The following is a 72,089-nucleotide window of genomic DNA, read 5'->3' as shown; positions in this document are numbered from 1 at the left end:
CATTCACATGCTTTGAGGGGTCAGGCCTACCACTAGAGTAGTCTGGGGGTGGAAACTGGTGGCCAGAGCTCTCCAGGGGCATCTCTATGTGTAGAAAGCTTCCCCCACTACCCAAGTTGGCATGAATACCTAACACTGATGACTAAGTATTCAAATTTATGATAAAAAAAAAACCATTCTTACTCAAACCATCACATTCCATCCCTGGCCCCCATAAGCTCATAGCCATATCATAATGCAAATATCCATTCAGTCCAACTTCAAAAGTCTCCATAGTCTACAACAGTTTCAACACTGCTTGAAAGTTCAAAGTTCAAATTATCTTCTGAGACTCCTGGTAATCTATTAACTGTAATTCTCTGTAAAATCAAAATCATTAAGCACATCATGTACTTTCAGCATACAGTGGCACCGCCTATACATCTCCATTCCAAAAGGGAAGAAAGGGAGCATAGTGAGAAAATACTGGACCAAAGTAAGTTCAAAAGCCAGCAGCACAAATTTCAGATTCTGTATCTCCATGACTGATGTCAAAGCTCTCTGCAGAACTCCAACTCCTTCCACTTTTGTTGACTGTAACGTACTTGTCTCTCTTGGGCTGATTCTACACCTAGTCTGCAGCTCTCCTTGGCAGATATCCCAGAGCTCTGGCTCCACCTTCACAGCTTCACAAAATGGCCTCTCCCAGCCTCCATTCAGGGAATGCAAGGTCATGTGCCTGGCCTCAGCTGCTCTCCTTAAGCATAGACAGAGATTCCACAACCTCTATCTTCAATCCTTGTCTCTGAAGTCAGAACCACATGGCCCAAACTGCCAAGTTCTGATGCTTGATGGGGCTGGAAGCCTTCCCCCTTGTCCAACTACATTTGCATCAGATTGCTGTTGTTTCTGGTTTTCTTCACAGCTGTATCTTTTCTTTAATTGCTTTCCACAAGTTGGAAGTTTAGCTGGACAGGATCTTGCTCTGAGGTCACCACTCCATTTATTCTGTTTAGCATCAGGCATTTACTTAAACTTTTTACCTCCTTGAGTACTGAACTGAGCTCAATTATACTTCCTAATGTTCCTCCAGAAATTTTGAACAAGGGCAGAAAACAGCTACATTCTTTGCCAAAATATCACAAGAATGGTCTCTAGGCCTTAGTACTATTCTTCTCCTCTGAAACTTCTTGAGCTGGACCCACATTGCTCTCAGAGCTACTGTCTTCCATCCTATCAGCACAGCCCATTAAGCCCCACTTAAGTGTTCAACTGCTTTTCTTTCCAAAGTCCCAAAGTCTTCCATAGTCCTCAAACAACAGCGTAGCTGGGCCTTTCACAGTGAGATCACAGTCTTTAGTACCACCTTCTGTCTTAGTCACTGTTTTATTGCTGCAAAGAAACACAATGGCCACCACAACTCTCATTAAGGAAAGCAATGGGGGCTTCCTTACAGTTTCAGAGGTTTAGTCCATTGTCATCATGGCAGACAATGTGGTAGCAGGCATGACAGGCATGGTGCTGGAAAAGTAGCTGAGAGCTACTTTTCTGATCTGCAGGCAGAGAGTCACAGAGACTGGGCTTATCATGGGCTTTTTGAAACCTCATAGACCACTCCCGGGACACCTTTTCTCTAACAAACCACATCTCCTGATTCTTCTAATCCTTTCAAATAGTTCCACTCCCTGGTGACTAAGCATTCAAATATATGAGCCTATTGGGCCTGTTCTTATTCAATCTACCACATTCCTAAAAAAGAGACAGAGACAGAGACAGAGAGACAGAGAATACAAATTTAAGACCCAAACGTGAGAGAAATCATAGTGTTTCTCTAAGTCTGCGATATGTTGTTCAACATAATAATTTCCGATTTTATTCATGTTCTTACTTCATGGCTAAATGAAATTCAATTGTGTATTTGTTCCACATTTTTCTGTTCTAGCCGTGTATGGTGTCCATATGTAGACTGGTAACATTTTCTTGCTGTTGTGAATAGAGCAGATGTGAACATGGACAAGCAAGTATCTGTGTGGTTGAAGATTGAGTCCTTTGGGTATATACTCCAGTGTCCTATAATTAGATCATGGCAGCACCAGGTCACCCTCCAACTTGAAGTGAATAATGAATCTTATCCCCACAACTTTACCACATCTGTGTTGTGGGAATTTTTTCCACCAATAGATTGGGGTATAAGCCTTGGGGCATGTCATCTTGTCTACATATACTTAAGAGGAGCAAGAAAGGTGGTCACACTTCCTTTGGGGCAGTGGAAAGCAGCTTGTAGTTGGTCCCCATCACTCTTGAGGAGAAAGGGAGCTGGATCAGCAGCAGATCTGTAGCACGTCTAACTTCCTTTGTAATAGTGAGTCTGTTTCCCCATCAAATGCCAATATATGTATATATATATATATATATATATATATATATATATATATATATATATATATATATATATATATATAGGCTCTCACCTCACATGCCAGTAGTAGGAGGAATGAGGGTGGTAATAATCAAAAGCTTATATTGTTCATACATGGGAATGCTATGTCTGGGGCCCCAATTATTAAAGGGACTAGTCAATTACCAAATCCCCCAATTATTATTGGTATTTATTGAGAGCCGCTGGTAGCGAAAGTCCATGGGAGTATACAGCAGTGATAACTAGTGTTCAGAAGGTCAACCTATCAGAACGAAGGGTTCTGTTAGAGGAAACCATCACACAAGGTGTTATGGGATTACTGCCTTTTGAATGAACTGGCTGTCTCTTGTTGTAAACTTCTTGTGCAATAATAGCTATGATTCTCCCCATTTACCGTTCATCTCCATGTTGTGTGTACATGTACTCTCACGATTGCATCTCAATCTTGGGCATAACTTTCCCTATACATTTGGGGTAATTGAACAACTGCCCCAGCTGTGTTTATCTTTCATTAACATATATCTGGCCAGAGCCATTCTCCGGACAAAAGTATTTCAACGAAGATACATTTTTCCAAGGACAAAACTGCACATAGATAAACATTAGCTCATCTCACTCACAGATAGAGAAAAGAACCACTAACAATTAAATCCTCAACCCCTTACCTTCTCCCCAGGTTATTTACACAAGACCCTAATTTAAGAGATTTACTGCTCATGCCGGGCGGTGGTGGCGCACGCCTTTAATCCCAGCACTCGGGAGGCAGAGCCAGGCGGATCTCTGTGAGTTCGAGGCCAGCCTGGGCTACCAAGTGAGTCCCAGGAAAGGCGCAAAGCTACACAGAGAAACCCTGTCTCGAAAAACCAAAAAAAAAAAAAAAAAAAAAAGAGATTTACTGCTCACATTCCTGGGAGGATGTTTTAGCCATTTGCTAGATAATGAGTTAAGGCAGTTACTTCCCACTGACCCAAGGAGATTGCCTACAAGGCCAGGCAGGTGATAGGTACCAAGCTTCTTTCTTGTGCAAATTAAGATTTTATTCCTCCTCAGCCAGGTGCTATTCCTAGATTTTCTCCTCAGCAATTACTCTGAGTGAAAGTGCTTTTACTAACCAAATACTACACGCTCTGACATAGGTTGCTTAGCCACCTAGCTTATGTCCCCCTCGCTATCAGAAAGCAGCTGCAGCTGGGATGAGTGGGAAAAGTGGCGCCAAAGACAGTTTACTTTCTTGTGACTTACTGACCCCTAACATTTTACCTAGCCATTTCTAGATTATAGTTTGAGCACATAAATTCCCTAATTGATCTTAAACTTTAGTTGACCCTACCAGAGAACTCCCCTTTAGTCACTTCCCTTTTGGGTTGTAATTGGAAGCTGACAACAAATTGCTTTATGTGTGGGTCCTTATCACCTCTCTCTGAGACCCTGAAAACTTCAAGCCTCACATTGCTTTACCAAAGAACTACTGTGTGGGTATATATACTGGTTCTCTGAGAGCACTAGGAGAGGATTGATGGAAAAGAACAAAGATGAGGACGGAGATGGAAAGAACTAGGTAGAATGATGAGAGAACAGCAGGAGGGACTGAGAGCAGGAGGGACCGAGAGCAGGAGGGACTGAGAGCAGGAGGGACTGAGAGCAGGAGGGACCGAGAGCAGGAGGGACCGAGAGGAGCTAAGTAAGAGAGCAGAAAAGAAACTGTGCAGATAGAATCGCCATAGAAGAATAAAGTGAATGGACTAACAAACTCAGAGTGCTTAGATTTATTGAATATCCCTCAGATTAGAATCCTCAGCTGGTTGGTAGACTCTTCCACGGACCCTGGGAGCAAGCAATATAGGCTGGACCTAATATTGCTTGCGTTAGGTATTACTATAAAGAAAATTATAACAAATGCATGGGAGGTAACAATTACATTATAAATTTGGTCATCACCTAGAAAGGCCCCTGGCTGCCCTAGTTCTGCTCGAATTAGGATACTTAGGGCTGTTCCTATTATACCTGCTCAAGTCCCAAATAGAAGGTATAGTGTTCCGATGTCTTTGTGATTGGTAGAGAATAATCAATGATTAACGAACATAGGTAAAATGGCTGAGTAAGCATTAGACTGTAAATCTAAAGACAGAGGTTTGACCCCTCTTTTTACCAGGCTTTAAGGTGATATTCATGTCGAATTGCAAATTCGAAGGTGTAGAAAACTACTCTACTAAGGCTTCTCCCGCCCCCTTTCTGATAGGCGGGAGAAGTAGATTGAAGCCAGTTTAGTGTGTTTAGCTGTTAACTAAAAGTTCATAGGTTTAATTCCTATCAATCTAGATAAGGATTTAGCTTAATTAAAGTGATTGATTTGCATTCATTAGATGTAAGGTATAGTCTTACAATCCTTATGCAGAAGTTAAACTTTTAGTTTACTTAGGGCTTTGAAGGCCCTTGGACTTTTTATCCTAAACTTCTTTATGTAATTAGTAGTGGTGAGAGTGGTAGTGTCATGGTGCTTAGGATCGCTAGGGAGGGGAGGGTAATGTTGTTTTTGTAGTTAGAGTGGTGGAGGGTTATTTTAGAGTTGTTTGTTGGAAATGTAGTTAGTGTAGTAGAATAGATTGTGTGTAGAAAAATAAGTTAATTAGGGCTACTATTGCTATTAGTGTGGCTAGAATAATATTGTTATTTTTTAATAGTTCAGTGATGATAATTCATTTTGGTAGAAACCCTGTTAGTGGTGGTAGGTCTCCTGTGGATAATAAGATTATGGAGATTGTTGGGAGCATTATTGGTGTTTTATTTCATATAAGTGATATGGAGTTAATATTGATGGATTAATTATATTTTATGATTATGAATATCGGTACTGTTAGGCTAATATAGATTAGTAAGTTTAGTATGGTAAGGGGTGGGTTGAATGGTAGTACAGCAATTATTCATCCTATGTGGCTGATAGATGAATAGGCTATGATTTTGCATGTTTGTGTTTGATTTAGTCTGTTTCATGCTCCCATCAGTACTGATATAATAGCTGATATTATTAGAATGGTGGGGTTTGTTATTTCGTATATTTGGAATAGGATTGATATTGGGGCAATTTTTTGTCATGTGAGTAGGATTATACCTGTTTGAATTGGGATTCCTTGGGTCACCTCTGGAAGTCATGAATGAAATGGTGCAAGTACTATTTTTATTGCTAGGGAGATAAATATTAATGTTATGATATGGTTATTTGTTTGTGGTTGTAATGTTCATATTCCTAGTTGTTTATCGTTGAGAACAATTCATAGTAGGAAGATTATTGAAGCTGTGGCTTGGGTTAGGAAATATTTTGTTGCTGCTTCTGTTGATCATGGGTTTGTGTTTTTTATTATTATTGGGATGATGGCTAGTAGGTTTATTGCAAGGCCGATTCACAAAAAGAATAGGTTTGTGCTTAGTATAGTGACTATTGGGCCTAAGAAAATTGTAAAGTAAATAATGAAAAGTATAATTGGGTTGATTAGTACGGGAAGGGTTTAAACCAACATTTTCGGGGTATGGGCCTGATAGCTTAAATAGTTGACCTTAATATTTTAGGATAAGGTGTTTAGGTAGCACGTAGAATTTTGGATTCTTAGGTATAGGTTCAATTCCTATTATCCTAGAAATAAGAGGATTTAAACCTCTATAATTTACTCTATCAAAGTAACTCTTTTATCAGACATATTTCTAGGTATAGGGGGGAGTAATTGCTATGAAGATTGGGATTGAGATATGTCATATACATAGGGATAGTGTTAGTGGAAGGAAGTTTTTTCATAGCAGGTGTATCAGTTGATCATATCGGAATCGTGGATATGATGCTCGTACTCATAGAAATAGGGTGGTAAGTGCTAGTGTTTTTATTATAAAGTTTGTTGTAAAAATTTCTGGGTTGTTTGGGTTGTTGAATGGGCCTAAGAATACGACTGTTGATAGGGCATTTATTAAGATAATGTTGGTATATTCGGCTATGAAGAATAGGGCAAATGGGCCTGTGGCATACTCTACCTTGAATCCTGACACTAGTTCTGATTCACCTTCTGTTAGGTCAAATGGAGCTCGGTTTGTTTCTGCTAGAGTTGAAATATATCATATTATTCCTAGAGGTCATGTTGGGATGATTAATCATAGGGCTTCTTGGGTAAGTATTAGTGATTGGAGGGAAAATGATCCGTTTATTAGAAGTACGGATAGTAAAATAATTGCTATTGTAACTTCATAAGAAATTGTTTGGGCTACTGCTCATAGAGCTCCAAATATTGAATATTTTGAGTTGGAGGCCCATCCTGATCATAGGATGGAATATACTGATAGACTGGATGTAGCTAAGATGAATAGGGCCCCTAAGTTTAGATTTACTAATGGGTGTGGTATTGGTATTGGGATTCATAGGCTAAATGCTAGAGTGAATGATAATGTTGGTGCAATAACAAATAAAGATGTTGATGTTGCTAGGGGTCGCAGTGATTCTTTGATAAACAGGTTTATTGCATCTGCGAATGGTTGTAGGATTCCGTATGGTCCTACGATGTTTGGCCCCTTTCGTAATTGTATATAGCATAAGATTTTGCGTTCTACTAGTGTTAGGAATGCTATGGCAATTAGGATGGGGACTAGTAGAGTTAGGATATTTAAGAAGTACACTATTAGGGAGGGGATTTGAACCCCCGGGAACAAGGTTTTAAGTCTTACGCAATTTCTTGACTCTGCCACCCTAATTATGCCTTTGTCTAAGGCAGTGATTTTACGAACTTACAATGTTAAGATGGTTTCATGAATTGGTTTTGGGGCTCTTATTATAAGGGGGCTCCATTTCTCTTATCCTTTCGTACTGGGAGAAATCGTAAATAGATAGAAACTGACCTGGATTACTCCAGTCTGAACTCAGATCACGTTGAACAAACGAACCATTAATAGCTTCTACACCATTGGGATGTCCTGATGGTGAGGAGACTGGGACAGGCAGAGGAAAGATGTTTGAAGTTGGTCTCCTGACTCTGCCTTTCTTCTCTGTGTATCTTTGCTTGGATTTCCTACCTGGCTATTACCTGTCTTACCATAGGCCAAAGAAACTTCTTTATTAACCAATGGTAGCAACACATATTCACAGCATACAGAAAGACCATCCCACAGCAAGTCTGTTTCTGTCCTTTGATTAAGCAATCCTTACTCCAGTGAGATTGTAATATGAGGATACATTGGAATTCTGGGGCATCTACTGGGATTTCCAAGTTCAAGTATCCTGAAACAAGTCATTGGGCCATGACACATGGAAGCAGTGGAAGCAGAGACATTCCTCATGGATTAACAAAGACCTTTCGTGTCTGCAAACAGTTGAAAGTCACATTTGACTGCTCTCTGGTTGGAGCAGATTCACAAGTAAGTAGTTTTTTAAAGAGGATCATCCATCCTCTACTATAAAAGGGCCGCAGGCCACCAAATGCCTGCAGTAGCTGTATAAGTCAATGACTCAGGAAAGCTTTCTCTGTTGAGATAGACCTGCTCTTTAAGCTGCAGAAGCATCTATCACAGCTCCCTATGCTGCATCCTGTTTCCTTGGTAACATTCTTCATTTCAGTGTGGGCTCATACTTCAGGAAACTTGCTGGATGCTAAACAATCCCTGAGGTTGTCTGAGGAAGAAAAATAAGGTTGCCCCTGGAATCATGAGATACAGTGTTGGGTAAAAGCAAACCTTGACTGGAAAAAAGAAATCTTAGGAACAGATGCAAACGAGACACGGCAGCTCAGCTCTAATTCGAAAGTTCTATTGGCCATCAAGAAATGCGAGAGAAGAGGCCGTCAGCTAAGTACCAGAAGCCTTGACAAGAGTATGTTAAAGACACAGCACTGCATTACTGAATTTTCTAAGGTTTTTAAGATGTTATCCATCAGTACTAATATTACAACTATTGTTCAAATGGATCAGGCAACAGGGAAATGTACAAGGCACAGAATAGGCAAACACAGTTCTGAAGCATTAAGGTTTATATTATGTATGAATTGTGAGCGTCTTCTAACTTATCATAGTTTAGTCTTTAATTTTCTCTCCCTTTTTTTACTTATTTGTCCACATTCTGATCCTGAGTACCAATGTTTTACAAGCTATAACACAGGAAGAGAACACCGGAAATATGGACGTGATCAATTGTGACATCAGACCCACCACTGTCCAGCCACCTAAACCTTTGACCTGTCCTAGTGTCCACCTGTCAAAAAGAAGAAGACAGAAATAGGCTTCTCTGCACAGCACAAATCACTTTTACACACTCATACACAAACCAGGTTCTATTATTATGACCAGAAAATTCCCCCAAAGAGTGTGATAGATTCCAAGAAAACAGAGTTCACCAGTGCAAACAGCTATGTGAAATCTGCTGTTATACACAACACATAAATTAATCAGGTGCCAGGCGGTGGTGGCGCATGCCTTTAAGCCCAGCATTCGGGAGGCAGAGCCAAGTGGATCTCTGTGAGTTCAAGGCCAGCCTGGGCTACCAAGTGAGTCCCAGGAAAGGCGCAAAACTACATAGAGAAACCCTGTCTCGAAAAACAAAAACACACAAAAAAAATTGATCAGGCAGTTAAGGGGCAGGAAACTCCAAAAGGACAAGTTCCACTCTTTCACAGCCTGAAGTAGAAATGACCTTGACTTTCTGGCTGGGATACCAGAAGGGAACTCTGGCTTCTTACCTCCTCCTGAATTAGAGCCTCAGCTTGACAGACATTGGAAGTTGTGACTGAGACTCCAGTCTGAACACTAGTCCCTGCTGGGAAACACCTTTGTCATTGGAGCTGGGTTTTCATGGTGAACTTGCCATATGTCTATTCCCAAATGTTAACCCATCTCTTACATGATTTTACGGACTCTTCAGGGTATGTGTGACAGTAGTCTTGGAGGCCATTGAGGATGGATACCAGAACTCTGATGAGACTCTTTAAGGAAAAGCTCCTTCCTTCTGATGGAAAGAATGGAGTACATCTCTGCCTGTGGCTGGCTGGAGACATGAGAGTGTAAAAGACTCTGAAGAATGAATGTTACATACTATCATATCGTCCCTTAAGAGTTAGTTAAGCTGGGTCTGTCAGTCATCAGGTGAAGCAACAACCCCTCAGGCAAGCTGATTTTCCTGGAGCCGTGCTAAGGAGACAGAAGAACAGTTATCTGCACAACGAGATGATGTACTTGTCCCTTTCAGAATGCCACCTTTGGCAGGGCAGAGCTTGCAGACCTTTCCTCCCACAGCACTGTGAAACTGATCAGACGAGTGAAGCTTTTCAGTTTTCTGCTTTTTGTCCCTCCCTAAGCCTGTGCATGCTTTCCCTGGTGCTCTGGGCTTTCTCACTGTTTCTCTGTAGCTGTCCTATTTCCTTTACCACATGTCTGCTTGAAACAACATGGTTTTCTCTCTCTCCTTCTCTAGCTTCCTCCTCTGGGCAGTTGCCAAGACCCACAGCTTGCCTACCCTGGAGTTTTTCTCTCAAAACTGAGTAAAAATTGTCCTTGAGCTTCCTTCTGACTCCATTTCTCCATTTATTAAGAAGACTAAGAACTCACAGTAGGCCATTCCAGCTTCCCCAGTATCACAAGGGTCCCCACAGGTTCCAGTAACAGGGTGAACTCAGCTCTTCAGGAGTGTATAGACGTGGAAAGTGTGCTAGCCTCAAGCTCTAGGTATTTGGGACTGTTAGAATATTCTAAACAACTTGGTATTATGAAAACTTATTGTTATAGCCATGGGACAGAATTATTTGCAAGGGTAGAAAGTACATTATAAAAAAAATGGAAGATGATTTGTAGCTGGTCAGAGTAGTATTGCTTCATGTGATTTCCAGTATGTGGGAAAGCAGGCACTTCTACATTGTGTTGTCAGGAATATAATTTTTCAACAGATCCTCCAATGTAAAGTATTATTATAAAAATATAGATCTTTAATTCTGAAAGAACACCTTCAAGATTCCATTATAGACAAGTGTTTACAAGATGTACCATTGTAGTCAATAGAAAGTATGGCAATAAAATATTCCCGTCACTTGAGGGCTGGTGAGATAGATTTTAACATATCCCAGTTATGGATCACTGTGGACATAAAACTCATACCTGAAATTTCAGTAAAATTTAAAATGGTGTCAGAGAAACAAAATCTCATGCAAATATGGCCATGGAAAGAATGGACATAGCTTATCATCACATCTGAGAAATAAAGTCCCTGTTAAGAAGCTTTGTCTGGCCATGAACACGTGGCTCTGGGAAGGAGCCTCCTTGACCGTAGACACTGAAGGACGATGGGAATTTCAGTAGTCTGGAGACACAGGAATTTCCTAGCTTCAGAGACTATTTACTTTATCTTGGGCTAGTGTTAGGAACAACCGTTCCCTCCCCACTCTGTATCTGAACTTACACCTCTTAGAAGAAAACCCTCTCAGGAGATGTTAACTTAGAACTCCATCTTGTGATCATAAATAAAAGTCACTTAGAAGCTATCAACTTAGTAGAGCACTATCTTCCACCAATCCGAGAGCTAAAAATGACATCAGACAATGTTTCAGGCCTATAAAAGAGCTTCTCCACTCTCAATGTATCCCCTTCTCTGGAGTACCCATTAATGTAGTTGAAACTTGCCTTGATTTACAACATTTTTGTGTGCTATAAACATATTTGAAAAATAACAACCATGAATCCACTTCTTCATTGGAACATGGAATTTGGGGTAACCTACATCTGTGTCCCTGTGCCATGGTCACTCATAATGGCTCCAGAATAAACTACCCCTTATTCCCTTTAATATGGAGCTGAGATTTTTACAAGTCAAACAAGACACAAATTCACTTTTGTTTGTGCAGATCTCTATCCAGAGGTCTCAGAACAGGGAAATGACAGAAAACCCTCCACTTCTGGTAGCACAGAACTTTCTGTTTGATACGGAAAATGATCTAATTTCCCCCCTTAGAGGCCACCAGTGTCCCTCAAAGATGTGAACTTTTGAATACCAGTATTTCTGTCTTCTGGTTGTACTTCAAGAATATGTCACAAGGTGGAACTATGATAAAATAACTTAAGTGTCCACAAAGATCTAAAGAAAAATCTTAGACCTAGGAATGTACTCCCTGGTAGAATTCTTGTCTGGCATGGATACAGCAAACAACAATAGAAATACTCTAGGATGGCAGTGTAACTCATTAGCAGAGACTTTGCTCAGCTAGCATTTACAAAGACAGGCTTTAGATTTTCTGCACCACAAAAATGAACATAAAATAATTCCTTAAAAACTCTCTTTAGCCAGGCATTCTGCTGCACACTTTTGATCCCAACACTCATGATACATTAGCAAGCAGATATCTGTGACTTCATGGCCAGCCTGGCGTCTACAGATGTTCCAGGCCATTGAGGGCACAATGAGACTGTCTAAAAAATTTCATTTTATGCACATAAGTAAAATATTTATTATTATGAAAATCCTGATAGGTGTAAGGGAGGGTCATGTACTTCAGGTTTCCATTAGAGTAACAAATATCTTAGACTATTGGCTTATAAAGCAAAAGCAGTTTTGCTTGTAGTGTTAAAACCTCCAGTCCTGGACTGTTTGACTCTGTTGATTTTGACCTGTTGTAAGGCAGCACCATTTTGGTTGAGTACATGGTAGAGCAAAACCAGCCCTCTCATGGTTAGGAAACACAGGCTCAAAGAGACAGGCCTGGGTTTCCTTTATCCATCCCTTCAGAGGCACAACTCCAATGGCATAGGGTCTCCCACAAAGTCTTGCTTATTAAAAGTCTTACCTTCTCCCATTAGTGTTGCCTTGACAACAAAGATTCAACAAATAGATCATTGGAGAATACCCAAGCTTCAGTCGAGAGCACATGCTAGAGATAGACACACTAGTATACTCCAAGTGTCCATATTACAAAACGTCAGGTAGTTCTGGAGTTCAGTGGGAATTACCAGCATGTGCCAGGGAAGGCAGGGGTGAGTGGAAGCAGATGGAGATGCTGGTTCAGGACTTGGCAGCAGTGTGCAGAGCAGACAGGAGAAGGGACTCCAGTAACTGGACAAATTTGGAGAGGCCTGTGAAAGGATGGCATGTTGGAGAACCCATACTTTACTCCAGGAGAGAAATCTCTACAGTGTGCAGGGCTCAATCTGCACCGAGGCAGGAAAAGATGAACCATTGAGTGGAATGCAGGTTTGGGGTCAACAGCAGAAGAACTGTCTGAATGTGCATGGGTGGAGATTTGCCACACAGAACCCCTGTTACAGTGAACATTTAAGATATTTAATTGGTAACAACTCAAAAGGAAACAGCTGTGGTGCCGCCTAGTGGCCAGAGTCAGGATTTTCCCTCTGAGAGTCTGAACAGCTTACTCTGTAGTCTGGAAAGTGAGACCAAGACTAGGAACTTGAAGGGATGGTATCAGTCTGAGCTTTATGAATATTTTAATCATTGGATGTGATCACTTTATGTTTATCCATACCTAGGATATCTAACTGAAACTGATAATCCCAAGCCCTCTCTGCAGTGAGGGAAAAACTGCATCTGGGAATATATAATGCTAGAGGAGACACAATCACATCCTCACCCACATTGGACACGTACACTCAAACTAACAAAACATCGCTTTATCCATTTTGTTCCTCCATAACATTGAATACAATGAATGCTTTTCCAAAGATCTGTATATCCAAAATACTTGTGTTAATCTGCTCACAATTATATTCTGTGATATGTTAATTATGAAATTAGAGTTGTCTTGACTGTAGAAATTTAAAAACTAGAGAAAATGATGTTGTAGAGGGAAATCATTTTCTCAGTGGTCCAGTTCCTTTCTCGTGCATCAAAGGTGTCTCTTGCTCATATAATGGTGCACACTCTTCTGATACATTACTGTATTTCACAATCATTGTATCTTCCCACATACACACACTATTTTCCACTAGTAGAACTACAGGAAAGAACTTCCACTGAAGCTATTCTTTTCCATTTAATATTCTCACGATTCCTCAGTAACTCATGAGTGCTTGTGTTTTGACATATTAAAAATATGATGTATGAACTGCTCAATGAAATCACTACCTATCCTCCCCATTAGTAAGTGATCTCACAGATAATAGATAATAACCTAATATTTAGGATTCGCTTGGAAATGTTTCTCCGTAGTGTTAACAAAACTCAGTGTTTTTATACAGTTAGAATGTAGGTTTTTTTTAAAAAAAAACAAACAAAACTTTTTCTATTCTCTGTGGCTTTCGCTACAAGTATTTCCATCCCGTTCGTCTCCCTGCCTTCTTATCTGCCCTCTGCCCTTGTAACCTCCTCCAGTAAAATAAAATAAAATTTAAGAGAAAAGAAAAAAAGAGAGAAAAAAATTCTTGTTGTGGAACGTGTTTTGTGGTCCCGTGAATCACACAGTATATACTTGTGTCCATATATCTTTACTTGCAAGAGTTCATTGCAAGGAGTCATTGGTCTGGTTCGAGGCCTCTGACTTCTGCTACACTGTGGATGCTGGGCTCTCATGGGACTCCTTTTGCATATCCTCACCCTGTGTCATGGAAATACTGCAGCTTTGGATCTGTGGGTCTGACTCCTTCATGTGCTCCAGCAGATCATAGATGAGGTGGATGTTGGGGTAGGCCGAGTCATAGCCCTGGTTCTGGGCTTGGTTGTTGCTGGGTTGATCAACCTGCCAGCTCTCCCTTGTCCTCACCACCAGGATGATCTCTCTGGCATTGCCCCAGCTAGTTCACCCTATGCAGGAAGGAGTGAGGGGCAGGACCAGTTCTCCCGCTTTAATGCCCCCAGGGTTGGCTCTCCCACACCAACACCACCAGGGTCAGCTCTACTGCATTACCCAGGCAGGAGCAGGGGCACCCTCCCTAGTGTTACAGCTGGTGAGGGGCAGGGACAGCTCTCCTGCTCTTATGACCTCAGGGCCAGCTCTCCCCCCTGCCATAGGTGGTGAGGGGCAGGGTGGAGGGGAAGGCATCTCTGTCTCTCACATACCATCTTATGGCAGATGAGGGGTGGGGCTAGATCTCCCATGCTCATGTTCTTGGGGCGTCTCACCAATGCCCCTGTCAGCAGGGTCAGCTCTACTGTGCTGCCCAGGCCAGGTGCAGGGCCAGTGTCCTGAGTGTTGTAGCTGTTAAAGAGTCAACTCTCCCTAGTGTTGCAGTCAGTGAGGGGCAGGACCAACTCTGTGCAGCCCTATCCTCTTGGCTTTCGTTTGTACAGGAGCCAAGGACATCAACACAGACTGCTGCTGGAGTAGGGCCTGGAACCCAGGTATGGGTCTTGGCAGCAGCCCAGGCCGGGACATCAACTTGTGGCACTGGGCAGGTCCATAGGGCAGGTAGTCCGGGGCTGGCAAGTGGGTTTCCTTGTCCCTCTCAGTCTTAATGGCATTGGGCAGGGTCCTGTTTTCTCCTCTAGAATGTAACTTTAGATTCCAGTAATATCATGGGATAAAATATTTCAGTTATTTTTGAAAATGAGCTTAGTACCTCATGAAAGATTTAATAGTAGTTCCTAGAGCTATGATTCCATTCTGAACCCAAAAGAGCGAAGGGAAATCTAGAAAAGCTTTACAAGAGGTGGGGGTGTGAGTAAGTTCAAAATACACAGCATGAAATTCTGAAAAATTAATAAAAACACTATTTAAAAGAACAAAAGATGGTAATTCCAGAATCAGCTGTTAATCAGATGACAAAATCTTATTTTTCAAATGTAGTTAAACTCCCCAAATTAGCACCTCATTCTGAATATCTGAATAATGATGGTTGTAACTAATACTTGCTTGACATCTTGCTGAACATGTGATTTCCCCTCCCTCTTCTTCCCCTAACCTCTCTCATCCCTTTAGGGACCCGCTATCTCATGGTGCTTCTGTGTGCAGTTCTCCTGGGTGGGATTTCCTCTTTTCTCATCACCCAGAGGGCTGCTGATGGGGACTCACCAGACTACAACACCAAGAGAGTGCAAAATGGTCCTGCCTCAAGCCTTGAAAGTCCATCTTCTAAAGGAGAGGCTGCTCTCTGGGAAAGGCTGGGGAAGGAGTTCCACTCAGCTCTGTCAGTGTGACATAAGCTTTGTGAGGAAATTTATTAACTGTTATCTCAGGATACCATCCTCACAGAGCTCACTTGAGGCCATCTTATAAAAACTTCCTATTGTCCATGTACAGAGTGTGATGTTGATGGATCTTTAACGGACATGGGGGCTGGAGAGATGGCTCAGTGGTTTAAACCATTTGCTGCTTGTGCAGAAGACAAAGGTTAGGTTCTCACCAACTATGTCAGGGAGCTCACAACTTCCTGTAACTCCAGTTCCAGGGGATCTGATGTCCTCTTGTGGATGCTGTGGTCACCTGCATGCACTTGGTGCACACACATACTTCCTGCACTCACACATGGACACAAATGAAAATAAATCTTTTTAAAATGTGAAGATAGAGCATTAGATATAGTATTGATGAGGCTTAGGTTAACTGAGATATTGTAAAAATCATTTCTTATTGCCTCTTCCAATGAGAAACAGACGTGTACACTAATTAATGTCTTCGGATGTCTTGAACTCAACATTCTAGAAACAAGGATTCATTCTTGGGTCCATGATAGGTGATAGGGGCTCTTTGTCTTCTTCCTTTGAAGAACCCAAGTAGAGCTCCCCATGAAGTAACCCAATTAGAGGTCCCCCAATGGGAACATGGATGAGTCTATGAGTCTATGAGTCTGTTTAGTGTATTCTGTGACAGATCACAATGAAGATGAAAAACACAAAGTTTGCCTAATGGCTGTTCCCAGACTGCATAGGGTGCTGGAAGCATCTTTCCTGGACCCTCAACCCATCCCACATTCACAAGCACAGGGTTTCTCCGATCTATCAGTATCCAGCCAACACCACATCAGGATCTCTGCCACCTGCTGCCTACCTCAATCATGAAAGTTATGAACCTTAACTTCACAGTTTTCCTTGTATTTTCCACTAAACTAAACTTATGTTTACAACCTCTACTATCATTCCAGGTGTCTCATGAGATCTAAGGGAATCAAGAGAGGAATACACCCACAACATTAAGATTCACGCATTTCCTGACTCTTCCACATTATGTTTTCAAACTTACTCGAGTTTCACAAATGGAACACTTTCCACAACCACTCCTTGGGCACCATCATCTCTGCAGTAATGAGATTCATCCCTTGCTCCATTTCCCTTTCCTTTCTTCCACTGTCTGTCCTCCCTCCACCCTTCCACTTTCACGTTCGTAACAGAGGGTTCTATGTTACCTGTAACAGGCTTTCCTTTGCAGATTTTTGGCTTGATCCTCACAGCTTAATGCCTGTCTCAATCATGCATGATGTGGGAACTGCTGCTTTCACTCAACAATTTGTCAATGTTTTCCCAGGCTATTAAGACTGTTGTAGGTACTGCTGCTAAATCTCACTGATGCCCCAGGTTTCCAGCTTTGGGGATACCAGTTTATCTACATTCTTGGGTGGGTCATTATCTTACAGATATGGTTTGATCTCATTGGCCTGAGAAAATCAAAATGTCCCTGTCCCCATCTGGAAGACAGGTGTGTCTTCAGTCTCACCTGTTAGCCCAGATGAGCCACATTGGTGCAGAATTTTGACACCTAGTTGTGGGGCAGCTACCCACCAACCCCACAGTTCCCTAGAGTTTTCTTGAGTGAGAGCAGCAGGAAATGTTAGATAGAAGGATTTAGATTGTGGAGATAAACAGATAGAAAATACAGGATAGCCTGGAGAGGGCCTGGAACCTGTTCCAATGGGCCCTGACTGTCTCTGCCCTAGGGTATTTATAGAAAAAACAAGGGGTAGAGCAAAAGACCTCCCCCCAGCACAGCCAAGTGCAGACCATCTCAGAGGCCTGCACTCAGGCCCGTGGTCCAATCATTCTCTCTATGCAGACCTGCTGGGTAAAGCCACTAGGAACCTGAAAATGGGCTCCCACAGCTCCCCCTTTCTTAATATATAAAAAATAACTCGTTATTAAGAGCTCACAGCAATCTCCATAGCTGTTACACCTCCCAGTATGGGAGTAGGGCATGATAAAAATGGCATTCCTTTTTTGGATTTGGTCCAAGGTGACTACAGCAGTCTTTAGCTGCATCCAGCCCTTTCTAAACCAAGAACTCTTAATGCAATTGCAAACTTAAAGAATCCCTTATTTCATCATTCCCAGTAACAGGCTAACATCAAATATTTTCTTAACTTCAAACTAGGATTCATTAATATCAATAGGTTAACATAATTTCTGCAAACATAATTCAACCTTAATTCCCTTATAACTCCTCCTTTTCTTTATAATTTTTTAAACAAAATCTCGATCCTAGTTAGAAAAACCCAAACTTACACAATTCCTACAAACCCATATTGAAAAGCAATATTCTCAATCTAACCATTAAGACTTTGAAAACTTTTAGCAAAACTTCCAAAAGTAGTTTCTTAATAAAACTCTTTACCCTTTAAAGTAATCTTAGTATACCCATTTGCATTTCTTACTAACAAAACATGACATTAATCCCCTTAAATAACAAAAAAATTTTTTTAATTAAATAGACTATGTGATAGGAATTCCAACCACGCCCCATGGTCGTGCATGCCCGGCAGGACACTTAGTCAACTCCACCTAGTCATTTCCAGGTCATAAGTCCTGCGTGACCCATGCCCCATAGGTATGAGGTCACGTAGTCGCATGGATGTGACTGCAGGATCTCTGCTTGTGGGCCTGTGTGTGCAGATGTGTCCTGGCTTTTGTAAGGCGGCACCATGTTCCCCGGTCTCTCTCTCTCTCTCTCTCTCTCTCTCTCTCTCTCTCTCTCTCTCTCTCTCTCTCTCTCTCCCCCCTTTCTTTCTGCCAGGCCTGGCTTCTCCTGTCCTGTACCCTCTTCTCTCTAATAAAGCCTATTCTAACTCTGGTAACCAGGGCTCGTGCGTGACTCCTCCTCCGAACAACCCGCACTGTTATCCTTTCACTGAGAAATATTACTTCTCCCTTTTCTTTAGAAATTTTTTTAAACAAAATCTCAAGCTAGTCAGAAAACCCAAACTTTCTGTTTAAATAGTTGCATTTGTAAAACAAAACAAGTTCCATAAGTAATTCCATTTTTACATGAACAGTTCCAAAAAACAGTTCCATTTTTAACACAGAACAATTCATGAATCACCAGTTAATAAAGCATATATGCGTACACAAAACTGCATTTTGAGTCTAGGTAGAAACAGTAAATTTCTTCATTTAAACAGTTCCATTTTTAACATAAATAATTCCAGAAAACAGTTCCTAGGTCATCACTATAAGTAAATTCAAAATTGTCCCATTGCAATGAAATCACCATAGTTCATTTCATTCCTTAAGTCCCTAAATTCAAATAATAAATTCTGGTACCACCCTTCCAAATATGAAGAAGTCCAAAACCAAAACCTTTTTGTAGTTTTATCTCATTTTTTTAATTTCAAAAAGTTCTGGTACTAGGCTTTCACTTCCAAATATGAAGAGATGTTTTACAACCAAAACTTTTTGCACTTAACAATTTTAGTTCAAAGAAGCGTCTCTGCAACTTCCATTTTCAAGTCAGAGACCTTTTTTGTTACAGTAATATTTTAAACTGCACCGTTTTTGCTGTTATCTCAGGTTTTTCTGTGTTACGTTGATTTTCCAATGGATCTCAGCTGTGGATGCCTTGTTATGCTGGTTCTGACATTCGCCATTCTTAGCTTCTTAGGGGCTTCTGGAGCTTTTTAAAACCGCTCAGACTGCCTGCGTTGCAGTCTGCTAGGACACTAACTTCTGTGTCTCAGGTTTTTTTCACCATATACATTAAGCATAGACTCACACTTACCATTTACACTTTTTTACATACTCACATATTAACATCTACTTACTTATACTTCTTAAGGAAACTATAGAATGACTTTAGCAAATATATTTCTTATTTACTTCTTATATTCTTATTTAAACTTACATTTACAACTAGCATCTTTACTTCTTACAAGCTTATAATAGAACTACCTTATATCTTTACTTCTTAAACTTATATCATGGCCATTTTCTATGTGTCTTAAAGAAATTCTATAGATATATTTTACAAACTTATATAGGGCTACCATTTGTATATATCTGACTTAGCAAACACCTAAAGATTTCTTAACACTTAGAGATTTAACATTTTCTTGTAAGGAATATTCTGTTTCAATAAACAATTTTCCAACAGAAGATAGTTGTCTAAATTGGAGTGGGGTTCCAAGATCTGCAGCTTTCAGCAGATCTGAAAACATTGCTGATACTTAGTTACAATTGTCTCAAACTCCTCAGTCTGAAGCCTCTTTATACTCTTACTATCCCCAGACTGCAAGATGGAACCTTAATATCAAGAGAATTGTTTTAGCTGCTTTTCATACTCATCACCAAACTCTGATACAATTTTCCCCCTTCTTAATTTTTTAAAGCTGTATTTGCCTTGAGGTCTTTAACAATGCTGATGTTTCTGATAGATTTTTATTAGCTCAGTATTTTCACCAAAACTGCTACTGTTCAAAGGAGTCAACATAAATGTTCTTTCATGAAACATAACCTTTATTAGCTTACTCTGAGAAAAAGTGTTTTCATCATTTTACTTCATCAGCTTTTACCCCTGATGTTGTTACTGTTAGTAGCTGTGATAATTAGCATTTTTTTATAAAAAACTTTCAGATGTGAAGCAACTCTTGTAATACAGCTAGATTTTCTGAAGTTTGATTCCCAGCTATAAAGCAGTCATTTCTTTTTTTTTTTCTTTTTTTTTTTTTTTTTTTGGTTTTTCGACACAGGGTTTCTCTGTATAGTTTTGTGCCTTTCCTGGAATTCACTCTGTAGCCCAGGCTGGCCTCGAACTCACAGAGATCCGCCTGGCTCTGCCTCCCGAGTGCTGGGATTAAAGGCGTGCGCCACCACCGCCGGCAGTCATTTCTTTTTGAATGCCTGTTTCCTTGTCTCCTTATTATATTGGAAAAGGAATTATTCATTGCAGGCGGTTTGTTCAAAAGGCAAAGAACTTTTTTATTTTCCCATAAGTTTCTTCATATCTAAGACAATGTTCAGTTTATGGACTACTTTCCCTTGCTTTCTTAAGCATTTTAAAATGACTTGTTGACAAACGGTCTCTAGTCAGAGGCTGTCCCTTTAACCAAATTCATAACTCCTTCTCTGAGCCATAATTCAGACAAACCTTTCTGTTGTAGCAGAACCTTCAGTTTGCTCTATAAAAAGCTTCACTTCAGGATGAGGGTGAAATTCTTGTTAAACTACTGTAAAGCTCTTAGCAAAAATGTGTTGCACAGCTATTAGGGAAAATAAGGTATTTTCCTCAAGGAGCCAAAACCCAAGAAACTCCGAATTCCATATTCTTACAATTTTTCCTTGGAACTAATATTCAACAAACTCTGAGATGATTTTCCTCCTTCTTATTCTTTTAAAATCTGTATTTTAAGTTTACTCTGAATGTCTTTTTGAGCTGAAAATTTTTCAGGGCAATGCTGTCATTTTTAGTGGAAAAACTACCTTTCCCAGAATGCATTTCTCGATATCAGTCTACTGTTACAGACTTCATTTCCCATAGTTCTTTTTGGGTCTGAAAGTCAACTTGTAGCTCTCTTTTACAGAGCTGCTTTCCTATTGAAAAGTCAAGTTTCTGTTTTCAGCACGGGAGATTTGAACCAAGTGTTTTGTTTTCAACAATGGGAGATTGGGGGATTTCTGCTCTCTTTTACTAGGCTTGCTTTCAAAATTTTCGCCCAGGAGGTTTGAACCAAGTGTTTTATGTTTCAATTATGGGACATTGGGAGATTTGTGTTCTGAGCTGACTTCAACAGATTTCTCTCCTTCATCTGACATTGGCCCCAGATCAGAACTGCACCTTCCTCGTTAGCATGCATTTGAGGTGGGCATTTCTGATAGCAACTTATCTTGGGTCTTGTGTTTTGCCTTAGCCAGTCAGTAAAAAACAAAAGCATTTACAACAGAGCTTTTCCATAGCTCTTTCAGAGAGATTTTCTCCCACTGATAGATCTTTATCTCATTTTGCTTGTTCCTCCCCTGATAGATTCTCAACATGCCCCTACGGTTGGGCATGCCTGGCAGACCTAGACACTTTCGCCTAGCCAGTTCCAGGTCAAAATAGCCAGTTCTGGGTCAAAACGTCTTGTGTGACCAGGACCCTGTGGCTTTGCATGGTTACGTAAAGCACGAAGCACAACCATGTGATCTACGCGGATGTGTGGAGTAGCCACATGAGCCTGTGTACGCATGCGCGACCCAGCCTTTATAAGCCGGAGTCATATTCCTGGCTTTTCCTCCTTATGCATGTGTCTTTCCGCAGGCCTGAGCACACCTGTCTCTCTCTCTCTTAATAAAACTCTTGTTAGTGGATTCTGTCTTGTTAGTGGATTCTGTCTTGTTAGTGGATTCTGTCGCGTTTCATGACATTTCCTTGCAGGGTAAGAGCGCCGCCAAATAACTAACATCCCCCACCCCAGATGCAGAGCTTCAGATATCTCAGGCTGCGGCTCTGTTCCTCTGCTAGCTGCCTTTGCAGATAGGGGCTTCCCTCGCTCCCAGAATCTGCCTCAAACTCTTAGCAGTTTTTATTTTCTAGGGAAGAATTTGTCCCTTCTCCATTTTTTTTGAGAGAGTCTTTCTCCCTGACAGTTCCCAGTATGGACTCAGTTTATTCCCTCTGTCCCAGAAACATTTCCCAATGCCACAGTGGCAGCTTTTCTGCTTCTGAAGGTAGGGGCTTTAGTCTGTCTCTATTTTCAGGGTCTGTGTGGTTTGCATACAGACTGAAAATCAAGCTTCTGCTGTAAGGATTTGGTCCTTAATTACGTCATCAGCCTTCGATGGTGTCCCAGCCTAAAAAAGCGGGTGCGCACTCTGTCTCTCTCCTTTTCCGCTCCTTCCTCCGGTCGGCCCCCTCTTCCCCCCCCTCTTTCTTCCCCCTCCCAATAAAGCTCTAAAAGGTAACCATGCTGTGATTCTTTTAAACAGCACGCTCTGCTGGCATGGCCACGAGGAGCAGTGCCGCCGCATAAACAGCATAACCAACATTGGTGTCATGACTTGGATACACCACTGAGCACCGCACCTAGGACCTGCTGACTGCTGCCTCTTGCCGCCTCTTCCCCCATCCAGCGAGACTGCGAGATCTCAAGACTGCGAGACCGTGAGCACGCACGTCCCTCACCGCCTCCGCTGGACCCCCACACTGCTACTGCCATGATTCTTCACCACAGTAAGTCTGCTGTTCTCGCGGCTGTAGCCTGAGCTATATTCTTTGCGACGGACACCCCAGGGGTTGTCCTCGGGCTGTACTGGCATATTTTTGTTTCTGATGAGAAAGTAAATGCTGTCTCGGATCTATGGGATGGACCAACTACAGTGCAGCCACAGCCCTTCGCATCCCTTGACGAAGAGGATAGCGAACCTGACCTGATTCATGGATCTCTCTCCACTCTTTGGGGACACCCAAGATTGTAGTCTGATCCCAGTTTATTTTAATTTTTAATTTTTTCTCTCAGCTACAGTCATGGGACAAAGGGGCAGATACATTAGCGGATAGGGGCAGGCACCAGCAAATCTGGCCACATAACAGAGTTGTGGGAACTTCTGCCAGCGAGCCAGCAAATAAGAGTTACTTTATCTCCAAGCTTTCTGCTGAAGCTCTAAACCCTTCTCCTTCCCCATTTCTGCGTCTGCCACGTGCAACCTTTTCTGTCTGACTTCCACCGGCAGTGGGCAGGCTCAAATGGGCGGGCTTGGGCATTTTATATGACTCTCCCTAACTCACCTTAACTCCATCCACTCATTCTCAAACTGCCTTGAGAAGCACAGATGGGTATGGAAGCGGCTAAGATCCATACAAATAAGTTTACAGTAGTCAGGATGGCTCTTAAGCCAAAAATCAGCTTATAGCCTCAGACAAGTCTTCCGGAAAGTATCAGTTTATAGTCTGCCCCCTGGCAGATCTTCCAAAAGCTGTCCTTAAGCCATCAATCACCAGAAAAAAAACTTCAGGACATGGAGTAAAATCCGTCTCTTGTTCCCCAGACCTCCCCGACTAAAACTTAAGCATCTGGAGAGCAAGGCTCCTGACCCCACAGGCAAGAGAGTCAGCTGTGGCATTTAAGGTGTGCCAGGGAAGAGATAAAAGCCCGAAAACGAAATTGCCAAGTGCTGGCACTCGCTGACTCCCAAAAGCTGTTGGGTCCCTGTTTCAAGTGAGGAAAAAGGCCACGGGCTAGTGAATACCCTGCCAGGCCATCAACAGCCTTGTTAAAAGTGCTGCCTAGAAAGACAGAGTCAGCTGACTGCCCCCAGGCACCAAGATGCATGGGTACATCAAGCTAAGACCTCCAGCAGACATAGGCTTGGTTACAGACATGGCAGGAAACCCAGAATGCAGCAGGGAAGCGATCCGATTCTTTCCTTCTGGACACCAGAGTCATTGACTCAGTCCTGGGAGTTTTGGGATATCACCTCTCCTTTATTATTGGGTACAGAGGACAGCCTTACCACCTCATCAGATTTAATTGCACTTTCAGAGTTACTTAATGAAAAAAGATTTCCACCTAAAATAAGAGCTCATTGCTTCACTCCAGATCCACTGCCTGTGTTTCTCACGTGGATACAGACAGGGCCCTGATCTTTGCCTTGTCCCTAATTCCAAAAAAATAAATTCTCATACACCACAAGCTTTTCTCTTCCCAGTTCCCTGTTCTAACTCATTGTTCAGCTAATGTTACAGGACCACCACAGAACCGGAGTCCAGAGATCATCAAATAAGAAACTGTAACAGCTAAAAGCATCTTGTCAAAAAGAAAGTTCCCAGCCACAGCCAAGAGGGATACATGTCTCCAGAACAAACAGATGACAGACAGCATTCCACAATGCCTGTCTACCTCGGAAAACTCCCCTTCTCCATTCCCCTAGAGCCAATCAACGTCCCAAAGTCAGCTGGAAGCAGTTTTTGTGAGGAACGACGCCCCTAGTCCCATCTACCTGCTTTTTTATAATAAGGGAAAGCCTGGGATGTAAGGAGTTGGTCCTTAATTACATCATCAGCCTTCATCAGCATCCCATCCTAAAAAAGCGGGTGGGCACTCTGTCTCTCTCCTTTTCTGCTCCTTCCTCTGGTCATCCCCCTCCTCCCCCCCTCCCCCCTCCCCCCTCTCTGTCTCTCTCTCTCTCTCTTTCTCCCCCCTCCCAATAAAGCTCTAAAAGGTAACCATGGCTGTGATTCTTTTAATCAGCAGGCTCCATGGCCGCCGTGGGCGGCGACCAGCCATGAGGAACAGAGCCGCAGCATAAACAGCATAACCAACATCTGCTTTTCTAACAAGGGAGGTTTTTGCTACCTCTAAACTCTCATTAGGACAGGTGTTTTGCCTCATCAGGCCTTCACCTGGCCCAATTCCCCAGTGGATTGCTTTCCTTTATTTGTCCCAGTACTCTCAGACTGAGCTTATTGACAGAGGCAATTAACCCCTCAGGGCTATACTTCCTCATCTCACTGGGAGTCAGTTGAAACAAAGCTTTTCTCAAAAAGATGCTTTCTGATAGAAAAGAACTTTACTCCTTGTTAGTTCTCTGTTCTTCCCTGGCTGGGCTCTTTCCCCAGACAGCATTCCTGATTCAACAGCCCAACTGCAGACATAGTTCAGCTTTACTGCTTTCCCAGAAAGGTCATTTCTTTGATAGGAAAGGTTTTCTCAGAGAGATTTCTTTTTGCAGCTGTGGACAATGTGTAGCCCCACCTAACAACTAGGGACTTGCAGGAAAGTGGGCAACTGCCAGGTTTAGCTTTGCTTGTTCATTAGCAGTTTTCCCCGGGTCCTGCACCTTCCTGCCTCAGCTCTGCACTCCCGGAAGGAAGTTGTTGACAACTGTAGAACTCTAGTTTCTCTGGAATGCACTCATACTTGGAGGCGCTGGTGAGTCACCTCTCAGAAGCACATTGCTTCAGGGGAGCTTTGCCTTAGGGCAATTAGGAGCACTCTTTCATTTTCACTCAGAAACAAAACCCTTTTCAGCTATAACTGAAAAGTCTTGGCTTTTTTGTTTTTCCCACATAAACAGTTTCCTGCCCTATTGGGCTCTTTATGGCTTTTCACCCACACTCTCGCAAGCACTTCCACAAAGGACTCTGACCCTCTGCTGCCTTTCACTAGCTTGAAGAGACAGAGCTTCGAGGAGAAGTTTTTGGGAACTCAAGCACTGCCTCCCTCATTGCAGGGAGGATTTTTAAAGCTTAAAGAGGTTTTGCTATTCTAAGAAGTTTGTTGTTTTCCCTTAGAGTGAATCACAGGTGATTCCCATACTAATATCTTCAGGTGATTCTAATTTTTGTCCTTTAGAGAAAGTTCTGAAAGGTTTTGGTTTAAGTTTTTTTTTTTTTAAAGAGAGCATTTAATTTGAGAAAGATTAAGCCTTTTTAGAGAGATGTTTTACCAAATTTTCAAGAAAAGCTTGTAGTTTAAGAGAAAGATTTTTTTCCCAAGAGAGAAAGACCAACTTTTCCCAAAAAGTTCTGAACTTTAAACTTTTTGGCTTCTTATACGTGCATTTTTGCCTCAGGGAGAAATCACTTTCTCCTGCTGCTTAGACTTAGCATTTCAACTGTCCCCAGGTCAAAAGCTTCCATAGGAAACTTTTTTCTATAAGTACAAACAAGAGATTTTTTTTACTACCAATAAAGCTCAAAGAAAGATTTTTTTCCCAGTTTGTGTTCATAGCCCCCAAAGTTAGAAAATTGGAGATTTTTTCTGTCTAGTTGTCACACTTATTTTAAGTAAATTTTTCTACACAACCTTACATTCTAAGTTTTTACTACACTATATTACTATACTATTCCATATACTTATTTTTAACAGATAGAAATTGAGAAAGATATAAGATAGAAATCTTGATAGAGGAGATTTTTGTGCATCAGACATACTTCCAGTCCATTTTTTCCTTTTCACTCGAGGATAAAATGCTCTGCCTTTATTAATTTCTTTACTTTCACTACAACAATGGACTGGCCACTTCAACTGGCAAGACCTTACTCTCAATTTCGCCAAAAACTCCTGCATAAAACTAAATATTACTATTGGTGGAAGTATTAAGGCAACTCTACATAGTTAAAAGGGAGGTTTATTTTGTGGGGTAACTTACAAGTAAAAGGATAGGTTACAGGGTCCAGAAAAGGTGTAGTGCAGTCCAGCGGTGTTCTCTGGAGAACTCTGCTCGATCTACCTCTAGCGACCAGGATCTAGGAACCAAAAGAGCCGGCACATCCAGATCTCAGGTCTTAAGCGCTCCTGTCTCAGCCCCGCCTCGGAGGCGTGACAGTTACCAGAAGCCTCCGTGGGGCTAGTACTTCCAGGACAAAGATGGAACAGATACCCACTACGTATTACTATAATTATTTTCCTTTGTCTTTAGTCCCTATTCCTTTGTCTTTAGTCCCTGTTCATGGTACCATTCTACAGGGCAGCTACCCACCAACCCCACAGTTCCCTAGAGTTTTCTTGAGTGAGAGCAGCAGAAAATATTAGATAGAAGGATTTAGATTGTGGAGATAAACAGAAAGAAAATACAGGATAGCCTGGAGAGGGCCTGGAACCTGTTCCAATGGGCCCTGACTGTCTCTGCCCTAAGGTATTTATAGAAAAAACAAGGGGTAGAGCAAAAGACCTCCCCCCAGCACAGCTAAGTGCAGACCATCTCAAACGCCTGCACTCAGGCCCATGGTCCAATCATCCTCTCTATGCAGATCTGCTGGGTAAAGCCACGAGGAACCTGAAGATGGGCTCCCACACCTAGTGAGGCTCTAAATCTAAGAGGGAAGCAGGAGGTAAATGGAAGTTGCATTTTGTTAGTTTATTGTGAGCCCCAGGATCCACCTGTCTCTGTCTGACAGTGCTGGGGATCCAGGCACACACTGCCACGAGAGAAGAATTGTAGGGTAGGGAATGGAAGATATATTGGCTCCAAATATGTGGGAGCCCGTTTTCAGGTTCCTAGTGGCTTTACCCAGCAGGTCCATATACTGGATGATTAGGACCACGGGCCTGAATGAAGGTGTCTGAAATGGTCTGCACTTGGCTGTGCTGTTGGGGGGGGGGGGTCTTTTGCTTAAGGGGCAGGGGTTTTTATCCTCGAGAGAAAAGGAAAAACGGACTGGAAGGATGTCCAATGCTGCAGCACAAAATTCTCTTCTGTCAAATTTTTTTTATCTTCTATCCCTTTTTCAATTTCTATCTGTGAAATAAGGTATAGTGTAGTAATATAATATAGGAAAAACTTAGAAATGTAAGATCATGTAGAAAAAATTTAAGATAACTAAAAGCAACCAGACAGAAAAACTCTTCAATTTTCTAACTTTGGGGGCTATGAATGCAAACTGGGGGATAAAAATCTTTGAGCTTTACAGGTAGTAAAAAACCTCTTCTTTGAGCTTATGGGGAAGAAAAAGTTTCCTATGGAAGCTTTTGACCTGGGGACAGCTGAAATGCTAAGTCCAAGCAGCAGGAGGAAGTGATTTCTCCCTGAGGCAAAAATGTGGGTGTAAAAAGCCAAGAAGTGTAAAATTCAGAAGTTTTGGGAAAAGAGTTGGTCTTCCTCTTTTGGCAAAAAATCTTTCTCTTAAACTAAAAAGCTTTTCTTGGAAAATTTGGGGGAAAATCTCTCTAAAAGGACTTAATCTTTCAAACTAAAAGCTCTCTTAAAAAAAACTTAAAAACTAAAGCCTTTAACTTTCTTTCTCAGAAGGACAAAAATTAGAATCACCTGAAGATTAGTATGGGGACCATCTGTGATTAGTTCTAAGGGAAAACAAACCTCTTAAGATAGCAAAACCCCTCTAAGTTCTCTTTCAAGCTTTAAAAATCCTCCCTGCAATACAGGAGGCAGGGATGGAGTTCCTAAAAAACCTCTTCTAAGCTCTGTCTCTTCAAGCTAGTAAAAGACAGTGGGTCAGAGTACCCTGAGGGAAACGCTTGGGAGAGTAAGGGTGAAGAGCCACAATGAGCCCAAAAGGGCAGGAAACTGTTTACTGGGAAAAGCAAAAAAGCCAAGCTTTTCAGTTGCAGCTGAGCTGAAGCATCAAGGGTTTTGTTTGAACAAGCATCAATTAAAAGGTGTCCCCAAGGCAAAGATCCCCTGAAGCAATGCAAACTCTCTTAGCATTTTATCCTAGCTTCAGACCAACAACCCAGAGGCAACTGGCCAGCTTCTCTGAGATGAAATGCATTTCGGGGATACTAGGGTTCCTGCAGTTGCAAACTTCCTGGAGCACACAGCTGAGGCAGGAAGGTGCAGGACCCAGGGGAAAACTGCTAGTGAATAAACAATGCTAAAGCCAGTGGGAATGGCATAGTTGCCTGCTGTGGGATGTTCTGTATGGCAAATGTGTTGCTAATTAGTCAATAAATAAAACACTGATTGGCCATTGGCTAGGCAGGAAGTATAGGTGGGACAAGGAGGAGAATAAAGCTGGGAAGTGGAAGACTGAGTCAGAGAGACACTGCCAGCCGCCACGATGAGAAACAGCATGTGAAGATGCTGGTAAGCCATGAACCACGTGGCAAGGTATAGATTTATAGAAATAGATTAATTTAAGCTGTAAGAACAGTTAGCAAGAAGCCTGCCACGGCCATACAGTTTGTAAGCAATATAAGTCTCTGTGTTTACTTGGTCGGGTCTGAGCGGCTGTGGGACTGGCAGGTGAGAGAGATTTGTCCTGACTGTGGGCCAGGCAGGAAAACTCTAGCTACAGTTGCCCACTTTCCTATAAGTCCCAGGTTGATAATTCCACAGCTGCAAAAAGAAATCTGAGAAAAGCTTTCCTATCAGAGAAAAGACCTTTCTGGGAAAGCAGTAAAGCCAAACTGCCTCTGTAGTTGCATAGCTGAGTCAGAACGCTGTCTGGGGAAAGAGCCCAGCCACGGCAGAACAGAGAACTATCCAGCAGTAAAGTTCTTTTCTATCAGAGAAAGCATGTCTTTGAGAAAAGCTTTGTTTCAACTGACTCCCTGAGATGAGGGAGTGTAGCCCTATGGGGTGATTGCCTCTGGCATAAGCTCAGTCCTTGAGTACACCGGACAAACAAATGCAACCCACTGGGGGACTGGGACAGGTGAAGGCCTGATGAGGCAAAACACCTGTCCTAATGGGAGTTTAGAGATGGCAAAAACCTCCCCTGTTAGAAAAGCAGAAGCTTAGTTTATGAACACAAACTTCACAGACCCTGAAAACAGTAACAGACAAAAAGCCCCTACCTTCGGTAGCAGGGAAAGCCGCCACTGTAGTGTCGGAATCTGTTTCTGGGGCAGAAGGAATAAACTGAGAACAAACTGGGAACTGTCAGAGAGAGAGAGAGAGAGAGAGAGAGAGAGAGAGACACAGAGACAGAGACAGAGACAGAGACAGAGACAGACAGAGACAGAGAGAAAGAGAGAGAGAGACTCTCTGAAGAAATGGAGAAGGGACATATTCCTCCCCAGAAAATGCATGACCTGAGAAAGCTGCTAGAGTTTTAGGCAGATTGGCGAAGAAAGCCCCTATCTCCAAAGGCAGCTAGCAGAGGAACAGAGCCGCAGCCTTAGGTATCTGAAGCTCTGCATCTGGTGGGAAAGGAACAAGCAAAATGAGAATAAAAGCAGTGGTAGAAAATCTCTCTGAAAGAGCTATGGAAAAGCTGTTGTAAATGTTTTTGTTTTTCACTGACTGGCTAAGGCAAACACAAGCCCCGAGGAAAGTTGCTATCAGAAATTGCCCACCTCAATGCGTGCTAACGAGGCAGGTGCAGTTCTGATTCCCGGGCTGTGTCTGATGGAAAGACACCTGTTAAAGCCAGCTGAGGAGAGAATAGAAATCTCCCAATGTCCTATAATTGAAAACTCAAGCTTAGTTCGGGCAAGAATTTCAAAGCAAGCCCAGTAAAAGAACTTAGAAGTTGACTCTCAGGCCCAAAAAGAACTATGGGAAATGGAGTCCATAAGCTAGCTCATAACAGTGAGCTGATGACGAGAAATGCATTCTGGGAAATGTAGTTTTTCAGCTAAAGATGGCGATACTGTCCAAAAACCTTTCTGCTCAGAATGAAGTTTCTTCTCAAAGAAATGCTAGAAAGCTTAATCTTACCTCTTGAGAACTCAGATCAGACAAAAAGCTACCTATAAGAGCAAACAAGCCACTTTAAAATCCTTAAGAAAGCAAGAGAAAGCAGTTTATACACTGAACATTGTTTTAGATATGAAGAAACTTACGGGGAAACTAAAGTTCTTTACCTCTGGAACAAAAGGCCTGCAATGAGTGATTACTTTTCAAATCTAATAAGGAGACAAGGAAACTGGCATTCAAAAAGAAATGACTGCTTTATAGATGGGAAACAAACTTCAGAAAAATCTGTCTTAAAAAAAATAGTTGCTTTACCTGAAAGTTCCTTATAAGAAATCAATGCTAAATATCACAGCTGCTAATAATAACATCAAGAGTTAAAGCTAATGAAGTGAAAATACTAAATCCTGAAAATGCTTTTTCTCAAAGTAAGTTAATGAAGGATATGTTTCATGAAAGAACATCTATGTTCTTGACTCCTTTGAATAGTAACAGTTTTGGTGAAAATATTGGAGCTAACAACAATCAAGTCAAAATGTTTCAACAAATTCACGATGCTATTCACAAAAGAAAGCTGCCATGCTTTGTGGGCCATATTAGAGCTCACTTCAATTTTCCTGATCCTTTAGCTGAGGGTAATGCAATGGCTGATAAGTTAACAAAGATAGTAGCATTATCCCAAGTGGAAATGGCTCAACAGTCACATGCTCTTCATCATCAAAATAGCAAAAGCTTAAGAAAGCAATTCTATTTTTACCAAAGAAGCAGTTCGTCAAATAGTTAAACGATGTGGGGTTTGCCCAAAATATTTTCCTGTCCCTCACTTAGGGGTAAACCCTCGAGGTATTCTTCCTAATCATCTGTGGCAAATGGATGTTACTCATATTGCAGAATTTGGCAAATTAAGGTGTGTACATGTGACCTTTGACACTTACTCAGGATTTTTAATGGCTAGTGCACAACCTGGGGAAGCTACAAAACATGTAATTATGCACTGCTTGAAGTGTTTTTCGTATATGGGTATACCAAAAATTATTAAAACTGATAATGGTTCTGGATACAGTAGTAAGGCATTTCAACAATTTTGTACCCAATGGGAAATCGTACATAAAACAGGTATTCCACATAAAACAGGTATTCCTTATAATCCTCAGGGACAAGGTATTGTAGAAAGGGCTCATAGCAGTCTTAAAGTACAACTTCAAAAAATAAAAATAAAAAAGGAAGAAATTTACCCTCAACCACCACATAATGCATTAAATCATGCTCTTTTTGTTCTGAACTGTTTGAATATGGATGTCCATGAGCAGTCTGCTGTGGGATGGTCTGTATGTCAAATGTGTTGCTGATTGGTCAATGAATAAATCACTGATTGGTCAGTGGCCAGGCAGGAAGTATAGGCGGGACTAACAGAGAGGAGAATTGAGAGAACAGGAAGCTGGGTGCAGAGAGACACTGCCAGCCGCCATCAGGACAAGGAAGATGTAAAGTACCAGTAAGCCACAAGCCACGTGGCAAGGTATAGATTAATAGAAATGGATTAATTTAAGCTGTAAGAACAGTTAGCAAGAAGCCTGCCATGGCCATACAGTTTGTAACCAATATAAGTCTCTATGTTTATTTGGTTGGGTCTGAATGGCTGTGGGACTGGCGGGTGTCAGAGATTTGTCCTGACTGTGGGCCAGGCAGGAAAACTTTAGCTACAAATGGCGTCCAACCAGTTGGCAAGAGTTTCCACCTGGAACCTGAAAAGATTCTAAAACGGAGCTAAAAACAGCTTCCTAATTGTCTCTCTCAAATGAGCGGCAGCTTGCCAGTTTGAGCTACTTGTGGGTTCCTGGCGTGCATGCTCAATCTGCAGTATGGCGGGAATGAGGCCTCTGCAAGTGGCACATTAGGCTGTGTGGTGGATTTAGCCTTTGCTAGTACAAAAAAAAAAGAGGTTTCTGGGCTACACGCTGCTTTGATAGAAGCATAGACCCACTATTTCTGAGAGTTGATGGCTCCCAGACCTGGCGGAAAACGTATCACCGCCATGTTGGGAAGCTGAAGTGGGCGGAGCCAGCAGCGCCAGTGCCCTTTCAGGCTTAGAAGGCTGCAGTTTAAAGCAATAGGCTCAAGCTAATATAAAAAAATAAGCCATGGGCAGTTTGTTTGGTGGCGGCCGAGGCGGCGTAGCTCCGTGACGGGTTCGGCCTTGCACACGCCTCCCACCCAGCGCCGCCACGATGCCCAAGAGGAAGGTTAGCGTGGATGGAGCGGCCAAGGCGGAGTCCAAGCGGCGCTCCACGAGGCTGTCGGCCAAGCCCACCCCTGCCAAGGTGGACGCGAAGCCGAAGAAGGCCGCGGGCAAGGATAAACCATCAGACAAAAAAGTGCAAACCAAAGGGAAGAGGGGAGCAAAGGGCAAACAGGTGGAGGTGGCTGACCAGCAGACCACAGACGTGCCTGCAGAGAATGGAGAGGCTGAGAACCAGAGTCCAGCCTCTGAAGTTGAAGAGAAAGAAGCCAAGTCCGACTAACCATCCATCGTGTCTGTCAGTGTCCCCGCCTCCCTTCTTGTACAATCCAGAGGAATATTTTTATCAACTATTTTGTAAATGCGAGTTTTTTAGTAGCTCTAGAAACATTTTTAGAAGGTGGGAAGAAGTCCTGCCTCATCCCATTTTTTAAGTGTAAATGATTTTTTTAAGAGGTTAAATCACTTGCTGGTTGTTTATTTTTTGGTACAACCAGAAAAGAGCAGGATACTGAATCAGGAGAGGCTGTGACTGTCTCGGGGGTCACCATAACATTCCGTAGAGGGGGCTAGTTTTATATCCTACAACACAAAGCATACTTGGAGTCTTGGTCATGCATTTGTGTCTGGAATATTTTCAGTTATTTCTGGTCTCGTGTTTCTAGTAGAACTGTATCCTAAAAAACCACTCCTTGGTCCTTGCCCTGTCAAACTGTCTCTGGTCATGGCAGTCCATTTTCCTAACAATTGTGATAAGTGCTGTGAAAGATTGAAATTTTGAATATGTACTGTATGTGGCATAAAATTGTGAGTCAGTGGAATTAAGGATTGTGAGCATTTGATTGTTATGTGAAGTCTTATGGAAAACTTGCCAAGTTTAGGATGGAACATCACTGGAATAAGTTCAAAGAGAAACAACACATGGCTCTTCTGGGTACGTGAATACATTGTATGACTCTTAGAGTTTGGGTCCATGTTTTAAGAATTGAAATGTCTGTGTACTCAACCAATAAAGTCTCAGTTGTGAAAGAGTAAAAAATAAAAATAAAAAAAATAAGCCACGTAAAGATGGCTACCACACAGAGAATCTGGATTATGTTCTCTTTGATATTCGTAACTGAAGAAAAACATTTGATTGCAAAAGCTGTTGAGTTATGCCAAAATGTATATTTTAAAGGTACCTTGACTTCAAAATTTGGATGTAAGGATATGTTGCTTTGGAAAGGAGGCTCTGCTTTTGTTTCCACAGAAAGTCAGAGGCTATGGATTTGTTCCAGATTAAGATATATCAGGTTTGACTAGCCAAGACCCCCTGAAAGGTCTCTGATGACACCATGGCCCAGATGATCCAACATCCAGATCCATTTCAAGGCAACTGGCTCAGACGATACACCCTCATGGACTACTCCATAATCCTAAAATATTCTTTGTGTCCCCATAAGATACAGCGCCACCCTCCAGCAGGAAGTAGTAAGAGAAGCTACGCCCAAATTCCCAAATATACCAAGTTAACTTTGGAGATGTGTAAAGGTTAAAACCTTCCATTTTAAGAAAAGAAAAGGGGAAGTGCTGTGGGATGGTCTGTATGTCAAATGTGTTGCTGATTGGTCAATGAATAAATCACTGATTGGTCAGTGGCCAGGCAGGAAGTATAGGCAGGACTAACAGAGAGGAGAATTGAGAGAACAGGAAGCTGGGTGCAGAGAGACACTGCCAGCCGCCACCATGACAAGCCACATGTGAAGATGCCGGTAAGCCACGAGCCACGTGGCAAGGTATAGATTAATAGAAATGGATTAATTTAAGCTGTAAGAACAGTTAGCAAGAAGCCTGCCACGGCCATACAGTTTGTAACCAATATAAGTCTCTATGTTTATTTGGTTGGGTCTGAATGGCTGTAGGACTGGCGGGTGTCAGAGATTTGTCCTGACTGTGAGCCAGGCAGGAAAACTCTAGCTACAGCAGTCTGCTGCAGATAGATTTTGGCACAGTGGCACCCAAGTGACTTTTGCTCAAGTGAAATGGAAAGATCCCTGCCTGGGATTATGGAATGGTCCCGATCCTGTGTTAATATGGGGTCAAGGACATGTTTGTGTTTTTTCACAAGAGGAGAATGAAGCTCAGTGGTTACAAGAGCATTTGGTAAGGAGCGTGGAACTAAGGAAGGTCAGCTCCAATGATGTTCCTATAAAGGAACCAGAATGAAAGTGGCTCGATTAGTGTTTTTGAGGTTTTGTCACTGGTTAATGCAAACAGTAAGGAAATAGAGTTTGGAGCTGTGCTGCTTTTGGCTTTACTAGCTCCTTTAGAAAAATACTTTATCACTTAATAGCTGTGCAGTATTTTTGTGAATAGCTTTACAGCAACTAAATACAGTAATTTCACCTTCAGCATGAAGTGAAGTTTTTCAGTAGAATAAACCAAAAGTACTGCTGTAATAGAAACGTTTGTCTGAATTGAAGCACTTAGGGGAGCTATTACAAATCTGGGTGAAGGGACTGCCTCTAGTTAAAAACCGTTTACCACTGACAGTGCATCTCTGCTGAAAGGTTGAGAGAACTCAGCAACTTTGGGGTGTGGCTTCGTCCCAAGAATGTTACAGTCCCCTAGCAACAACTATCACAATTCTATAACGACAACACTCACTAAATCCCAGTGTTGTATAGCAAAGCTGACTATAAACTCTAAACTTTAGAAATGATGTACGTACTTCTTGTCTAGTTAAGAGAATCTTTCTAATAGAGATAGTGATGATAATTAAGAGTAAGAAGTAGAAAAAGATGAAAAGATGTGAGTTTGTAGAAATTATTCTGTCTTGTTAGATCTGTGTTAAGAAATCTTTAGGTGTTTGCTAAGTTAGATATATGCTAATGGTAGCCCTATATGTTTGTAAAATAAATCTATAGAGTTCCTTTAAGAATATAAGCTTGCAGCTGGGCGGTGGTGGCCCAATCACAGCACTCGGGAGGCAGAGGCAGGCGGATCTCTGTGAGTTTGAGGCCAGCCTGGTCTACAGAGCAAGTTCCAGGAAAGGCGCAAAGCTACACAGAGAAACCCTGTCTTGAAAAACAACAACAACAAAGAATATAAGCTTGCAAGAAGTATCTAAGGTAGTCCTAAGACATGTAGTAATGAGCTTGTAAGAAGTAAAGATGCTAGTGGTAAATGTAAGTTTAAATAAGAATTTGTAAATGTAAGTTTAAATAAAAATGTAAGAAGTAAATAAGTAAAGATTCTAGTTGTAGAAGATGAAAATAAGAAGTAAATAAGAAATATATTTGCTAAAGTAGTTCTATAGTTTCCTTAAGAAGTATAAATAAGTAGATGTTAATATGTTATATATAAGATTGTAAAAAGTATAAATATTGAGTGTGAATCTATGCTTAATGTATATGGTGAAAGACCCTGAGACACAGAAGTTAGTGTCCTAGCAGACTGCAAAGTAGGCAGTCTGAATGATTTCAAAAGCTCCAGAAGGTGCTAAGAAGCTAAGAATGGTGGATGCCAGAACCACAACAAGGCATCCGCAGCTGAGATCCGTGGAAAATCAACGTAATACAGAAAAGCCTGAGATAACTGCAAAAACGGTGCAGTTTAAAATATTACTGTAACTAAGAAGGTCTCTGACTTGAGAATGAAAGTTGCAGAGATGCAGAGACAATTGTGTAAACTAAAATTGTTAGCTGGAAAAGTTTTGGGTGTAAAACATCTCTTCATATTTGGAAGTTGAAGTCTGATATCAGAATTTATTTATTTTTGAACTTTTTGAACATATTGAGATAAAATACTCATAATGAGATAAAACTACAAAAAGATTTTGGTTATGGATTTCTTCATATTTGGAAAGCTAGTACCAGAATGTATTTGAATTTTGGGACTTAAGAAATAAAATTAACAAGTGATTTCATTGCAATGTGATAATTTTGAATTTACTTATAGTAATGACCTGGGAACTGTTTTCTGGAATTATTTGTGTTAAAAATGGAACTGTTTAAATGAAAAAAATTTATTGTTTCTACCTAGAGTCAAGATGCAATTTTGTGTATGCATATATGCTTTATTAACTGGTGATTTGCTTTATGGAACTGTGTATGTAAAAATGGAATTAGTTATGGAACTGGTTTTGTGTTACAAATGGAACTGTTTAAAAGAAAAAGTTTGGGTTTTCTAACTAGGCTTGAGATTTTGTTTAAAAAATTATAAAGAAAAGGGAGAGTATTCCTTAGTCTATTTAATTTAAAAAATTGTTGTCTAAGTAGATGTCATGTTTTGTTAGTAAGAAATGCAAATGGGGTATACTAAGAGACTACTTTTAAAGTGTAAAGAGTTTTATTAAGAAACTGCTTTTGAATGTTTTGCTAAAAGTTTTCAAAGTGTTAATGGTTAGATTGAGAATACTGCATCTCAATATGGGTTTATAGGAATTGTATAAGTTCATGTTCCTCTAACTAGGTTTGGGATTTTGTTTAAAAAATTATAAAGAAAAGGAGGAGTTATGAGTGAATTAAGGTTGAATTTTGTTTGCAGAAATTATGTTTAACCTATTGATATTAATGCACCCTGGTTTTGTGGAGTTAAGGAAATATTAAGGTTGGATGTGAATACATCAGAAGTTTTTCCTATGTTCTGTTAGCAAGAAAATTCAAATGATTAAGAGGTAAAGTTGTAAGACTGAGAAAATTGTTAACTATATATAGCACCATTTATGTTATTTCAAATGGTTCTGTAAAGAGTTTGCCTTGAATTGTAAGATGGGGAGAATTGTGACTATGTATGTATAGCAATATTTTTGTTAACCTGTTAATGGTAATGATGAAGCTAAGGGATTCTTTAAGTTTTCGATTGCATTAAGTTTTTGGTTTAGAAAGGGTTTGAGGCAGCTAAGACTGCTGTAGTCACCTTTTTCAAAACAGAAATGCCATCTTTATCACCCTCTGCTCCCATACTGGGAGGTGTAACAGCTATGGAGATTGCTGTAAGCTATTAATAATGAGTTATTTTTTATATATTAAGAAAGGGGGTTGCCGGGCGGTGGTGGCGCACGCCTTTAATCCCAGCACTCGGGAGGCAGAGACAGGTGGATCTCTGTGAGTTCGAGGCCAGCCTGGGCTACAGAGTGAGTTCCAGGAAAGGTGCAAAGCTACACAGTGAACCCTGTCTCGAAAAAAAAAAAAAAAAAAAAAAAAAAGAAAGGGGGACCTGTGGTAGCCCGTTTTCGGGTTCCTATTGGCTTTGCCCAGCAGGTCCACATACAGGATGATTAGGACCACGGGCCTGAATGCAGGTGTGTGAAATGGTCTGCACTGGGCTGGGCTAGGGGTGGGGAGGTCTTTTGCTCCACCCCTTGGCGTCTCTATAAATATCCTGGAGCAGAGACAGTCAGGGTCCGTTAGAATAGGTTCCAGGCCCTCTCGAGGCTATCCTTTATTTTCTATCTGTTTATCTCCACAATCTAAATCCTTCTATCTAATATTTTCTGCTGCTCACACTCAAGAAAACTCTGGGGAAATGCGGGGTTGGTGGGTAAATGCCCAGTAAAAATACATTATAAACCAGAGGGCCCTCCTTGTATCCTTGGCTCAGGGTGAATGGAACTCTCTGCTCTTTTGGAATACAGGGCCACTTCAGATTTCAGTTTGGCAAAGTTATATCATTTTTATTTGATCTTGTCTGCTGGGTTCTCCTGTAGGAGCTGATTTAAAAGGGTGATATTATATAAGCTTTGCAGAGGGAAATTTTCAAAATTTCTGAAAGTCAGCTAAGGAAGCTCTGAAATGAAAGGATATTCTATATTCTAGTGTGAAAAGTCTCAATGAAAGGATATTCTATATTCTAGTGTGAAAAGACTCAATTGGAATAACATAAAAATTCTCCACAAATATTCACATTTACATGGTTATATTAAAAATGTTATCGTCTTTTATTGACAACCTAATTTTTAAAATCTTGCTTGTGTGTATATGTGTATATCTGTGTGTATTTGAACATGTAAATGCAATTACATACAACTGTGAGAACAGGGTGTCAGATTACCTAGTGTTGGGAGTTACAGGCATTTGTGAGCCAACCTATGTTGGTGCTGGGAACCAAATCCAAATCCTCTGTGGAGTGCAGCACCTGCTCTTAACCACTGAGCCATCTTTCCAGCACCTCTGGACAATTCAATTTTAGAGACCATTTGGAAAACAAACGAGTTACCAGAAACTACTGAGGGACAGAAGAATGATGCCAGTGTGTGAATGCACAGAAAACAATGGGTACTGAAACAGAGAGCTGAGTGAAAGACATAATCCCAGGCCTCAGGAACTGGGCACATGCTGAAAGGGGAATCACAGGTTACTGTGATGCACTGCTTAATAATACTGGAAATGTCAAATGTAAAATACCTAGAAAAATCAGAGGAGATTTTTACACAGGAGTTATTTGAAGATAAGGGGCAGCTTTGCAACAGGAAAGGGGCCAATGCAATGGGACAGTGCTCTCTGATCCTGAGCTTTCTGGGTCTCTCAGCTTGGGGCAGGAGTTTTGAGATGTGATGGAGACTGGAAGGAGTAGTTCTGAGGCGATAAGCAACTGAGCTTTTGAGACCATAGAGTACAGGCTCCCTGCACGGGGTAGGGCATTCCTAGGGTCTCTCTTCTGCATCAGGTATGTCAAGCTTTAGGCCTGGAAAACAGTAGTGATTTCAGAGTTCAGATCACAGCCATGTGCAGGAGCATGAGGGAAATCCATCTAGGACAAGTTAAACATGGAGATACACCTGGAACTGTAGGTGGGGCAGAGTCTGACCTTAAAGTCTAGTTGTGACATCAAGTCTTACCCAGATGTGCAGGTACCAGAAGTTCACTTGAAAGTACAGCGGCATCTGTGAGACTCACCTGCAAGTGTTGGTGAACCAGAAATACATACCTAAACATATACATATCACATTGCATCAACTTTTCTAAGTTCACCAAGATGGATCACAGTTTGTCTCTAGGTTTCCTAAACCGAACTGACAAATACAGCTAACGCTACCATCTTTTATTACATTTTCAAAGCCCACACCATTCTAACATTTCTCACTATTCTAGTTCAGTACGTGAGTTTGGGACTTCCAGGGGTTGTTGCTTGTATTTTAAATTTTTCCATTTTTATGTGTATGAGTGTTTGGCCTGCATGGATGACTGTGTACTATGTGTGCACAGTGTGAAGAGGCTAGAAGAGTATGTCAGGTCCTCTGGAACTGGAGTTACAGTTGGTTGTGCCCACAGTGTGGGTGCTGGGAATCAAACCCCAGGTCCTCTGGGATAGCAGCCAGTGCTCTTAACCACTGACCCATCTCTCCAGCTCCCTTTCTCTATTTTTATGGACCTTGAAAAATTCGTTATTCCAAGTCTTAACCTCAGGCGGGTCTAACTAAAATGTCTCTGACTTGGAAATCGTCTTCATGTAGTAACTAAAATGTAGATATTGAAATATCCACTTTGAGCCTCCGGGTAGAATATTTAAATTTCAGTATTTTCAAATGCTAATTTTGGAAATTAAGGCTGAGGGGAGAAAAAAAAACCCTCTGCTGTAGGTTTAAAAACATGATTTATGGGATGGAGAGATGGCTCAGAGGTTAAGAGCAGGCTGTTCTTCCAGAGGTCCTTAGTTCAATTCCCAGCAAGCACATGGTGGCTCACAACCATCTGTAATGAGATTTGGTGCCCTCTTCTGGCCTGCAGGGATAAGTGCAGACAGAACACTGTATGCATAATAAATAAATCTTTAAAAAACATGATTTATAAAAAAGTAAGCTGATTATGTTAATCTATTACACGTAATTTAGAATCAGATAAATATATACTGTCTTACAAAAGAAGGTATTTTGAACTTCTTAAACACCTGTTAAAAGGAGCCAGGGAGATAGTACAGCCAATAAAAGCACCTGCTGCCTTACCTGACAGCCTGAGTTGAATCCCTTGGACCCACTTGGCAGAAAGGTAGAACCAACTCCTGCAAGCTGTCTTATGAACTCCACATGTGTACATTTCTTTTGCATGTTAAATGTGGCAAAATATTAAAATGCTTTGAATAGAACAAATTATATATATATATTTGAATCACCCCACAAAATAGTGGGTTTCACTATGGAGTTTCCTTATTTTTAATTTTACAGGAAATCACAGTTAAGAGACTTTGAATTTTTAAAGAGATCTTGGATTGTTAATGTACTGAAAAAATTAAAGGCTGTGGTATTTTTAAGGTCATACTCTTTTATATTGTGATAATAACATGAGCTATTGGGGATAAACAAGGAAAGGGTATAGTTCAGTTGTTATGTTTGTGTGGCAAACAGGGTCAACAGCCCTGGTTAGTTTTTTTGTCAACTTGACACAAACTGAAGTCATGGAAGAAGAGGGAACCATAGATGAAGGACTGTCTCCATCAGATTGACCTATAGGCAAGTCTGTGAGGCATTTTCTTGATTAATGGTTGATGAGGTAGGGCCCAGACCAGTGTGGACACTGCCTCCTGGGCAACTTGCCCTGGGTTGTATAAAACAGGTAGCTCAGCAAGTCACAGAAAGCCACTAAGCAACTTTTCTGTCTCTGCTCCTGTTCAAGTTCCTGCCCCAACTTCCCCAATGATGGACTGAGATTGAGACATGTAAGTCAAACATACCTTTTCCTCCCTCAGTTGCTTTTGAACAGTGTTTTTACCACAGCCATGTAGAAGCAACATAGTACACTCCCTTGGGTTATTTTTCAAATCTATTGAAAACAAAGTATCGAGACCACTTTCTTACACTAGGAATTTCCAAGAATACCCTTCACATTGTCAATATGACAATAATGAGTTCCAAATTCTCTCTTCATTGTAGGGTCTAGTTTTCACCTCAGGGTGCAGTGTCTCTGATAGAAACATGGCACCCAAGGAAGGATGGAGGAAAGAGAGAGAATATGCCAATCTTGATGGAGTTGCCTCTTCCTCAGTATTCTGCCACTGTTAACACACTGGTCAGACTGTACTTCTGAGAACATGGGATCCCAGCTTATTCAGAGAATATATAGTAAGAGCCATATGGAAAAAAACAAAAAATAAAATTCAAAGAAACAGGTAGACCTAATTTTAATATTTTATTTAGTAAAAAGTGCCAAAAACTCCACAATTTTTAACTTGGAAACAATGTAAGTAAATCACTCATTACACTGGCATATTAGTAGGTCTTTGAAATTTTGTACATTACATGATACAAGCATTATGGAAAATATGAACAAATTTGAAATGTATCACAAAAGAAATATGACATATTAATTTCAGTATATTTTAAAATGCTTTTTCTTACTTACTTGGAAATACAAGGTTGCCACCAAAAAATTAATAAAATACAAATGTTAACTGTTTTGTCAGTTTACCTATTATAATAATGCCTGTAAAATGTAGTTTGATATATTTACCAGTATCACTACTAAAAACAAAATTCATTTACTTTATCTGTGGTCAGACTGAAACTGAGTTTGACCACACTTAAAAAAGAAATCGCCGGGCGGTGGTGGCGCACGCCTTTAATCCCAGCACTCAGGAGGCAGAGCCAGGCGGATCTCTGTGAGTTCGAGGCCAGCCTGGGCTACCAAGTGAGTTGCAGGAGAGGCGCAAAGCTACACAGAGAAACCCTGTCTCGAAAAACCAAAAAAAAAAAAAAAAAAAAAAAAAAAAAAGAAATCATTTTAAATTTCTAAGCCATTGCTTTTACTAATTTATTTCAGTAAGAAAACATTATGTGTAAATGATTACTTACAGTCTATTCTTTTTGTTAGTCAGTTAAATGCAGTCGTTTTGTCATTTCAACAGGTGGAAGGAACAAATCCTAATCTTATATCTTTACCATGTCTTTGCAATTCAGTATGCTGTTTCAAGAAATTAACAATACGAGTAAGATATTTTTATGTGTCCATGTTCATGTGTGGGAGGAGGTGTGTGCACTTCCTTGTCTCTGTGAGTGCGTGTGTGCTCACGCACATGCTGACATGCACGCCAAAAGTCAGTAACTGTTTTTTTTTTCTTCTACACATATTTTCTGAGGCAGGATCTCTCACTGAACCTCGAATCCCTAATTTGCTAGGATGTCCGGCCACATGGCCCCAAGGCCCTTCCTTCCTCCACCTTTTTACACTGGAGTGACAAGTGTGCACTTTGATGCTCAGCTTTTTACACAAATGCTAGGTTCAGACTGAGCACAGGTGGGCTTGTGTGGTAAGCAACTGGACGACTGAGGCATTTCCTTAGCCCTGTGTAAATTATTAACTATAGACTTTACACACATCATTTCTAAGAAAGTCTAGGATATGCAAACTGAATTAATAATTATGTTATGTTCTGGGTATAAAATAAGTTGGACTCAGTACTCACACATGGCTAGTATGTATCATACCAAATGGGACACAGCTAGTGGAAAAAGAATCAAAATATATAGGGAATTATTTATACAGCTAAGGAAATGACAGGATTAAAGGAATTGGGAGTAGAGTGAGAGAACTAAAGGAAGAAGGGGGAATATTATGGCAAGGAACCTAAATCCCACCTAAAATTCATGTGACAAAGACTGGAGAGCCAGCTGAGGACTTCATGGGAAGTAGTGGAAACTTTAGGGCAGGCCTACATCAAGGAAATATTATATTTATGTTCTTGAAGGTTCTATTGAAACCTCAAAGCCTCTGCTATCTTTTTTTCCCGGCCCCACTATTAAATCCTGATGGATTTTCAAAAGCAACCAAAAGTAGCCTAAAGTAACTTAGGGTATGAAAACATTGTCTTCAAAAACCACCAACCCTTCCACAAATATAGGCAGGAAAGGCTGTCATTGTTCTGATTTGTGTGATATACCAACAAGCAAACCAAACAGGATGGGCACGGATAGAGCAAACTAGGGCTTGATCATCCTGTATTATATGCAATACACATCACTCTGGTCAGTAAAATGAAATATAACAATAGTAGACAAGACAAGAAAACATTCTTGGGTATTCCTAAACTGAACAGCTTTTATGCTTTCTACTCTCACAGGAACTCTCGAAGTCCTCCATTTTTTCTAAAATATTCTGTGTTGGAATCAGTTACATACCTATATTCCCTAAGTGTAAATTCCTACAATGTAAAGAACCTTATATATTGTGTGTGTGGGTCCAGGAAATAACATTTAGTACTTAAATAGTACATATCGGGTTGAAACTGTGTTGGACTGTGAAATTTATTCTAAGTAAGTGATCCAGTTCATGTCAGCCCTCTCTGCAAGCTCTAGCATCACCTTCAACTGTAGTTGTACAATAGCAAGCTTCCTTCGGTCTACACTGCCCTGAAAAGGCCACAGTTCATAGCAATGTACAGGGATGGGATAAATCACATATTTTAGATTCTTCAAGGGTGTTAAATTATTCATGATAGTCACAAGCATAGGCATTGTGATGGGGTTAGAAGCAAAGCAGAGGACACGGAGTTGAGTACAACGAATCAGGGCAGGGATAAGAACAGAGATTGCAGTATCATTTATAAGGCAATGATTTATCTCTAGATGTCGAAGAGTACTAGAGAGATTTACCAGAAGGGTTTGAAAAGGCTCAAAATCATCCCAATACACTGGGTTGTTGCTAAGATTCAACAGCTTTAGTCGGGAGAAATGAGGGCTCTGGGCCAGAAATCTGAAGTCTCTGTACGAAAGATCACAGAATGTCAGATACAAGAAATGCAGTCCAGGTGGCAGGACTCTGTAGGGAGAAAACAACAAAAAACTTCTGAAGAATGAAGACTGAATGAAGAAAACTATACCTTTATATCTAGAATAAACTACTTTTCACATGCATTATAATTGGGTATTAATGTGTTAATGTGTGCTTTAATTCACTTAATAGTTTTGTGACTCTGAGAATTTGTTTTAGACAGGATCTTACTCTGCAGTCCTGGCTGTCCTGGAATTCACTATGGAGAGTATACTGGCCTTGAACTCACAGAATCTGCCTGTCTTTGCCTCCTAAATGCTGAGATTAAAATCCCTTGCCACCACATCTGGCTGAACGTTTTGTTTTCAACACTGAGATACAATTTCCTTTAATATTAAGAATGTGTGCGGCACATTATAATAGATGGTTTTAAGAAACATAAAGAGAAAAACTGAAAGCACATGATACTTACAACATTATCCATTGTATATTTCAGTTCACCTTTTTGGTGGGGAGGGATCAGAAAGAGCAGGCAACTGAAAATTCCCTTTGGACAGTCCCTACATACCAACCTCTACTTTCATGGCCTATGCCGTGGGGATTACATATCAGTAAAGTGATCTGACATTGTGAACTATGGGCATCTACGATTAGGTGCATCAATGCTATAGAACAATGTCTTCCCCTATCACATTCCCTGTTCCTCTTCATATCTAGAAGGCTAGTGTGTTTTTCACCTTTTATTTCTGCACTTGTCTGTACATTGCTGGCTGCTTAATTTTTGTAATTCTTTCTCCAGTTTCAAATTCCCAGAAGCAACAAAGTAGAAAGCATAAAAGCTGTTCAGGAGATTAGGAATACCCAAGAATGTTTTCTTTCCTGTCTCAACAGGCTCTCCAGGAAACCCAGGGCCCTGGCCCAAACTCTTACCTGAGGACTCTGTCCAGATGTCCTGTGAGACAGAATGAAGACAAGCTGACTTCCTTAAGGTTGTTCATACGTTGCAAGTGACCGAGGAAATTTTTAAAGAGTTTCCCACCCGGAGATCTAAAAGTGACTTTAGACAGACTGAGGCTCTCTAGGTGGTCTATCTGAGACAGGACATTTGTGATATCACTCAGCAAACCCGTGTCAATTGACAACTGACCAACACAGTTGAGATGAAGAAAATTCAGGGTGTATTTGCTGTCACACAGTTTATTAACTTGCAAATCTAGACAGCATATGTGCAAAGACCCTGAACTCTCCCTAATTTTACTTGTAAGCAAAACCATAAATTCTATTTCCACTAAGGAGCCATCTAGGGTAAGATCCACTAGTAACTCTACAGGCCTAGGGAACTGAACCATCGACTCTGAATTAACAAAATGATGCTGCCCTTCTATTTTCAAGATAGAGCTGTCAGAATAAGCACAAGAATGAAAACAGAAAGGTTCCTTGATGCTGACTTCATAGCTTGTGGTCCTACAGTCGTTGTCTTGCCTTAAGTCTAGGATCCTCAGTTTAGGTCTCCTGTAGGGGTAAGAGGAGATAGAATAGTTGAGAAATAGACAATGATAGTGAAACCGAATAGAATCAACCGTGACATCTAGGAACTAATTCTTTTACCCATAGCTGACACTCCTTTTACTATCAACAAATCTTTCCCATGAAAATTCAGCCTCCTCCCCCGAATCCTTTATACACCTTAGATCCCCTCCAGTCTTAAAGCTCCTGTCTTTCTCTTATGTAACTAACACCTGTTACGTAAACCCATCAATAGAACACTCAGTAACAGATTTCAAAATAAACATTGAATACAATCAGTAACCGATTTCATAATTAACATGGAATACAATCAGTCGTTAATGTATTACCAAGTTTGTGGGCAACAGCCTCACACATAAATCTTCAGCATTTACTTGTTTCTCCTTTTGAGAAATTAGCAGGCTATGGTATAACTGCCTCTGTCTTTCCATGTTTTTATTATACAGTCTTACCTAGAAGCAGAGTACCTTGAACGATGCACTGGAAGATTCTCAATCATGGGTTTCTGGAGTTCATGTTGAGGATCCTGTACAGTTAATGACCCAATATGGAGACAGTAATAGGGCCACACTTTCACCATCTCACGCAATGTATTCTTATGCCCACCCTCGAAGGCAGCAATGAACAGTGGAACAAAAAAGACTCTTGGCATATCCTCCAGAGCCTGGATTGCTGCAGACTCATTTCTCAGCAGACTCTGTATAGCGAGATCCAACAGTGTCTTTGGGTTCTTTGCATCCATCTTTGTGAACCTGAATCACAAGGCAAAATATTTAAAAGTTCTGGGAATACATAGCCTCTTCTTTACTTTGCTAGCGCTGGTTGCAGAAATTTAAAGAATAAATGAACCAGATAGCCAACACTAGATACATCTACTATAGACACAGATTAGAAATTGACTTGTGAGTGTATAAAGGTGTGTGTGTGTGTGTGTGTGTGTGTGTGTGTGTGTGTGTATTACTATTCCCCCTCCCTTGTATATAAAGTATGTATGTGATAAAACACCATTAGAAATTGGTAGTAGGCTGAGTGCTGATGGAATATGCCTTTAATCCCAGCACTTGGGAGGCAGGGGAAGGTGGATGTCTGAGTTCATAGCCAGCCTGTTCTGCAGAGGAAATTCCAGGATAGGCTCCAAAGCTACACAAAGAAACCATGTCTCCAACAAAGAAATAGGTAGTAAGAAAGCAGAAAACAATTTTGGTCATTTACCTACCTGACTTCAGTATTTTTTTCCTCAATAGTATATAAGCTATGATGAAGAAAAATCTAAATCTACAAAAATGTGGTACAATAGAAAATATTAAAACATCAAATTAATTGTGATTAAAGAGAAAAATAAAGACATTCCAGCCCTTGATTTGTCTCACTCGTCTCACTGTATTTGTGGCAGACGAAGACACCAAAATGGCACAAGATAGACATGAAGGAAGATGGTTAAGAAAACTTAAAGTTGATCGTAAGCATATTCGGAAAATCTAGTCATGAATTCAGCCTAAAGATGAAAAACAAAACATAAAATCAAAAGAATGCAGTACAGTTTAGGGCAAAGACTTCAGAACTGTTCCCTTCAAAGCTGCATGTTGTCTCACATGTGGAAAGTAAGAGATAGTCAATCTGATAATGGAATACTGACATCTGGGGTCTGGTATCAGTGCCAGGGTTGAGGTGGCAAAGCACAGTTGGATACGATTCATGTAAGCTAGAGGTTCGTATGGACACATCACAATGAGTCTCATCAAGATGTATTATGAATATGTGTTATAAACAATGAATATCAAAGGCATATCAAGTAAGTGATATGGAGCTTAGTTTAAAACTGCAATCTTAAAAGACACAGACTGTGGGAAGAATACATTGATGTGGTTAGGAGAAACATTCAAGAAAATTTGTTAATGGTGGGAAAAGAATCACAATGAGGGGGGTTAAGAATCTTGTAAAACATGAAAGAGTCAGAAAGCTCCTAAGTTTTTCTTCTACTTCGGGAACAACTTCAAACCCTCTAAAAGACCTTCACAACACTGATAAACAGAAAATAGCATTATTAAATGAGATAGCTTTGAAAACAATATGAAAAAGCCAAATAAAGAAAAATCCCAGGCAAAAACGTTGAAACCATAAGAAAACAAAATTAATGTTGCTCATCACCTACCTAATACGGTTCTTTGCTACAGCATCTCACACACATTATGGCATTGTCCTTGGATAAATGACTTGATGACTAAGATAAAATTATCACACTTAAGAACAAAAAAGTGGAACATATTCTTGAGGCTTCCAGGATTTCTATCTCAGGGATACATTGTTCATGCAGTCCTAAAAACGTGTCCCAGGTTCTTCAAATGATGGTCTTCTGTTGTAGCTCAAGGTGTAAGAGTGTTTAAGTACATCCTATCTGTCAAGAACTTTCTTTTGTGTGAAGAAAAGCTCAAACAGTCTTGAAAGAAAGGGACTGGGCAGTCTCATGGAACAAAGCAGCTGATTTCACACATTGTTTCAAATGTTAGTGAAATGTATTCACAAAGTTGCTGTTTGTGCTCTATTACAAGATCACCATGTTCCATTCCTAGGAATATCTGTGAATATTCCAGTATTTTGGTTCAAAATTCAGTTGTGGATGTGCCTACTATGATTGAATAAGGACTCCAGACTCCATTATAAGGGTTGTGGAGCAATGCTATTTAAATTTGACTATTCCCTGACAAATCAACATTAAAAAAATTTCTTCCTAAGTTCTCCCTATGTATAAATTTAATTCAATTTCAAAAATATCTACATTTTACTGAGTTAGACAGCCTGATGGTAAAAGTTCATATGTGAAAGAGTACACAAGAATATCTAAGAAGAGAGAAGGAAGACACTTGAGAAGGGACTCCTGACACCATACCAAGAAAATGAAAACTTTCTAGAGAATTTCTATAATTACAGTGTCTTACCTCTTCTATAAGAACAGACAAATAGCTGAATGAAACAGGTTAGAAAGCTTAGAAATAGAAGCCAACATGGATGGACATCAGTGTTTAATGAAGGGCTGAAAAGATGGCGTAGCAGTTAAGAGCACTAACTGATCTCCCAGAGGATATGGATTCAATTCCCAGTCCTGGAAACCATCCATAACTCCAGTTCAAGGGGATCTGATGCCCTCTTTTGGCTATGAAGGGAACTGTACAAACGTGCTACACAGATATATAGGCAGGCAAAAAACCCATACACATGAAACATAATTAAAATAAATAAAAACCCCAAAGGTGACATGGAGAAGCCACTAAAGGAAAAACAGACATGCAATGTACAGAGTGAGACTTGATTTAAAAAATACCTTAAAGTAGATCCATGAAACATGCCATGTATAAAGTAACTAAAAATTGAGTTAAAGAATTAAGCAAAAAGTGGAATCACACAACTTCTTCAAGAACACACAACAGGGTTTCTTTAATCTTACTATAAGGAAGGGATTTCTTAATGTCACTCAAATTCTAGAGGTAAAGAAAGGAAGCAATAAGTGATCTGACCCAATGAAAACCACAGAATTTAAAAATATCAAATGCAAGCATTTCAAAAGAGAACTTACAGACTGAAATGATGTAGCAGTAAAACATCCCAGACAAGGGGAAACTCTGCTTCCTATATAAAGAACTCAAAAACTGAGGAACAAAGGCCCCAAAATGAATGAAAATGAAGAAAAGATATGAACTAACAGTTCACACAAAGTGTCAAGAAGAGACAAAACAAAAAATAAATGCCCAAATTTAATGACAATTAGATGTATGCAATATATTAAAATAACACTGAGTTATAGCTTAGTCTCTGGTAACATACAGGCAAAATTATAAAGTGATTTGTGTTCTATTATTAGTGAAATCGTGAGGAATAAAACTTTAAATATCTTACAAAGATCTACTTCTATAAATACAGATGTGTGTGTGTGTGTGTGTGTGTGTGTGTGTGTGTGTGTGTGTGTGTGTGTGTGTGTATACCCAAGGATATTCAGTGAAGCATTATGTATAATTTCAAGATATAAACAATTAAAAACCTCACACAGAGGTAGATTAAAAATGGTATGGAATAGCCATACAAATGTGTCTGATGCAAGTGTAAAAAAAAATGAAAATCTCTTAAGAAATGTTAGGGAGGCATTTCAAGAAATGCTATTAGCTTGGAACACTTAGTCCCAAATGTGTTATCGCCTTCAATTCCCTTCCCTCAGGGGACCAGGGAACTCTCCAAAAGAGGAGGCAGAAAGATTATGAGCCACTGGGGATGGAAGACTCCAAGGAAACAAAGCCTTCTAGATACAACAGGAATGATGCGCTTATAAACTCACTGAGACTGTGGCAATATGTGCAGGGTCTGCAGAAGTGAACACAAGCCCCCATCCCTAACTCAGAAGCTATTTCTAAATTTCTCAAAAAGGAAAATTAGTTTTCTCCAAGAGTCTCACTGGATATACAAACCAGATTTAAGAGCAGATTCTATGCCTAGCAGTAGATGGTTAACACAAAATGAACTCAATGGTATTTTTGGAGTTTTGTTTTGTTTTTTAGTCCATAATGCTCTATTTGGGTATTTTTTTTTTAAAAAAAACCTTACAGATCTTTTGCATATATATTATGGTTTCAATGTTGTTGGATAATCTTTTTGTACACTGTGATGATGTGTCTTTTCCAAGGCACCTTCTGTTTGGTTTAATAAAGAACTGAATGGCCAATTGCTAGGCAGGAGAGGATAGGTAGGACTTCCCAGCAGAGACAGGAACTCTGGGAAGAAGAGAGTCAGAATTTGCAAGTGAGACACAGAAGTCAGACAGTGTGGAGGAGAGGTGACGGTTCATGTGGCAGAATGCAGATTAAAATAAATGGGTTAGTTTAAGTTTTGAGAGCTAGTTGGGAACAAGCCTAAGCTAAGGCCAAGCTCTCATAATTAACAGGAACTCTTCATGTCATTATTTGGGGGCTGGTGGTCCAAGGAAATTCTGACTACATTTCAGATTGTGTTTTTATAAGTTTTCTCTGTGCGTGAATGTGTGTCTCTTGTGCTTTTTCTGCTTTTTCTTTTTGCTGTTTGTCTGTTTGTATTGTCCTATTCTGGTTTGATTTTATTGTATCTTAGTTTATATTATTTTGTTAATCTTATTTGTTTGTTTTCTAATGAGAGAGAGAAAGAAAACATACAGATTTGGGTGAAAGAGGAGGTGGAAGGAGCTGGGGGAACTGAAACTATAATCAGAATATATTATATGAAAAAAATCTATTTTCAGTAAAGAAAGAAATGCTCTTAAATGAAAAAGCAGAAATGTGCACCCTATGCTCTCATGGAAGAAGGCAATGTAAGAAAACATGTTACATTTCCTTCGTCCAAAATAAACATAAGTGATAGTAGAGCAAAAAGTGAATGATATGTTATTCCTTCAATGAAGGATGAGAAAGAAATGGGAAATGAGAACAAGGTAGCAAGGTGTGGTACTTTTCCAAATACAGAGATTTGTATTGGATTATCTTAATAATAGTAATATTTCACATACCCAAAATAGAAATACAGTTGGACTTCCACAGCAGCATCTGTTGTGGAATATTAGTTTAAGATGTGTTACATGCGTTTATGCTGTGGAATATTTGATAGTGATGCAAGGATGTGCTGCTTTCTTTTATGTTGCATTTGTTTAACTTTGTAAAGCTGTGTTACTTTGCTTGTCTAAAACACCTGATTGGTCTAATAAAGATCTGAACAGCCAATAGCTAGGCAGGAGAAAGGACAGGCTGGCCTGGCATGCAGAGAGCATACATAGGAGGAGAGGAGAGGCAGGAGTTAGAAAAGGAGGAGAGAGGACACCAGAGACCAGCCACCCAGGTACACAGCAAGCAGCAGAGTCAGAAGTAAAGAAAGGTATACAGAATAGAGAAAGGTAAAAGCCCCGATGTGAAAGGTAGATGGGATAATTTAAGTTAAGAAAAGCTGGCTAGAAATAAGCCAAACTAAAGCTGGGCATTCATAAGTAAGAATAAGTCTCCATTTATTTTTTTGGGAGCTAGAATGTGGGCACCTAAAGAGTAAAAGAGTAAAGCAAAACAAAACAAAAACCAAAAATCAAGCATCCCTGCATGTTGTCAAGATTTCATGTCTGGTGCCAGGTATCATAAATTAAGCCATTGCTGAAACACTATGGTGAACATACCTCCCGTACTAAAATGAGCAACGCGGAATATGGGTGCCATTAAAACAGGTATTTTTGTCAGAAATGTATAATTCCAATACAGTCATAAGAAAACATGAAATTCTTTGGTAAAATAACCATAGAAGCTGTGTACATACTTTGTGGTAAGCAGAAAGAGTCAGAGAACTAGGTGTAGTCACATGCCTGCAATCCCAGAACTCAGGAGGTGGAAGCAGATGGACTAGTAGTTCAAGGTATTCTCAAGTACATAGTCAGTTAAAAATGCACCTTGGACTACATGAGAGACAGAAAGGCTGTCCATCCAAGAGTAGCAAGCTACAAAAGCTCCAGCACCAGTTCCATGGTGGAGGTATGAGGAATGAGGAAAAGCCACTTAAAATGTGGCAATCCAAATATAATGTGTCTCTGACCAAAAAAGATGGACACCCCTACCTGAAAGGTCAGCCCAAGATTCTCACTAACATTAATTCAATCTGGGAAATTTGGGACTGTGACTCTGCTGTTGGCACTAGTCCACATAAAAGGAAAAAATATTTTTTTCCTCTTCAGTGTCTAAGGGCTATCCAGCCAGGTGCACTCTGGAGAGAGGCTAACTCTTTGAGACAAAAATACTCTTGGAAATAAGAAAACAAGGAACAATTGCAAAATGAGAAGCACTAGAGAGAGTCTGCCAGACCAGCTTTGTGGGAGACACCTGTCGAAGGCAGTGATGGGCTGGGTGAATGACAGACAAGGACACACTATACAATGTAGGCAGTAGATCCTCTGGTAATGAAGGGCCCACTGCTCTGAGGTCCTATCACTTGTGTGTTCATGAGCAATCACCACCACCTGGTGATGACTGAGGACATTGGTGATCCCATGATTGAGGTTGGGGAGCAGCTCTACATCTACATCCACTTACCTTCTGTGTGGTTCAATGCTGGTGAAATGGAGAATCCTGAGTTGCAGGTCCACAAAGGCCTTAGAGTGCAGCAGCCTCCTCCCTCTCACAGATGGTCTACTGTTGGGCGAGAAATGAATGCACTAAGACCCAAATTCCAGCACAAATATCAGTGCTCTATTTCCTTCTCCTGTCTGTCCTCTTCATTTACTTTATTCATTTATTATTATTTCTACTTTTACAATAGAACATTTTAATTAATTATTTGAATTTTTCATACATGCATGCAATGTATTCTATTAGTATTCAATCCCATTCCTGCCCATATGTTCTCCCAGATCCATTTCAACCTTTAAACATCCCCCAACTATATGTGCTCTTTCTCATAGCCATTGACTACAATTAGTCCCACTTTTACCCAAACTGAGTTTAAATTTAATATATTACTCTATATTATTTCTGTGAGTATATGATTCATAGTTGTTGGTGCATGGTAGATAACTTTAATACTTTCTGAGTGTACTTCTATATGTAGTTTAGCTATTACAGTGGTTTCTTTCTTTCTTTTTGGAACTTGACACTGAGCACCCCACAGAGGGTCAATACCCTATGAGAAAGGTAAACTTGAAGACATACTCATCCAATGTGATATAGATATCACAACACAAAACTATAAGAAATATGAGAAAGCAAAGCAGATAAAACTATCTCCTCAAATGCCATATCCAAAAAATTGAAGAAGTGTTTAAAATGCTGGACAAACAGTTTGAAAGTATACTTGAAAAAGAGTTCAAGGACTTTCACACATATGAATGAATGGATGAAATCAACTCAGAATGTGTATGTATAAGTCAGCAACATAGATGAGAAAGTCATAAGGAGTTTGAAAGAAAACAAATAGAAATTCTGAAAATTAAAAACTCAATTCCATCAATAAAAATCTGTAGGAAGTCTCACTAATAAGCTATATTAATCAAAATTTAAAAATAAAGTTTCAAGAAAAGTTGAAGGAAATATCATAGTCATACATGAATAAAGAAAAAAAAAGACCAATCTTAAGCACAAATCTCTGGAGTATGTCCACAAGATAAAATATATCTACAGGCAGAAAAATGAGGGGAGATAAAACTTAAGACACAGAAAACAGTCATAGAAATTAAAGCAGACTATTTGCTGATTCTACAGAAAAATAAATAAATTTTAAGCACAAGAGGCATTTAGACTCTAAACAGATATAACATCTCTAAGATGTATAAGAAGTAAAATGAAATGCTATAGAACCTTGGATAGTATGCTAAGACTAAAGAATGAAGACATAACATTAAAAGCTGCAAAGAAACATCCATGTCACTTACAAGTGACAACCAATCAGAATAACACCAGACTTCTTGGCAGAAACCTGAAAAGCCACAAAAATAGCAAATGATACGTTTTAAGCATTAAAGTAAATAAATTTCAAGTGAGATTATTATATCCAGCACTTATCCCCTAAAGTCAGTGAATAAAGATTTTCCACAAACTACAGCAATCAGTTGTTACCAAGTCAGCATATCAGAAATATATTTAAAGGAATCCTACATAGAGAGGAGGAATAAATAGAGTGTTAACTGTGAGAACACAGAAAATAATTGATTTCATGATAGTAAAAGATGAAGAAGATTATAGAAAAAACCTACAATTCAGTAAACAATCTTGTGCCTAGTACAACGAAGGGAGAGTAACAAGGCCAATTAATATTTGAAGAAACCATGAAATCAACCAAAAATTCCTTGTATGAAAAAGTTCTCTTAATATTAATCTTAATTATAATGGTTCTAACTATTGAATCTAAAGATATAAACTAATTGACTGCACTGCAGTTAAGCCTTGATGTTTGGTGCATGAGGGGCATGAATGTATTCATCAAATACAAGTAAACTCTGAAAACAAAAGGGCTGAAGTCAATATACCAAGCTCTTGGAAACAGGCAAAAAACCAGGTCTATTTATATGCACAGATCTGATAAAGTAGATTTCAAGCCAAAAAATTATTCAGAATATATAGACAACCAATAAATATTTGGAATAACCCATCAATATGCTATCATTACTATAAATATGTGAGCACTGAATATTGGTATACCCAATATCATAAAACAAAACTGTAGCTACTCAGTAATGACAATACTCAACCATTGTCATTAGATAATTAAATCAAACATAAAAACTGACAGTTAACACAGACATAATGCACTATAGATCACATAGACTTAGACATTGTGCTGGTTAATTTTTGTTAGACACTGTGCTGGTTAATTTTTGTTAAATTAACAGAAGCTAGATTCATATGGGAAGAAGGAACTTCAATCAGAAATTGCCTACATCATATTAGCCTATAGGCAAGTTTGTGGGGCATATTTTTAATTAATGTGGGAGTGCCCAGCTCTCTGATGGAGATGCCACTCCTGGGCAGGTAGTCCTGGGTTGTATAAAAAGGCAGCTGAGCAAACCAGGGGAAGCAAGCCAGTAAGCATCATTTCTTCATGGTTTTTGCCTCCAGGTTCCTACCATGAATTCTTGCCCTGACTTTCCTGGATGATGGACTTACAAGTTGGCAGGTGAAATAAAACCTTTCCTCCCCAAGTTGCTTTTGGTTATGGTGTTTCTCACAGCAACAAGAAAGCAAACTAGGGCAAGTATCTATAGAATATTTCATTCAATAGCTACAGGATACAGATCTTCTCAGCAGCCTATGGAATATTCTGTGATATAGATATTAATTTAGGTCATCAAGCAAGTAAAAAGTATTTAAAAATAAAAACAATACTTTCTATCTTATCAGATCATAAAGCAGTAAAATTATAAATCACTATCAATAGGAAATAACAGAAATAAAACAATCCAAATAAAATTAAACATTACATCCTAATGATCAGTAGCTAATGAAACAATCTGGGAGGGTGTTAAAAATTCTTGAAATCAGTTTAGGGGAGTCTAAGACACTCTCCCAGGAATATAGGCCACTGCCATTGCCCTCAGTTGCCTCCCAGGATCTGAAGGTATGACCCTACTGTGGAAGACACAACACACTTCAGGCACAGGACTTGGAAGAACTGAGCTGGAACCAGCCTCCAAGTCTCATCCCTAAGGACTAGTTCTTATGGTATTCAATGGTGCTATGCAAGCTGCCAACAGAGAAAAGCAGTCAACAGTCATATGTAGCTTTAAGACCACTGTCTTAAGTTATTTTTCTACTGCTATGAAGAGAAACCATGACCAAGGAAAAATATAGGAGAAAGCATTTAATTAGAGGTTTGCTTAGAGTTTCAGAGGCTTAGTCCATGACCATCAAGGTGAGGAGTATGGTGACAGGCAGGCAGGCAGCCATAGTGGTGGGGCAGTATCTGAATGCTTACTTCCTGATCTGCAGGCAGGAGGAGGACAGAAAGTGAGAATGGGCCTGGAATTGGCTTTTGAAACCACAAAACCCACATCCCAGTGACACACTTTCTTCAACAAGGCCACAACTCCTAATCCTTCCTAAATCATTCACCAACTAGGAATGAGACATTCAAACACTTGAGCCTATGGGGGCCATTCTCATTCAAACTACTACATCCTACTCCCTGGACCCCATAGGCCTGTAGCCATATCATAATGCAAAACGCACTCAGTCCAACTTCAAATGTCCCCACAGTCTTTCAGTCTCAAGACTGTTTACAAGTCCAGAGCCCAAAGTTTCTTCTGAGACTCAAGGTGATCTCTTAACTGTAAGCCCTGTAAAATCAAAAGATAAAATCAAATTACATACTTCTAGCAGTTAGTGGCACAAAATAGACATCACTACTCCAAAAGAGAGGAGGAAGGGGTCATGCTGAGGAAATACTGGAACAAAACCAAGACTGGACAAAAACTAAAACCATTATCTTTCTCTGCCCACTCATATCATTTCCTGTCTTAACTTTCCTAGTGCTGGGATTAAAGGCTTGTGACTTCCAAGTACTGGGATTAAAGGTGTGTGCCACCACTGCCTGGCTTCTATGTTTAATCTAGTAGCTTGTTCTGATCTCTGATCTTCAGTCAAATTTATTAGCGTACACAATATATCACCACACTTATTGGATGGATCTTCATATATCTGTCACTCCTTCCAGTTATTGACTACATCATTGGCTTTCCTTTTCCATGGAGCAAGATTCCACAACCCCCTTATACTTGTATCGTCCTTGAAAAAAAAAAGAACCATTTGGCTTATGGTACCAAGTTCTTCTGCTTACCTGGACAAAAACCTGGCCTCGTCCATGACTTACATTAATATAAGCTTTGACTTGGCAATAGTTTATGATAGAATGCCCTGGTAGCAGAAACCCAAATGTCCTGCTGAGACTGTCTTGATGTCATTGCTCAACTGTTATCACTCAGCCAAATTAATATCTCAGGGAGAATTGTTTGTTAAGACAGTTCTCAAGATAGCCTGCTGTTGTGGAACTATCTTAACTATGAATATGTATTAATCTCATTGGCTAATAAAGAGCTCCCTAGCCCATAGCTGGGCAGGAGGAGGTTGGGAGGGAAAACCAGACTAGGAGGATTTGCCAATCAGATGCAGAACGAGTCGGGCACACAAAATGGGATAAAGTAAGAGCCACGTGGCAGAATGTAGATTAATAGAAATGGGTTAATTTAAGTAGTGAGAGATAGTTAGTAATAAGCCTGAGCTATTAACAGGGCATTTATAATTAATATAAGCCTCAGTGTGTTTGAGAATGGCTGTAGGATAGGAAAACCCCACCTACAGCCTGCTTTGCTTGAACAAGAAGTTTCAAAAGAAGGAGTTCATATATATCCTCTGTAGCTCTATCAACTTCCTTATATTCAGGTCCCCTGCCCATTCCTATAAGAGCCCTGACCAGCTCCTTCCCGTTCACACAAGTTTCATTCCCATGGGAAAGTCGCTGCCCCCTGCTGCTGTGCTAATAAACACAGTTTCACCTGTTGAGAGCAGACTTGGGTCTCTTTCATGCCTTTTGTTCCTTTATTGTCCTAACATTTTGGTGTGGAAACCCAGGAGGGCTTCTAGGATCCCTGCCCTCTGGTGGCTCCAACCCTTCTTCTAGGACCTTCTTACCGACCTTGACTACTCTCAGACTTGGGGAACACAGATGCCGTCTGAACTCATTATATAGGCTAAACAGACACTAATTGCAATCTGAGACCCACTGGTCTTTGTGGCTTCTGTCTCTGTGAGCAGTACACCTTTAATCCCAGGCTGACACAGGTGTATCTCAAGTTCCAGTACAGCCAGGGCTACAGATGAGCCCTCTCTCAAAAAAAGGAGAATGGCTCAATAAACTCCTGTTTTAATGCTGGCTCCCAGTTAGCTGAACTGTTAGAACCTGTGGCCTTCTTGGAGGAAGTCTATCAATGGAGTTTTGATGTGTCAAAAACCCATGCCAGGCCCAGTCTCTCTCTGCCTGCAACTTTCAGATCAGATGAGAGCTGTAAACTAACACTCCAGCACTTGCCTGCCACACTCCCGTCATGATGGCCATGGACTCACACTTTGAAACTATAAGCAAGTCCCCAATTAAGTGTCTTGGTCACATCTATTCATAGCAATAAAACAGTAACTAAGAGGAACAACAATACAAATAATCAGTGAAAAAAGGTTTTTTTTTCCAAAGATAAGAGTGACAAAAACCTTAGTTGAACCAAATAAGAGGATGAATATATAAATTAGTAAAAACAGGAGTTAAAAGGGGGACATTACAAAGAAACACCACTGAAATTCTGAAAAAGTTAACGAACATATCAAAACTTATATTCACAGAATATCTAGAAGAAATGGATGATTCCTTAGATACAGAAGACAAACAACTTTAAAGATCTATAAAAATCAGTAAGATTAAAGCACCTCCAAACAAAGAAAATCCTAGAAACACATGGATGAAATAAACATTTTATCAGACCTCAAAAATGCTCCCCAGTTATAATTAAAAGACTCCAAACACTCCAATAGAAAATACTTAGATTTGATAAAAGCAGCAAAAAAAAATCAGTATTACAAAATAAGTGCAAACATTGGTGGCTTTTTCATATGCCAATAACCATGACAATTACAAATAAATCAGAGAAACAATTCCATGTACAATAGCTCAAAAATTAAATACCAAGGAATACACCTAAATGAGGAAGTGAAAGACTGGAACAATCTGATTTAATAACAGTAAAGAAAGAAATTGAAGAAGACAGTAGAAGAGGAAAAGACCTCCTATATACAAGAACCAGCAAGTAAATATTAGCTGCTTTCAAATTATATCATAGAGCAATAGAAACAAAAACAGCATGTTATTGTAACAAAAAGAGATGTGTAAGTCACTGGAATGAAATAGACAACCCTAAAATAAGACCATGTATCTACAAATCACCTGATATTTGGAGGAAAAAAAGTGCCAAAAACACCCACTTTCGAAAAGAAAACTGTTTTTAACAACCTTTTTTTAAAGGTAGTTTTTGCTAGTTTAGTAAAACTAGACATCTAAATATAGAAAGATTAAACTGCATCCCTGTCTCTCTTAGCAAAAACCAATTCAAAATGAATCAATGTTCCTAATGTAAAATGCGACATACTGAAACTTCTATAAGAAGATATGAGAAACACACTTTAACATACAGGCACAGAAAAGCCTCTTTAAAACACATTCAGGAAACAATAGCAAATACTGACAAATTAAATTGCATGAAATTAAAAAGCTTCTGCAGAGCAGTAGAAACAACAACAGAGTGACATTCCACAGAATGGAAATATTTTCTAACTATATATTCTACAGAGAATTAATATTTAGAATCTTTAAAGAACTTAAAACATAAATACCAAATAGAGAAGCCAATGCACAGATAAATGACTACTGAACTGGACAGTTCTCAAAAGACGAAATACAAATGGCTAATAAATATAAATGTTTAACTTCCTTAACCATAAGAAAAAAACAATCAAAAGTACTTTGATACGCTAAATGAAAACAAATGCTGGTGCGGATGTGAGGGAAAGGAACTCTTATAAAAACACTGGTGAAAATATGAAAATCTTTATGGAAGATCCTGAAAAAATGAAAACTAGAACTCTCTTACTTTTCACACATATCACCCAAAGCAATCTAAATGAACACACCATAGAGATACCTGCACATTCAGGTTTCTTATGTTACTTTTCACAATAACTTTGGAATGGAATCAGCCTAGAATTCCATCAACAGATGAATGGATCCAAGAAATTAGGTGTACATATGAAATTAAGTTCTTAACAAGTGATAAAGTGAAACAATATGATGCCATCTGTAGATAAATAAATGACACTGAAAATCATCAGTTTACTCAAAATCATCCAGTCTCAGGAAGACACATATTACATACTTGCTCTCACAGGAAGAACCTAGATTTAAATATGTAAATATATATTCATATATACACAAAGATTTGCAATGATAGTAGAAAAGGGTCTGTTTGAGTGAAGGAAGGAGAACTATATTAAGAGACTCAAGGGACAAGAGAGGGCACTGAGAGGGAACAGGAGCAAAGGAACATGAAATACATACCGAAAATGTCATAATTCACATTTTGTATGATAATATGTTTTTTTAAGGGATGTACTGTGGAATAATCCTTCTTTACACTGTGAATATGGATTACATTCACTGGTTAATAAAGAAGCTGACTGGCCAATAACTGAACAGGATGGGGTTAGTTGAGAGAGCCAAACTGAGAAAGCTGGGAAGAAGAAGGGTGGAATACATCCACATAAAGCCTGAGAAAGCTTTTAAAAAGGTTCCAAATGAACAGACATAGAGATAAATACAGCTTCCCAGTCTCACAGTCTCATGCCAGCAGAAGTGCAGAGACACATCTCCCTGCAGTTGCCTGCCAGATTGAGCAGCCAACTGCAGTGAACTAAGCGGGGTGGCAGGTTCCTGCAGATTCTCACACAGGCCACAGTACAGAGAGGCTTCTGCTAGCCATGACCTGTGGGCTTAAGCTACCAGTACAAGCTCTGCCAGAATGCAGTCTGATCATGCAGACAGAAAAGGTTACACATATGCAGTAAAGACAGATGCAAACAGAAAAAAACCCCAAACCTCTAAACAGGCTGCAGTGTGTTTAAAAATATACATAGCTTTGGGAGAGAAAAGAAAAATGGTATAGAAAAAAATGTAGCAATAAAAAAATATAAGCCACATAAAGATGGGAAATACATAGAGTCTGGATCCTGTATTCTATTGTGTTATCTTTGAACTTTTTGGCTGCTAAGAGACACTGGATTATAAAAAATGCTAGAATCAATCAAGCTAGATATTTTAAAAATATCTTGACTTCAAAATTTAAGTCAAAAGATAGGTTAACTTTGGGGAAAAGGTTATGCTTATATTTCCACAGGAAATGAGTGGATATGAACTCATTCTGGGTTAAGGAAAATCAGGTTTAATTGAGGAAGATCCTCTGAAAAACCTAACTACAAATGTAAAAGAATAAACTACAAGACGTGATGTATATTTTACTTGCTCAAAAATAAAACAAAAAAAAAAACTACAAGACGTGATGTATATTTTACTTGCTCAAAAATAAAACAAAAAATCATCATTGGCAGACTTATGTAAAATGCACACTCAGTACTTGTATTAATGTAGATATATATGTTACCTTTAAAAAATTATTTTCAGAGCAAGGGGACAAAACACCACAAAAACTGATGACCCAGCTGATTCAGCATTTCAAAATGCCTCTGTTACAGTCTCCTCAGAAGTCTGCATCCAGAACATCTTCAAGGATGCTGGCTGAGATGATACAGCCTCACAGAATGGTCCATAAGGACTTGATCATAATCCTAAATTTTCTCAGGGTCCCATAAAGATAACAGCACCCACAAACAACAGAAAGCAGTCCAGAGAACTATGCCCGCATTCCCAAAATATGGGTTATCGACATTTATTATTATTTAAGGGAGGTTGGTTCAAATTATTATTGGTAACAGTCAGGAAAAAAGATGAACAAAAAAGATTAGATTCAGGGATCTCATTCTAAAAAAAAGGGTGGAGAGTATAGAAATGATAGGATAAAAGGATATTGAATCTATTTTAATCCAAAAAGCAAATATTAATCTTAAATATTTTACATTGGTATGGATTATGGTTTACTGATACAAATTTAAAGTTAATCTTGTTATACTTTATGTATATTTCTACTCTTATTTAAAATATTGTGTTTATGCAGCTCATTTAAAAATGTAATATATAATTAAGAAATACAGATTAATAGTCATCTGTGATAGTCAAACTTATAGTCATGAGAGGTATGTTTTCAAAGCCATATACAGACATACTTAGATAGACAGATGGTCTTCAAACACTTCAAAGACCTACAGAATATGGCATTTAATATGTTTAATAACCTAAGGCTTTTAATGACAGTGAGATATGTCTGCTCCTGGCAGCACCAATTTACTTCAAAGGAAGATGATGGGCATCAAAGAACCTTTGCTTTCCTATGGCAAAAACTAGCCATTTGGGCAAAGAAACTCACCTTGCTTCAACTGCTAACAGTTACTTTCCAAACTGGACCAACAGGATGCCAAAGAAAGTGACATCCAGACTTTGCCAAGACAAGATAGGACAGTCCTTCAAAATTCCCTGCTTCACAGGAAAGTCTGTCAGATATGCTAGGCCTGTAGGTCAGAGTTAGATGCCCCAACATTATAGAGGCACTATGGGTGACTATCCAGGCAGCCTGATGTCCCTGTCATTAGGTAACATTTCATTCTTCTGGAATATCTGATGGAGTACTAGAATATATGGTTAAACTTACAGTTTTCCTTAGTTATAATAGAAAGCAAATTAGGTATAAAACTTTACTCATCAAGATAAGGGAGATAAGAGATTATTATCTCTATTTTTGTCAAATATAAATAAATGGACTAGATAAGCATAATTCTTAATAACTGTTTTTGTTGAATATAATTTTACTATGTTAAAGTTAAAAACCTTCCTTTCTAATTAGACAAAAAGGGGGGAAATGCTTGGGAATAATCCTTCTGTACACTGTGAATATATATTACTCTCATTGGTTAATAAAGATGGCCAATAGCTGAACAGGATAAGGTTAGGTGAGAGAGCTGAACTGAGAATGCTGGGAGGAAGAAGGATGGAGTCTAGAGTTGGCATCCAGACACAGAGGGAGCAGGAGGTGAACTTGCCATGCTAATAAAGGTACCATCATGTTGCAGAGCGTAAATAAGGAATATGGGTTAACTTAAAATGTAAGAGCTAGTTAGCAATAAGTCTGAACTATTGGCAGAGTATTTGTAATTAATATTAAGCCTCTGAGTGATTATTTGAGAACAGCTGCTGGACAGGAAAACTGTGACTACAGACGAACCCACAAAACTTGAATAAAAACAGTTCCTGACCAGGACTCTTCAAACATTTCAGGCTTATACCCCTGGATGGGACTATGGGGAAATATAACAACCACATTGAATGAGGTATCCTGAATAGGATCCTAGAATACAAAGGGAATACTTCTGAAATAACATATATGTGGCAATAATTGGACTCAGTGGGTTATCAAAAACAAAAAGACACCAAGATGAATCTGGGAGGAGAACATGTAGGGGAGGGGATGTAGGAGGAGTTGGAAAGGGGAAATGGGGGTGGATATGATCACATTTTATTATATACATGTAGGAAATTCTCAATAAAGAAAATTTATAATAAAAAGTAAAGGATAACACTGAAAAATGGAAATAAAATCTGTAATAACCCATTTCAATGCTAATCTCTTAGTTTTGACATTTTTATGGCTTTATAAGAAATCTCTCAGTAGAGATATCTGGGAGAACACATTTTAGAGCTCTAAAATTATTTTCTAAATGTTTTAAAGATAAAAGTCAGGAATGGAGGCAAACACTTGTAACTCTCACTTTCAGAATGTAAAGAGAGAAAATCATAAGGTTTCTGACCAGATTCAGCAGGTAACTGAAAAAAAGTTCTAAATGCCTTGGAAATGAAATCACACTCGTCTCCAGTATGTATTTATATTGCAAATGAAAATCCATTTTAAATACATATTAAATAAACTGAAAGGGAAATAAGTATCTTCATAGCTCGTTTTCCTACCATTTTAAAAGCCTGACGTATGAAAACTAGTAAGACTAAGATGTAAAGTAAGGAAAAAATTTGTTTTGTTTTGTTTTATTTAGACAAGGTTCACTATGTACCCAGGCTGATGCAAAGGGAGAAAAAAGTAATGTAATTTTTTTAAACAAGGATAAACCTGGTACTCAGGTTGATGCAAATAATGATTTTTTTTGTTATTGTTGGCTGCTTGGGGTTTTTCAAAAGGATTTTTTGTTGTTTTTGTTTGTTTCTTTTTTCTTTTTCTTTTTCTGAGACAAGACTCCACTGTGTATTCAGGCTGAAGCAGAACTTGAAATCTGCTTGCTTCAGCCTCTGATATGCTACCACATCCAGCTCAGAAATACAAATAATTAAATAAGAAGTTAAAGGTTGTGCAAAGGATTTTAAATAGAGAATATGAGGCAATTGGTCACACAATTCAAGCCACTCACACCTCAGGAACTAATGCAATGAGCGTGCAAGGCAGATTCCTCCAGCAAAAGTAATGGAACCCAAGTCTCGAGAGAACAATGCCACACTGTTAAGAAATCCAGTGAAACTGTTGGTTAATCCCATAGCAGGTTCAATTTTAAAAAAGAAACTGCCGGCCGGGCGATGGTGGCGCACGCCTTTAATCCCAGCACTCGGGAGGCAGAGCCAGGCAGATCTCTGTGAGTTCGAGGCCAGCCTGGGCTACCAAGCGAGTCCCAGGAAAGGCGCAAAACTACACAGAGAAACCCTGTCTCAAAAAACCAAAAAAAACAAAAAAAAAAAACAAAAAAAAACCTGCCATTTATTTACCTGAGTGGGAGAGTGGGATGAATCTTCCAACTTTTTCACCACCTGAGGTGCGGCAGCTGCGTACCTTCAGACCAGACCGAGAGGTCTTCCAAAAGCCGTGTGAGGTCCCCAACAGCTCCTTTCTAAATTTAGTGCCGCAACTGGGGGACTCCGATTGGCTTAGCTGGGGTCAACTGGACTCCGATTGGCTTAGCTGGGGTCAGCTGGACTCCAATTGGCTTAGCTGGGTCAGCTGGACTCCGATTGGCTTAGCTGGGGTCAGCTGGACTCCGATTGGCTTAGCTGGGGTCAGATGGACTCCGATTGGCTTAGCTGGGGTCAGCTGACTTCCCTCCAACTCCCTCTGCGCACTTCCGTTCACGAGGCTCTGGGCCTCAAGTCATGTTTAGGTGTCTATGCACTTGCCTGCGTCTTTTTTGGTTAAAAGTTATATGTGGACCTCATGAGTGTGACTTCAGCACTGCCTGACTGGAGGATTCTCCCAAGCCAGGTCTCAAGCTCAGGGACCAAAAGTCAGATAGAGTGGACAATAGAACAGAAGCTTTTCACTTAAAAATCAGGCCCTTGCTGGAGAGATGGTTCAGTGGTCCACAGCCCTGGCTGTTCGTCCAAAGGCCACAGGTTGGAAGGATACACAAATTGGGTTACTACATTAGGTACCTTGAGTTCCGTTGAATCTACCACACTCTTCAGATCAAGAACAGATACTGTCTTCTGGCTTTTGAGGGCACTGCATGCACATGGTTAAAAAAAATACATTAATGCGCACTGCCACACTGTACATAAAAAATACATTTGTTAGAAAACACTCTCATATATTAGTGTTCCTAGTTCTCTGATGTATATAGTAGTGGGACTATCCCTGATACATAGCTATTTGTGGCATTTGGGAGGCAGATGCAAAAGACTGCCGGAGATGAGCCTGAACAGCGTAGCAAAACCCAGACTTTAAAAACACAAAACAGGCAGGGCGGTGGTGACTCAGGCTTCTGATCCCACCACTTGGAAGGTAGAGGCAGGCAGATCTCGCTGAGTCCGAGGCCAGCCTGGGCTATAGAGTGAGTACCAGGACAGCCAAAGCTACAGAGAAACCCTGTCTTGAAAACCCACAAATAAACAAACAAACAAATAAAAACAGAAAACTGGGGCTGGAGAGATGGCTTACTGGTTAAGACGACTTCCTGCTCTTGTGAAGGAACCCTGGTTCATTTTGCAGTGGTTGTATAGTGTCTCACAATCATACATAACTCCAGTTTCAGGGAATCGTATGCCTTCTTCTGACCTTCATGATCACCAGGCAAAATACTCACATACATAACATAAATCTACAAAATTTTATTTTATTTTATTTATTTATTTATTTATTTTTGGTTTTTCGAGACAGGGTTTCTCTGTGTAGCTTTGCGCCTTTGCTGGCCTCGAACTCACAGAAATCCGCCTGGCTCTGCCTCCCGAGTGCTGGGATTAAAGGCGTGCGCCACCACCGCCCGGCTAAATCTACAAAATTTTAAAACACAGAAAATAAAAATTACTCTTAAGTCTAAAATTTTGGCAAATGGTTCTTATTTTCATCAATTGCTTTTTTTTTCTGGCTGGTGACACAGTCATTTTATTTTTCTTAAATTTCTTAAGACAGTGAAATCATTAATATAGTGATCTCATTTTCAGAAGTTGAGTTACTGGTTATCAACCACTTTGTGATGCTCTATTATAGTTTTTGTGTTGATAGATTTGATTTATTAATGTTTTCCTCAGGATTTTTACAACTATGTACAAGAATACTAGTCTATTTTCTTTTGACAGTTTTGGTTAGGTTGTCACAGAGAGCTTAGGATCATAAAACAGGAAGCTGGTCATAAATATATTCTTGAAAATGTTCTGCAGACTAGATTTACTTCACCTTTAAGTTTTGTTGGAATTTACAAGTTCATTACTATGGACCTGGGAATTATCATTATCGCATTTGAAAAAAATTACAACTATTACTTTAATTGCTTCAAGGCCAATAAAAATTTCTGTTCTTTCCTTGGAGTATATGTATCTTTCAAAAAACTGCTATGTTTTGTCTAATTTTCAAATTATTTATCTTGTTTTTAGTGTTTTCTTACTATAATATATTGTTTATTAGTTCTGTAATAAAACCTAGCTTTCATTACTAAGAAGTTTTAATTTGTGTATTTGTCATACAATATGATGCCTTTTGAATTGTATGTGTATGTGTATATTGTGTATCATGTTCTCATTTGTGTGTGTGGGGGGGTAGAGATTGATGCCAAATGTCTTCCGAGATTGGTCTCTTCATTATTTCATCCAAACGTGTTACCTCACTTCAACCCACAGCTTACCTAGCCAGTTAGCTCTGGAGGTTCCCTATCTCTGCCCCCTAAGCACTGGAATTACAGATGGGCTGCCTTGCCTAGTGGGCATTGTTTGTTTGTTTGTTTTTTGGTTTGTGTGTGTGTGTGTGTGTGTGTGTGTGTGTGTGTGTGTGTGGACTCTAACTCAGGTCTTCATGCTTTTGTGGCAAGTGAATTAATGACTGAATTATCCTCCCAGCTCCCATAATATGATATATATAATGTTTTAGTCACTGTTCCATTTCTCTGAAGTGAAACCATGACCAAGGCAACTAAAGACGAAATTATTTAACTGAGAAATTGCTCACAGTTTCAGAGGTTTCATCCATTACCATCATGATGGAGAGCATGGCAGTAAGCAAAGCAGGCATGGTGCTGGAGAAGTAGCTGAGAGCTACATCCTGGTCTGCAGGTAGACAGGCAGAGAGCCCGGGCCTATCCTTGGCTTTTTGAAACCTCAACTCCCACCCCCAGTAACGTGCTACTTCCAACAGGGACACACCTTCTAATCCTTCTTAAATAATGGTACTCCTTGATCGTGTTACAACTCAGATGTGAAAGGTATTCTGGCAGTTGGGGGCCAAAGATTACCACAAAGTCATACTACATAACAAACCTCACACAAGAGATTTATTGGGAGGGAAAAATCCAGGAGGATGGCTGCCTCAGTTCTGCTCAGGCAAAAAGCATCAGAGAACTGAGCAGAAGAAAAGGTTTATATACATTTTGATTTCCAGGGTCACATGGTATTGGAAGGATTATGTGGCCTGTTCTTGGAGCAAGTTCAGGGATTGGTGGGATTTTTTTCTGTAGGGCATGGCCTGGTCACTCTCCTTCTCGACTGGGCCATTACATCCCTTGGCCTGGCTGTTGGAGCTTCTCAAGTTGGGGTTGGGTTGGGCATGTTGGGATGGCCATTCACATGCCTTGGGGGGTCAGTCCTGCCACTAGAGTATTCTGGGGGTGGAACGGATGGACAGAGCTCTCCAGGGGCATCATTATGTGCAGCACTGAAAACTTGACTGAAAGCCAACCCACGTTGGCATGAATATCTAACACTGATGACTAAGGATTAAAGTTATGAGCCTATTAAAACCATTCTAACTCAAACCATCACATTCCATCCCTGGCCCCCATAGGCTCATAGCCATATCATAATGCAAATATCTATTCAGTCCAACTTTAAAAGTCCCCATAGTCTATAACAGTCTCAACACTGCTTAAAAGTTCAAAGTTCAAAATATCTTCTGAGACTCCTGGTAATCTATTAACTGTAATTCCCTGTAAAATCAAAATCATTAAGCACATCATGTACTTTCAGCATACAATGGCACCGGCTATACATCTCCATTTCAAAAGGGAAGAAAAGGAGCATAGTGAGAAAATACTGGACCAAAGTAAGTTCAAAAGCCAGCAGCACAAATTTCAGATTCTGTATCTCCATGACTGATGTCAAAGCTCTCTGCAGAACTCCAACTCCTTCCACTTTTGTTGACTGTAACGTACTTGTCTCTCTTGGGCTGATTCTACACCTAGTCTGCAGCTCTCCTTGGCAGATATCCCAGAGCTCTGGCTCCACCTTCACAGCTTCACAAAATGGCCTCTCCCAGCCTCCATTCAGGGAATGCAAGTTCATGTGCCTGGCCTCAGCTGCTCTCCTTAGGCATAGAGGAAGATTCCACAACCTCTATCTTCAATCCTTGACTCTGAAGCCAGAACCTTGTGGCCAAAACTGCCAAGTTCTGATGCTTGATGGGGCTGATAGTTTTCCCCCTTGCCCAACTACATTTGCATCAGATTGCTGTTGTTTCTGGTTTCCTTCTCTGCTGTAGCTTTTCTTCAATTGCTTTCCACAAGTTGGAAGTTTAGCTGGACAGGGTCTTGCTCTGAGGTCACCACTCCGTTTATTCCATTTAGCATCAGGCATTTACTTAAACTTTTTATCCCGTTGAGTACTGAACTGAGCTCAATTATACTTCCTAATGTTCCTCCAGAAATTTTGAACAAGGGCAGAAAACAGCTACATTCTTTGCCAAAATATCACAAGAATGGTCTCTAGGCCTTAGTACTACTCTTCTCCTCTGAAACTTCTTGAGCTGGACCCACATTGCTCTCAGAGCTACTGTCTTCCATCCTATCAGCACAGCCCATTAAGCCCCACTTATGTGTTCAGCTGCTTTTCTTTCCAAAGTCCCAAAGTCTTCCATAGTCCTCAAACAACAGCGTAGCTGGGCCTTTCACAGTGAGATCACAGTCTTTAGTACCACCTTCTGTCTTAGTCACTGTTTTATTGCTGCGAAGAAACACAATGGCCACGACAACTCTCATTAAGGAAAGCAATGGGTCTTCCTTACAGTTTCAGAGGTTTAGTCCATTGTCATCATGGCAGACAATGTGGTAGCAGGCATGACAGGCATGGTGCTGGAAAAGTAGCTGAGAGCTACATCCTGATCTGCAGGCAGAGAGTCAGAGAGAATGGGCATATCATGGGCTTTTTGAAACCTCATAGACCACTCCCAAGGACACCTTTTCTCTAATAAGCCACATCACCTGATTCTTCTAATCCTTTCAAATAGTTCCACTCCCTGGTGACTAAGCATTCAAATATATGAGTCTATTGGGGCTGTTCTTATTCAAGCTACCACATTCCTAAAATCATTACTAATGTTAAGAAGTGTGACAGTGTTGATTATTAAAATTCTCTTCCTTTAGCCGATTGAAGCTAATAGTTTTTCTTTGGTTTTCATGGATAATATTTTTAGTAAGCAGTATCATAAACACTTAGTCTTTTGATTTTGACATTTTATTTTCTAAAATGTATTTTAAGATTAATACATTTTATATAATATAGTTATATTTGATTTCTTTTGATAGATTAATATTCAATTGCATGGATGTATAGCATTTTACAATAAGTTGCTGACTATGTGCTATTTATGCTATATAGTTTTTGTGATTAGTGTTGTTATGAATATTTGAGTAAAAGTATTTAAAACATAATCTGAATATTTTCAAATAAAGATATACAATCACAAGCAGAGACATTGAAAACAGCAGCATAATTAACTGACAATGAAATTCAACTTAGAATCTGTGAAAATCATTTTACAACTGTGAGTGTGGCTATTAGGAACAGTTTAAATAAAACAAGTGTTAGAACAACTGGTACAATTTGAGTGAGAGTAAAAATTACTCCAGCTGTTATGGGAAAAGATATGTAGGCTCCTTTGATACAGAAAAATAAATATATGAATTGATGAAGCATTCATTCCTGGGAATATTCTCAAAAGTACTTCTGCATTTATTACAGCTCCATATGCAAAAGTGGAGATCTAGAACAGAAACTTTATGCTGAAATTAGGAGAGTCCAATATACATTTTAACTTATGGTACATTCACTCATTATGTAGTCTGTAATTATTTTATTTTTTCTTTAAGCAGCATGGCAAGGATAGTTTATTGAGTATCCTGGGGAAGATTAGCAGGCCAGCCATGGACTAGTAGTACCACCACCAATGCAGCTGAGTGGTAATCCATTTGGCAGAAGCACTCTTACAGCTACAGTAAGTTTACTTGTGTGCAGTCCTGCTGTGGGATAATGCTTTTGTACACTGATTTAATAAAATGCTGATTGGCCAGTAGCCAGGCAGAAAGTATAGGTAGTATAAGTAGACAGAGAGAATTCTGGGAAGAGGAAGGCTGAGTCAGCATATAATGGCAAACAGGTAAAGCCAAAGAGCAGCATGTATGGCAAACAGGTAAAGCCACAGAATACGTGTCAACATGTAGATTAACAGAAAAGGGCTGAGTTTAAATGTAAGAGCTAGTCAGTGGTAGGCCTGAGCTAATGGTTGATTTGATGGTCCTTGGCCTCTGACTCTATGGTCCTGTAACAATTAGTTGAGTAGTTAATTAGAAGTTTGAATATATTATTAGAGATACAGAGGGAAACTGATGAAGGAGAATATGGTTAGTAGAGACAGGAGAGGGAACCAGGTAGGAAAAACTTGTGGGATGAAAACTCATTCTTCTGGAATTTGTGACAAGGCAGTTGGTAGTGGTGTCCTCTGTAACTTGAGAGAGCAGGGCCCTGTCTGTGTCACTGTGTATGAAGAGAGATTTTTCTGGGATGGAAGTGAGATCAAAGGCTTCAGGTGAGACAGGTGAATCCAGTGGAGAAAGCCCTTGAGCTTAGCAGCTGTAGTGTTACAAGAAGTCCCTGGTATTTAGGGGAAAGGGGAGTGTGGCTCTGGCCTGGAGGGGAAAGAAAGACTTGATCCCCAGTGTGGATTGGGAGTGGGCATGGGTTATTCCTGTGGGTAATATTATATCCTTCTGAGGTCTTTGATGTAGTTGAAGAGTAGTTATAAAGTTCCACAGGAGAGAACGAAGATGATAGAGTCGGGGACTTAATTGGTAATCAGGGAGAGGTGAAGGTTTGGAGAGGAAGTCCGGGTTAGAACTGGTCTCCCATACATAAGTTTAAATGACAAGATAGAAAGGGGCTACCTGAGAAGGGCCCAGAGTCTGAAAAGAGCTAGAGGCAATAATTTTACCCACTCAAGTTGAAGTTCCCTTGGCATCTCAGTAAGAATGCTTTTAAAGACAGGTTGGTGTCCTCCATCTTCCCTGAGGACTAAGGATGGTATGGGATTTGAAAATGCCTAGGACTATTAAGAGCATTTGGTCATGTATGGGAAATCAGGGAGGTGAACTCCAGATC

At 39.9% G+C, this 72,089-nt stretch overlaps 2 protein-coding genes across 2 annotated transcripts; one reads left to right on the top strand and one right to left on the bottom strand.

The window, feature by feature from the left end:
• Positions 1-32,791: 32,791 nt before the first annotated feature.
• LOC128115441 (non-histone chromosomal protein HMG-14-like) lies at positions 32,792-33,454 on the top strand. The gene has a single exon (XM_052746112.1). It carries the CDS (start codon positions 32,792-32,794, stop codon positions 33,083-33,085), a length of 294 nt encoding a protein of 97 aa, XP_052602072.1. The 3' UTR covers positions 33,086-33,454.
• A 10,563-nt stretch (positions 33,455-44,017) lies between these two features.
• On the bottom strand, positions 44,018-46,752 carry LOC128115435 (melanoma antigen preferentially expressed in tumors-like). The gene is made up of 3 exons (XM_052746097.1): positions 46,463-46,752; positions 45,414-45,995; positions 44,018-44,531 (listed from the first exon to the last, which is right to left on the bottom strand). The coding sequence occupies exons 1-3, from the start codon at positions 46,750-46,752 to the stop codon at positions 44,018-44,020; spliced, it is 1,386 nt and encodes a 461-aa protein (XP_052602057.1).
• Between the last annotated feature and the right edge of the window lie 25,337 nt (positions 46,753-72,089).

This window comes from Peromyscus californicus, unplaced genomic scaffold (genome assembly GCF_007827085.1).
Source record: "Peromyscus californicus insignis strain IS unplaced genomic scaffold, ASM782708v3 Scaffold_10__1_contigs__length_136768540, whole genome shotgun sequence".
NCBI lineage: Eukaryota > Metazoa > Chordata > Mammalia > Rodentia > Cricetidae > Peromyscus > Peromyscus californicus.
The sequence above is the reverse complement of the archived record's forward strand: the minus strand, read 5'-3'. Positions and strand labels throughout refer to the sequence as shown.

Excerpts from the sequence above, each read along its gene's own strand:
- LOC128115441 (XM_052746112.1), top strand. The coding sequence starts at position 32,792 with ATGCCCAAGAGGAAGGTTAGCGTGGATGGAGCGGCCAAGGCGGAGTCC.
- LOC128115435 (XM_052746097.1), bottom strand. The coding sequence starts at position 46,752 with ATGGATGCAAAGAACCCAAAGACACTGTTGGATCTCGCTATACAGAGT. Across the intron at positions 45,996-46,462 it reads TCAAGGTACTCTGCTTCTAG|GAGACCTAAACTGAGGATCC; the intron begins GTAAGACTGTAT and ends TTACCCCTACAG. Across the intron at positions 44,532-45,413 it reads CATCTGGACAGAGTCCTCAG|AGTCCTGCCACCTGGACTGC; the intron begins GTAAGAGTTTGG and ends TTCTCCCTACAG.